General features: G+C 48.9%; 1 protein-coding gene across 3 annotated transcripts; it reads right to left on the bottom strand.

Moving 5' to 3' along the window:
* Nucleotides 1–28,076: 28,076 nt before the first annotated feature.
* Nucleotides 28,077–48,454, bottom strand: MRO (maestro). Of its 3 annotated transcripts, none has more exons than XM_055129029.1 (8): nucleotides 48,260–48,454; nucleotides 44,246–44,375; nucleotides 36,877–36,976; nucleotides 34,432–34,578; nucleotides 33,247–33,429; nucleotides 31,789–31,944; nucleotides 30,154–30,258; nucleotides 28,077–29,800 (listed from the first exon to the last, which is right to left on the bottom strand). In XM_055129029.1, exons 3-8 carry the CDS (start codon nucleotides 36,970–36,972, stop codon nucleotides 29,747–29,749), a joined length of 741 nt encoding a protein of 246 aa, XP_054985004.1. In that variant the 5' UTR covers nucleotides 36,973–36,976; nucleotides 44,246–44,375; nucleotides 48,260–48,454; the 3' UTR covers nucleotides 28,077–29,746. The 3 variants fall into 3 exon arrangements, with proteins under 3 accessions (XP_054985004.1, XP_004616191.2, XP_054985003.1); XM_004616134.2 differs by lacking the exon at nucleotides 48,260–48,454 and having other exon boundaries at nucleotides 28,077–29,511; nucleotides 29,726–29,800; nucleotides 44,246–44,371; XM_055129028.1 differs by lacking the exon at nucleotides 48,260–48,454 and having other exon boundaries at nucleotides 28,077–29,511; nucleotides 44,246–44,371.
* Between the last annotated feature and the right edge of the window lie 22,739 nt (nucleotides 48,455–71,193).

The following is a 71,193-nucleotide window of genomic DNA, read 5'->3' on the forward strand; positions in this document are numbered from 1 at the left end:
ACAGACTCTTATCAGCCCGAGGAACCCCCAGCATGCTGCTCCACTTGTTTTCTTCCATCCGTAGGCCTTCCGGCTGGCTTCCCAAACTGCTCTCCTCAGTCTTCCCGCTTCCCTTGGGAGTAATGCTCTTTGTTGAAGATGCCATGTAAGCCGGAATCCTAAGCCCTCACTTGGCGTGACTTCTCTTAGGCTTTGTGCTTTGTTTCGCATACATGTTTTTGCTCTTGCTAATCGGTCTTTCGGTTAGGGTTCCAGTTGAAAACCTATGCCAGGTAGAGGTGCGGTGTTCACTTCCCGGATACGCCTCTCTCTTCAAAGAAGGATAAGGACCAGGCGTTACTTCCCTGAGGGCTGGCCGGCTCTTTCCTTGGTAAGGAATGGCGTGTCCAGAAACTCTCGCCGCCTCTCTCAGGCCCGGTGTCCTGAGAAGCAGAGGGCCTCGTGAGAGCCAGCACGTTAGGGCACAGCAGCTGTCTCTTCTCTGCCCTGAGAAGCAGAAGCCTTAGCCTCTTTCTCCTCCGTGTGTGCGATCAGGAAACCACTGCGGCCCATTGCCACGTCAGGCTGCCAAAGGCGATGCTTGCGGTGGAGACCACAGGGTCCAAGGTCAGTGTGGCAGCTCCAGGGAAGCTGGGGTGAACCCGACTCAGAGCTCCTTCCTGGGGCTGCCACGGGCTCTCGTCGTCTCAATGTATGACCAACGAACCTTTGCCTGCCTCTTCCTACGGCTTCAGGTTCCTTCTTGTAGACCAGAGGTGGGGCTGGAGCGATAGCACAGCGGGTAGGGCATTCACCGACCCGTGTTCGATTCCTCCGCCCCTCTCAGAGAGCCCGGCAAGCTACCGAGAGTATTGCGCCCACACAGCAGAGCCTGGCAAGCTACCCGTGGCATATTCGATATGCCAAAAACAGTAACAACAAGTCTTATGATGAAAGACGTTATTGGTGCCCACTCGAGCAAATTGATGAGCAAAGGGATGACAGTGACAGTGACAGACCAGAGGTGGGTAGGACTCTCTCTACCAGCTTCTGTACAGGTCCGTCTCCCTCATCTGGAGCTTAACGAAGCCAGGGCTTTAGAAATGGGCCCCTCTTTGCATTTCCTTTTCTAGAGAGAAAGTCTGTTGATTTTAATGTGGAAGGGGTGAAGTCTGCTACGGTTTACAGGACTCAGCTGTACGAAGCAACTGTTACAAAGGTTTAGGGGCTGCAGCCTGGCTATGCAGGCGATTCTGGCCAACCAGCCATACTCCACCCTGCTCTGGCTTCCCTCTCTCCCCACCCCCCCTGCAAGGCAGAGCCAAGCTCGGGCACTCCTGTCCCGAGCCCTTCGACTGAGCACTCTCACTGCTAACACCTCAGGGCGCCCGGTGATGTTTCTCCTTCCCTTTGTCACACCTCTGCGGGAGCCGAGGGCCACAGTCGACGATCCCAGGATCTCCCTGGTGCTGATGCTCTCTCTTTCTCCAGCCTCATTCTCTTATACACAGGCAGCATGACAGAGGGGTTCTCCTGCGCAGGGTTGGGGACCCAGGAACCCACTCTCGCAGGGGCAGGCTGTGCTGGCAGAGGAAAGTCAACTCTGGGCTCCCTTCTTCAGAACACCAGGTCCTCTCCTCTGTCAGAGACGCAGTCCTGACTGGTCAATGGCTGGAATCTACCAAAGTGTGTGGGGGACCGAGGGTAGGTAAGACAGAGAAGGGACCTGTATGGTGATAATAGTTCTTATCACACTGGATAAGAACTGAGTATTAGAAGTAGGTAAAGGCATATACGTGAAAACCTTTCAGTCATCTGTATTGCAAACCACAATGTGTGTATGAGAGAGAGAGAGAGAGAGAGAGAGAGAGAGAGAGAGAGAGAGAGAGAGAGAGAGAGAGAGAGAGGGAGATAGATGCCTGCCGTAGAGGCAGGCTGGTGTGGGGAGAAGTTGGGTGTGGGTGGGAGGGAAACTGGGACATTGGTGCTTCGAAATATACACTGGTGGAGGGATGGTTGTTGGAACACTGTATGACTGAAACCCAGTCATGAACAGCTTTGTAATGGGCAATCTCATGGTGATTCAATAAAAAAAAAATTTTTTAAAGGAAAGAAAAATCAGGCTCAGCCCTACCTGCTGGCAAATCCTGGCCTGTGCCTGAGTGAGATGGTCGCTGAGAGCAGGGTCTGGAAATTGGCTGGGAGAGGGCTGATGAGTGTACAGGTTTACTTGGCAAAAAGGAGCCACGGTGGACAGTGGACACTTGCCAGCAGGAGGTGTTGGGGGTGGAGCAACAGCACAGCAGGGAGGGCATTTGCCTTGCATGCAACTGAGCCAGGTTTGACCCTTGACACCCCAGGTGGTCCCCCAAGCCCATCAGGAGTGACCACTGAGTGCACAGTCAGGTGTGACCCCCAAACAAACAAGCAAAAGAGGTTTTGGGGGCCAGAGCCATAAGTCCCAGACAAGACAGAACACGATTAACGCACCAGCTGTGGGAGGAACACTTGCTCCGGGCCAGAGTGCTCAGCCGGCTTCCTGGGGGCACCCGGGTGCCTTCCAGCTGCTGCTCCTGGGAAACTATTGGCCCCAAATTAGATCAAATGCTGGTGATGGAATTACCAGGAAGTACAAAGAGTATTGGGGGCTCAGGAAGCAGGGAGAGCTGAGGAGAAAGCAGCTGTGGAGGCCAGAAAGACAGAGAGGGTGAGGAGAGGAGCGCTTCCTGTCTGCTGACCCTCTGCGTGGGCACCCCCCCACCCAGACCCCGCACAGGCCAGGCTTGCTGTGGGCTGACCTCCTGCTTCTCCATTCAGCTGATTCCTGACAGCCTGACCTTGGGTGAGTGGCAGGCGCAGGGTCTTCGGCTCCAAACACCAAAGGCAGCGTCCCTGGCCCTAGGGCATTGGGGGGGGGGGCTTTCTCTTCTAGAGACCCCTGGTCCTCTGAGGAGGGACCTGGGGATACTCAACACCCTCCAAATGGTCAGAGTAGTGGGTGCCAGCAGCTCTCCTGCCTGACCAACTCTTTGCACCCCAGTGCTGATGAGTGACCTGAAAAAGGACTAATGCGGATGCTGGGTCTTCAGCAGGCACCGGGGGGTGACGGAAGGGGCCTTCCAGACACTCTAGAGGCCACCTTCCAAGTTGTCCCAGACACCACGGAACAGAGCAAGCCCTGTCCGCTGCATCCCTCGCCCCAGATCCATCACCAAATGGTTCAAAATCCATTTGGTTGTTGAGAAGGTGGGGTTTTAGTCCTGCACCTTTCAAGACTCGGAGGGAAACTGAGATACTGTCAAGACCTTCGGAGAAGGACAGCCTCAGGCTCCCCGGCAGGGCTGAAGAAGTCCCTGCTGCCTTGGCAAGCCAGCCCGCCAGGGTTCTAGACGCTCTGTCTTGCTCTGCCGTGGACTTTGTAAGCAGCATCCAACTTCCCGCATAGAGAGCTTTGCCACAGTCCCCGCATCCTGCTTAGACGCCTGGAGCGGACTCAGTCCCCGTCCATCTCAGGCACTGGGGCTCAGCCTTTCCACCAATTCCCTGGGCGACCCAGAATCCTGCCAGGAAATTGCCTGGGCTTTGCCAAATGGATTTGCCAAAATGAGTGTCTGCTATGTGCAATCGAAGAACCCCACCTGATGCAAGATTTAAGCTGCCAATTAAATGTGTACTTTTTGAAAAACTTCATTTAGGCACCATGGTTTACACAGTGATTCATAATACATTTGTTGTGGGCATTCAATCCCATCACCAGAGTGAACGTTCCGCCACCATTGTCCTCATTTTCCCAACCCCCCCTCAAGCCTGCCCTCTCTGCAGGCACTAAATTTGTTTTATATTGCTTGTAAAAACTAAGCGGCTAATGGAATTGTAAAAAAAAAAAATTACTTCAGAAAAAAATTGTGCAAATATCATTATATCTCACCATGGAGTCCTTGTCTAAGGGTTTGCTAAGATGTCTGCTGCTAGTTGAGCCTTCTGGGTTATTGTTTTTGTTTATGGAGCTTATTTGGCGTCTATATTACTTTCCCATTGAATTTGATGTGCTCCTGCTGTGATGTTGGTGTTGTGGAATCTGGAGGTAATGCTCCAGGAACTCTAGGATCTGTAGAACTGGGCTGATAAATTTAGAGGGTGGAGGCTATGGGGTGTGGGTGTGGCTTCCCGGCTTCCAGAAGTCATAGGGGAGGCCACCTGCCCTCACTCCGAGGAGACCCCAGAGCTCCCAGCCTGAAAACCAGTGCACCTGGAACTTTTTGTTGGTTTGACATCAAGTGGAGTTGGGCCCTTAGCATGACTGTCGGGGCATCAGCAGGGTGGGGATTTGGGTCCCCCCCACTCCCAGGGACACCCCAGAGTTTTCAACTAGAAAACCGGTGAAAAAAGTTTCAGAACACGAGTTTCAGCAGGTCGGCTTGCTTCTCTCCCCAGCCTTGGCTGTGAATCTGTGGAGCAGAGCTGATGGCTGAGTTCACCTGGCAGCAGCTGTGGGATGTGGGTAAATGTGTATTCTGTATTCAGTTAGTTGGCCGGTTCATTGGCTCCGTTGTTTCCTTTGTTCGTTTGCTTTAATTGACCTCATATTGGTTTCCGACACTGTTACAAGTACAGATTCACACCTACTCAGATGCTTACCACTATACTATGCCTGCAACCAGAGAATCAATCTAGATCTAACACATCTGGGGGCCCCCTTTTCCCTTTGAACACCATTCCCTCTCTGCTAACCTCAGCTCTGCCCTCAGAGGGCGAGGGCTTATTTTAGTTTAGTCTGTTTCCTTGCTTTGTTTCTTTAGATTCCACAAATTAGTGAAGTCGTCCAGTATTTGGCCTTCTTCTGATTTGTTTAACACGACCTTCCCTCCAGTTCTAACCAGGAGCTGAGTAGAATTCCTCTGTGTGTGTGTGTGTGTGTGTGTGTGTGTGTGTGTGTGTGTGTGTGTCTGCCACTGGCATATCCTCTTAATTTTATTTTATTTTTTTTGCTTTTTGGGTCACACCCGGCGATGCACAGGGGTCACTCCTGGCTCTGCACTCAGGAATTACCCCTGGCGGTGCTCAGGGGACCATATGGGATGCTGGGAATCGAACCCGGGTTGGCCACGTGCAAGGCAAACAACCTACCCACTGTGCTATCGCTCCAACCCCAGGCACATCCTCTTTATTCATTCATCTGTCACTGGGCACTAAAGTTGCATCTACATATTGGCTATCTTAAGTGGAATGTTCAAGAACATGGGAATATTCTACATAGGATGGAAGGCAATAATACAAAGTGGTTCCCGCTTAAGAGTGGCTTTTGTACTCAGTAGCCACACTGGTATTTGAAGTAAATATTCAAATCATTCAACAGCCTGTTTCCTTAAGGTTTCAAGTTCAAATCATAAATAGCACTCCATTTTGCAAGTTTTCACAGTAATCATTAAGGAGACTTTCATTGAATTAAATTACTCAGTATTTTAACTGTATTGATAAATCTAATATACTCAATTTCCTTTTGAAAGGAATTCAGTTGCCTGGCTAACCAATCTACTTTTCTAAATCCTTATATAATTCCTGAAAATTCAATTTATTAATGTGATAATTGGCTTTTTCTAAACGCTTTGGTGCTGTTTACAGATTAAGATTCTCCTGCACTTTTCATCTTAAAATCCAAGTGAATTATTTAGTGCTCTCTGATAAGCTGGTGTCTCTGTTTGAAGACGTGGCCCTGTCTTACATTCTCTCGGCCTCTCTTCCGCTCCAATCCCTGCCCAAACCAATTCTTCACACATGATGTAGTCAGGAACTCCCGCTGTCTTGCTTCTCCAACCCATGGCAAAGGAGTCCTCAGGAATGACCCATGATCACCATGCACAGACCCCAAACAGTATAAGACTTGATCCCAAGAAAGGGACCCCTGATTTTTTTCTTTACACATCGTAGACAGAAAATTAATTTTTTAAAACTTCTTTTTATTTAGTCAATATGAAATTATACAGTTACTCGTGATTGGGTTTCAGGCATACAGTGTTTCAACATTGATCCACTTTCCCTTCCCAATACCTCCCCATACATTTCCCACCCTGTTTTTACAAGAGGTGGTTTACGCACACACGCGCACACACACACACACACACACACACACACGTTTTGTTTTGTTTTGATTTTATATTTTTATATTTTATTTAATGAATCACCATGAGAACAGTTACAAAGTTTTCAAGTTTAAGTCTCGGTCATACAATGATCACCCATCCCTTCACCAGTGCACATTGTTCACTACCAAGAACCCCAGTATACCCCCAACCTCACCCCTCCCCCTGCCTCTGTGGCAGATGATTTCTACTTTGCACTCTCTATATTTTGACCACATTCAATATTTTGACAAAAGACCCACCATTATTATTTGGATTTTTCCCCCAACAATCAGACCTGCCGAAAAGGCATCATTAGATCATTTGTTTTCCATTGCTGATTATGAAGAGCATACGATATCATGCAGCCACAACAGCGACCACGTGATTTTGGATTTCTGATATTTCAGTAATAAGTCTGGAGCCATTCGTGGGTGGCAACTCGGGGCCTCGTTGGGGTGGGGAGAAGGGCTGGTTCCACCCTCCATCCTGTGAGGCCCCACATGTCTCGTCACCTCAGTCTCATACCTGGCTGTCCAATAGGCTCTGAAAGATGGCAGTCACCATGCCACCAGGGGGCAGGGACGGGGGGAAGGTGGAAGAGACAAACATATTTCCCCACCTGGGGTGGCATGGAGCCGTTTAATGCACAGTCCAGATGCATTTCTGCCAAAAGTTGCTGGGTTCTGAGATTGGTTTGTACGCCTCTACACACATATCTTTTGCAGTACTGTTGCTGACAGGGTTTTAAACACTTTACCACCTTTCATCACCACCTCCTCCTCTGGGCTGAACACTTCCCTCCACTGTAGATATTGCCCCATCGCTGTCCTACCCCCAGCCCCACAAGTGGCATGTTTTCTACTGAATACCAGATCTCATGTTCTTTTTTCCATTGCCTTTGGGTATTCATTATTCCATCACTTGGGCAGACAATTTTTCAGATTTATTTTTTTCCCACTGTATTTGAACATAGTGGTTTACAAAGTTGTTCACGATTTGTTACAGGCATTCAACATTCCAAACCAATCCCAATACCACTGTCACCTTCCTTCCACCATTGTCTCCATTTTCCCAACCACCCGTCAACCCTGCCTCTGTATCAGACCCACAATAATTTATTTTATATTGCTTGTTATCACTAAATGGCTGATGGAATGATCAAAAAATCCTCCAGTAAAAGAAAATTTGTGAACATTTTCTTTTTGTGAGAATTAATGTCACCATGTAGATGTTAAGTCCTTGCCTGAGGGTTTACTAAGCTGTTGTTGCTAGTTAAGGCTTCTGTGGAAATGTTGTTAGTTGAGATTAGTTGGATTCTATATTACAGCACATCCAGTCTGGTGTGCTCCTACTGGGATGTTAGTATTGTAGAGTTTGGAGATGTCACTCCAGAAAATCCAGAACATTTTAATGGGCAGTCTTGCCAGAGACACGGTGGCAGCTATTGGAGTATGACTGAGGCTGCTGAGGCTTTGTTAGAGTGGAATGTGCCCTCCACCCCCAACCCACCCTTAGATCGGCCTGGAGGTGGACTGGGTATTTGAGGAATTTTTTTTGTGGCTAGTTGATCTCTCTTGAGATTTATTTATGAGTCTCTGGAACAGGGCAGCGGTGGTAGGACGTGCTTTGGGCAGATCATTCTTTGGAGCATTCGACAAGGCTCCCCCAATTATATGCCTCATTCTATTAGTTTAGTCTTATTCCCTGAGATTTCATGTTGAAATGAACTCTGTTCCCCAGAGCCCTCATCAGTCTACATTCTAAGAGAAACATAAGCTAAAATAAAGAACAATAAGCGCAAACCATTCCCAGATCTCACATCGTACTCATACCTTGGGTATAATGTGCTTCAGGATCGTTCTTCAAATCAATAGATATTTCAAATCCAAATGATGTAGGGGTCCATAATGTGGTTCTGTAGTAGAGCACTTGCCTTGCAGGCATTGAGCTTTGATTTTAATCTTAGCAGCACTGCAATTTCTTTTTCTTGAGTTGGTTTAGGTTTTTGGCGATACTGCCAGTTCTCAGAGCTCACTCCTGAACCTGTGCTCAGGGATCACTCCTGATGATGAGGTGCTGGGGATCTTATCTACATGGGTTGCATGCAAGGCAAGAACCCTACCTGCCACCTTATTACTTCAGCCCAATAGCACTGCCATTTCTAATCTCCAATGCCACAACCAATTGTACCATTCTCAGCCATCCCTGAATCCAAAACTCTATGCAAGTACCACAACCAAATGTGTTTGACCAATCCAAAAAACAAAAAGGAAAAGAAGGGGGAGGAGGGAATATTTAAAAAAAAAACCACACAAGCTTGATTTGCTAGTATTATCTTGACAATCTCCTAGTTAGAAGATACACAAGGGCAACCCTCACAAAATCTTATTTGAGTCTCTTTTAGCTGGTGTATGTTTAGTGGTGTATATTTAGTGGTGTATGTTTAGAAGCCTTCAGGCTTCTTGGATCTGGATGCCTGCATCCTCTAGCTCTGGGAACTTTTCAGCCGTGATGTTTTTCATTCTTACTACCTCATCAGGCCCTAACAAAATCTCACCAAGTGGGTGGCCCTAAGTGTTGGAATATTTTCTCTCACAGGTGTGAAAACCAGATATCATCAGGGCTGGACTCTCTCTGAGAGTCAGGAGAATCCTTGCCTGTTCCTTGCTTCTGATGCACCAGGCAATCTCTGCACTCTTTGGCCTACAACTGTGTTTGTTGCGTCTCTGCCTCCGTTCTCACCTGACTTTCTCCCAGTGTGTCCTCACATTCCTTTCCCTCTATGTGTGTGTAGCCCTATCCAAATTTCTCCTCATGTTTGACTAAGGCCCACCCTAGTGATCTCATCTTAATTGGGTGAAACCTGCACCAAGACCTTATATCCAAATAAGGTCACATTCGGAGGTTCTAGAGGATGAGACTTCAAGTGAATCTTCTTTAGGAGAATGCTAGTCAATCCATAACACCCCGAAAGTAAACAATTGATTACTGACTTTCCAAGGAAGCTCTGAGAATTCCTTCCAGCTAGCCATTTTGCAAATTGATCCAAGATGCTAGCAGGATAGAAGAAAAGAAACTGTGAGTCTCTAGGAGAAAGAGAAACTTAGTCATCTTTCCTAGTCATCCTACCAATAAAAATGGAAGTCCAGGTCTTCTGAATGGGACTGTGAAGTTGAGATCATACATTGCTAATTCCTTCAGAGTGCTTTGAAAATATGGGAACAAGTTCTATCTGCAAGACCCAGTTAGTTGTTGCTAAAGCAGAATCCTAAATTCTTGATTGTTGATACAGGTGCTCTGAAGAAAAATAAAAGTCCAGAGATGGCCATTAAATTCTAATAAGGTAAAAGGGAAATGTTGCAAATATTTACACACCTGGGAACAAATAACATAAGCTAATTCTATGCACATTCTCTATCTTGTCTTTTGAAATCCTGTTTAAAAAGTACAGGGTTGGCTGCAAGATTGAAAGATTTGTTCAAAAATTCTGAGGATTTTTGACTTGCAGTCTTGAAATTAATCTGTTTGTTTTACATAACTATATTTGAAAGAATGTTTATTGTAGAGGATGGTGTTTGTTGACTTGGAGTTATAAGTTCAATTTCTCAGAGAAAGTTGATTTTTTCCGAACACACTTGGTGACAAATTAATTCACTATGACTCTGCTTGCCTGACTCAAATGAACTCACCCCATATAAAAGGACTGAGCCAGTTCTCTTAATATTTGGAACATAGCTAAAGGGATATTTCTTCTTCCAGTATGCATTTGCTAGTAAAGCAGTTCTAATGGATTAGACTCAACCACGATTTGACAGGGTAATCTTACCAATGAAGTTGCTTGAATTCAGGTTACACATGATCTCATTCATAAGTCTGAGGATTGTGTGTCTAACTCAAAGCCAGGGGGCAGCCACTTAATGGGATTTGACTATTTATGTGAGTTTGTATGAATCCCAAAGCCAGTCACCCTTTTGTGTGCCAGCCATTTTGTTATGTTCTATTTCTATGATCCAGAAATGCATTTGACTCCATCAAAATGGCGTTTGGTTGGGCACTACAGAGCTCTTGGACTTTTTCTAGCTTAATAATCATTCCTCTAAGGTCATAAAAATGACAGGAGAGAGATATTATATAACTATAAAGAAAAAATATCTGATAAGATGGGCACCTTTGGGGGTGCAGAACAATAGTACTGCTGATAAAGCATTTGCCTTGTACAAGGCCAAGCTGGGCTTGAACCCCGGCAACCCACGTGGTTCCCTGATCCCTGAGTGCAGAGCCAGGAGTAAGCCCTGAGCACCGATGGATGCTCACTGCCCCAGTAAAAAAATGGGAACCTCCTTTCATTGTTGTCATAAGACATTTCTGGGTGGTGGGCTGGGGGTGTAAGTGTCAGTACAAGGTCCTGGGTTTCATCCTGGCCCAGGATGGAGCACCTCAAGAACCACCAGGAGTAGCCCTGAGCCCCTGGGTACTGCTAAGATTACCCCCCAAAACCAGAAAATTCCAGGTGAAAAAATGAGTAGCACTGAGAAAATCAATCCTTACAGTGAAAAGTTAAATCCCCTAAGGAAGACCAGTAGATCTTTGCAAGCTCTGCATATCCCAGTGTAAATTACATGAAGAGGAAAGCATATTAAATGATGTCAGAATAAATTATATTAAAACACCAGAGTGCTTTACACTTCTAGAGCGCTTTGAATCTTAGGATTCTCTTTGGTCTAGTCTTTGGGGAATGATGAAGCAAAGAAACTTCACATAAGATTTCGATTGAGCAGTACAAATAAAAGATTGTTCAGTTAGCACAAATTATCTCGACTGCCCCAGTCAGCCTTGTAACCAAATTTCTGCATTGGGACCAGGTTTCCTGAATCTGCTCTTCTAGTCTCAAATAGAAAAATACCTCTTCATTTCTGACATGAATCTAAACTAGTCAAAAGGTCAAGCGGGGAGAAGGTGTACTTCCAAGACACAGAAAAAGCATGTGGCAGGATGGAGGGGCAGGCACTGGGCAGGTGGTCTGTATAGATGGCCAAGCCATCTCTGTAAGCATCTTGAATGCTTCGGAATTTGGCAGCGTCTAAGCAAACAGATAAATACAACAAAAATACAATGAGGTTGGAGGGAGCAGACAGATGCTTTTTTGGAGTGTGTTTGCTCTTCTGGCTCTGTCATTTGGGCGACCTTTCCCATCATGCCTGGAGTCCAAGCCCCTCCCAAGGGCTGTCTGCAGGTAGGGTCTGAATTGGCAGGTCCTTGTTAGCTCCAGGCTTGGGAGTAGAAACCACATTCTTGAGTTTGGCACAAACCCTATCCATTTTGTTGGAACTGAAGGCTCTCAGATTACTTAGGTTTCATCCCTAAACCAAGCAGAGGTCCTCCAGTACTGGCGGGAGTGACCAGACAAAGAAACTATGACCCTGTCCTCCAGGCAGCATTGAAGAGGCCTCTCCGCCATAAAAAGAGTTTTTATCCTTTGTCTGGTTGAGAACCATTAACATGTATTGCTTATGCAAGCTTCAAGTACTTAGACTATCTGTTTCTACTTTAGAAAGAGAAATACGTGCTCAGATGCGTGGATCTCTTTAAAATGGGATAAGCTTTTCAATAAAAGAGAAGATACAATATAAATCATTTGAACCTGCAAGTACTTTAATATTTAGAATCATAAATCCCCCTTGGGAAAAGGAGTTAGAGTATAGAGATTTACAAGCCAGAAAGCCAAAGAACAACTATTTGCTAATCATATTGACAAAGTCTCAAAAATAACCCTCTAAACCCCCAAAACATTTAACTATACTCTGTTCAAATAGTACACAATTTGTGTGTGTGTTTTTTCTTGTTATTCAAAACAAAAAGATAAGAACTTTTGCTAGCAAACAGTTCGTGCCAGATTCATTGTTTACCCATCTGAAGTCAAATCCTAATATTTGGATCAACATTAAGATTTAGATAACTGCGGAGAATTAGAATGTAACTCAGAGTGTCCCCTGAGTCTTAGCGTGTTCTAGTGCTGTATAACAAATGATGCACACTTAGACACTTAATGCATCATCTATTTATTATCTCATCATTCCTATGGGTCAGAAGGCCAAGCAGAGCTAGCTGGGTCCTCCGCTTAGGTTGGCGAGGCTCCCTGTAACCCACATTCTCATCCAGAGGTTTCATAGGCTAATTTTCTAGCCTATTCATGTTATTGGAAGAATCATTTGATTGAACTGTCTGCTGCAGATTTTGGATAATCATTCTCTGGGTGCTACATCTTCCTGACCCCCTTAAAGTTCCTAAAGACCGCCTGCCATTCCTTGCTTCTCCAGAAAGCCCCTTTTCATAAAGCCAACAAGATACTCTGGTGTCTTAGAAGGTAAGTCACATTTTAGGCCTATAACAAAGAGAAAAGGTGAAATCAAAAGACTATGGAACATCAGAAATTAGCAAAAACAGGAGCCAAAAATATGGTGCGGAGGTTAGAGCACATACTTTACATGAAGCTGGCCCCAGTTCAGTTCCCTTCACCACAGGACCCCCTAAAGGCCCCATTTCTAAAGGCCCCAAGCACTGCTCAGATGACTGAGTAACTCTTGGTCCCTCTGGCCCAAGCAACAGTGAACTGATGGTTAAAGATTGGCCAAGAACCCCTGGGAAGTGCTTGTAGGCCCTCAGAGACCAGATCAGAGCACTTAGGGAAAACAGGTTTGGAGCCTAACCATACCACTTTTTGTTTGTTTTGGGATACACCCTGACGCTGCACTCAGAGATCACTCCTGGTGTGCTGGGGCGGGGGGGGGGGGGGGGGGGGAAGGGGTACCATAGAGGATGCCTGGAATTGAACCCTGGTCAGCTGTAAGCAAGGCAAGTGCCCTACCCACTGTACTATCACTCTGGCTTCCAATCATACCAATTTGTACTTTTTTTTGCTTTTTTGGTCACACCTGGTGATGCTCAGAGGTTACTCCTGGCTCTGCACTCAGGAATTACTCCTGGTGATGCTCGAGGGACCATATGGGATGCTGGGAATTGAACCCGGATCCACCAGGTGCAAGGCAAACCCCTACCCGCTGTGCTATCGCTCCTCTAGCTGTGTATTCTTAAACAAGTCACCGAAGTCCCTGACCTCAGTTTACTTATCAAAAAACTGGGTTGATTATAGTCATATATAAATTAAGATGCTCTTAACTGCAGAGAAACAAAGACCAATTAATTGTAATTTTTAAATGAAGTATTTCTTTTTTTTATTTTTATTTTTTTGCTTTTTTTGGGGTGTCATACCCGATGATGCACAGGGGTCACTCCTGGCTCTGCACTCAGGAATTACCCCTGGCGATGCTCAGGGGACCATATGGGATGCTGGGAATAGAACCCGGGTTGGCCACGTGCAAGGGAAATGCCCTACCCGCTGTGCTATTGCTCCAGCCCCAAAGCATTTCTTTTTTTAAAACAAAATAAAATCTAGTCATAATCAATTTGGGGGTTATTTCTTTTAATTTTATAGCATATTCTGAGAGGAATTTTAAAAATTCTTTTAGAGAATAAACTTTAGTGTTCTTTTTTTTGGGGGGGGTCACACCTAGCGTTGCACAGGGGTTACTCCTGGCTCTGCACTCAGGAATTACTCCTGGCGGTGCTCAGGGGACCATATGGGATGCTGGGATTTGAACCCGGGTCGGCCGCGTGCAAGGCAAACACCCTACCCGCTATGCTTTCACTCCAGCCCCCCTAGAGAATAAACTTTAGGAGGTAGAAAGTTCTTCTCTGCCTTAACGCTTCTTCGTTTCAAAGATATAGCATCCCTTGGTATAAATAGCATTCAAACAAAAAGTCATGATGCAGTCCCATGAGCTACGTGCATGCTCTGTACGTAGGAGGCCAGGATTCAAACCCCAGCACCACATGGTCTTTGAGCACTGAGCTGGGTATAGCCCCTGAGCACCTTCAAATATGGCCCCCAAACCAGCAAAAGAAGGCCAAAGGGAAGCACCTTACCAATCAATGCTTTCCTCGCTGTTGGACAGACTTTATCTTAGAGTCCATTTAAGTTTACCGAAGTTCTCTTCTTCGCCAGCTCTCCTGCTTTCCGGTGCATTGTGACGACAGATGACCCCCTACTGGTGAATCATTCTTTGCTGACATCCTGTGATTACTACAGGTGGTTCACTCTTAGCTTTGGGAACCGCTCAGAGCCCCTCTTACCATGCCCTGTGCTCTGTGACTGTGAGAGGCTCCTACCAGCCCCCCATGTTCCATTTCAGGGTGTCCATCGAACAAGGGGCAACAGTGCCGCAATAGTCTGCTAAAAATAAAAGAAGTCACGTACCAAAGACCATTCCTTTATTGTGTGAATCCTTCTCCGTGAGACATGCAGAGCAGGTGAATGGTGAGAGAAGACGAGAGACTGGGGCATGGGGCATGTGAAGGGGACTCCCCGCTGCTCTCTGCATCTGGGGCTGTGTCCAGGGAGCCCACTGAGGCCTAGTGGCTACAGCCACTGTGTTTGCTTGGTCTGGCCGCTGTGAGTGTTCTAAGAGTGACCCGGCTCCACAGGGAAGGTCTGCAGATGACACACAGATTCTCTGCTTGTCTCTGAAAGGGATTGGAGCATCCCCAAATTTGGGTGTCTGAGGGGTCCTACAACCAACACCCCAAAGCAACAAAGGAATGACAGTGTATAGCTTTTTCCTTTGCAGAGGGGAAAAAGTTCTGGAACAAGGTAGAGGAGATGATGACGTGCTATGCGGACGGATGCTAAAGGCTGGGATGGATGCTATGTGAATTTGACAGCCAAAAACGAAACAACAGAGGGAAGGATGCTTGGCAGGAGTCTGGAAATATGAGGGGGAATCAGTCCCTGAGCTGAGAGAAACCACCTGCTGTGATGGGTGAGACCCTCCCCCAGCCTCTCCCCTCCCCTCCCCCACTCCACACCCCCCTGCCCAAGGATGGCAAAGCCCCTTTGGAGCTGAGAATTGCACCAGTGCCTGGGAACTCTCCTAACCAACCCTCTTTGCCCTGGCCTGAAACTTGGACCTGGAGGGGAAAGGCTGGGTATTGTCGCCCTCTTCTGGCCAGCCGGTGGCTTAGGTTTGCTCTCTCTGAGAAAGCAGGGCTGTAGGTAATGGTGTACTTTTTTTTTTTCACCTTTTTTTTTATTCTTTAATTAGTGAATCACCATGAGGGTACGGATACAGATTCACACATTTTAGAACTTGTTTTTCCCTCATACAATGTTCATAAACACATTCCTCCACCAGTGCCCATTCATTCTCCACCACCAATAAACAGAGTATCCCTCCCCCCACCAATCCCATCTCCTCCCCACCCCACCCTGCCCCACTCAACCCTTTTGATCTCTCTCACTCTCCAATTGGGTGTTGTGGTTTGCAATAGGGGTATTGAGTGGCCATTGTGTTCAAGAGATACAGATGGCCAAAAGCCACATGAAAAAGTGCTCTACATCACTAATCATCAGGGAGATGCAGATCCAAACAACCATGAGATACCACCTCACACCACAGAGACTGGCACACATCCAAAAGAACAAAAGCAACAGCTGTTGGAGAGGACGTGGTGATAAAGGGACCCTTCTACACTGCTGGTGGGAATGTCGACTGGTTCAGCCCTTCTGGAAAACAATATGGACTTTTCTCAAAAAATTAGAAGTTGAGCTCCCATTTGGCCCAGCAATACCACTACTGGGAATATACCCCAAAGAAGCGAAAAACGATAGTCGAGATGACATCTGCACTTATATGTTCATCACAGCACTGTTTACAATAGCCAGAATCTGGAAAAAGCCTGAGTGCCCGAGAACAGATGACTGGTTAAAGAAACTCTGGTACATCTATACAATGGAATACTATGCAGCTGTTAGAAAAAATGAAGTCATGAACTTTGCATATAAGTGGATCAACATGGAAAGTATTATGCTAAAGTGAAATGAATCAGAAAGAGAGAGATAAACATAGAAAGATTGCACTCATCTGTGGAATATAAAATAACAGAATAGGAGACTAATATCCAAGAATAGTAGAAATAAGTACCAGTAGGTTGGCTCCATGGCTTGGAAGCTGGTCTCACTTGCTGGGGGGAAAAGGCAGCTCAGATAGAGAAGGGAACACCAAGTAAAATGTGGCTGGAGATCCCGCTCGGGAAGGGAGATGTGTGCTGAAAGTAGACTAGAGACTGAACACAATGGTAGTGGTGTACTTTGATATGCCCCTAACCCACCAGGAGGACGCCCTATCTCACAATCACCAAAGTAAAACTGCAGCAAGCCGCCTTGTTCCACTGCGAGCTTGTCTGGTCAACTCACCAAGAGTGAGGAGATAGACGGGCACTTTCCTACCCTTGGCACATGGGAGGTGCCCAGCGGAGGGCAGCCTTGATTTATCTCTGGGAAATTGCCTCCCCTGCAGGTGGCCTGGCTTGGGAAGACCCTGGCAAGCCCTTTGCCAGAATGCTCCCTGGCCGGGGACACTGGGAACTCAGCCAGCAGCCTGTGCCCAGCCTTGGGGAGTGACAGGCAGAGGGACTGTCCCCACAGGAGCAGGATACAGAAAAGGAAAGACTTTTGCTGTGGGACGGGGGCTGAGGAGAGATTCCTTTTTTTCTCTCTCTAGGGATAATGTCCATTCCTACCCATTCCCACCAGCCCCAGACCGCTGATAACCTGGATTCTAAAATGATCCTATTTAGGGTGACCTTTCTCTGATCATCTCCGTGCCCGGAATGCAGAAGTGGGGACTTCCAGAAGACTGGGGGGAGGCAGGGGTGGGCCTGGACTCCAGCTGGGCTCCTGGGTGTAGCTGAGGGCCTGCAACCAAGGTCCCTAACCTGTTCCTCTGTGACCTCTGTGATTCCAGGGACAGACACTTCAGGGATGCTGAGGAAAGATGAAAGGGCTGGAGAGTGTTACTCAGCTCCCCAAAACCCTCTCCCATACACACCCCCTTCACATGCACACACGTGTGCACACATGTGCACACATGTACACACGTGCATGTGCACACAGACAGATAGACAGACAGACAGACAGACAGACACACACACACACACACACACACACACACACACACCATGCTGGGGCTACTTTGATTCTCATCTCAGTCTCTGCCCCTGGAGGCTGTGGGTAAGCTCTGAAGTTCCATGACTCGGGAAATCTCTTAATCCAGGGAAACTAAAGTGATGGGCCGTTTTCTCTGAAGAAAGGAAAGTGTTAAACTTTGGGAGTGTGAAAAATAGAGATGCAGAATCAGAGTGGGTCCTGTATCTGAAGCCCCGTCGACAATCCCGCCCCTTCCCCAGCCCTTGAGACACTCAGGTTGAGATCAGCAGAACGAGACCCAGAGACCTGTCCAGGCTGATCGCTGCTGGCTCCATCCCACGGCGGCCGGATGGCTGAGCCGGAGACCCGTGAGTGGGGTTTTGGCCTCTTTCTGCTCTGCAGTCTTGGCTCCCGCCAGCAAGGGCACCCTGAGCCAGGCCTGGGCTGCCTGGGAAGAGTTCGCCCTGGTCTTTGCCTTCCTCCCTCCTGTCCTCTTGCTCACCTCAGCTGGGACTCACGCAGCACCCATCCCCTTTGGAGGAAGTGAGCTTTGCAAACGGATGAAATAAGTAAGTATAAATACAAAGCATGGACACATGTGCGTGGACACAGGTGTGTGTTTGTATGTGGACACATGTGTGTGTTTGTGTGTGGACACGTGTGTGTGTGTGTGTGTGTGTGTGTGTGTGTGTGTGTACTTTCTGGGGAAGGGGAATCCTGCTTATGAAATAAACCAGAGCCTCCTTGTCCAGGAGAAACATGTATCGTTTAACATGCCCTAAAAGACTTTAAGAAACAGATTAAAGTTAATCCCAAATTGGCTTTTTATTTGACATAATGTGTCTAACACCGTATGATTTCAAAGAGCAATCAAGGCCAGGGAGAAGACTCAAAGGACTGGAGTGCAAGCTTCGCACCCAGGAGCTCTGGGCTTGATCCCTGGTTCACTTGGTCCCCCAAGCAGTGCTGGGGTGACCCCACTGGTCATTACTGGGGTGACCCACTAGTTGTGGCCTCCAGACCCAAACAAAATTGTAATCATTATGAAACATTCTTTAGAAATTTTACATCCTTCTCTCATATAAGATGTTCAGAATTGTGTGTCTTTACATAGACAGCACATCTTGCCGGCAGATCAGAGCACCCGCTTCTAGAGCATTCCAGAGTCACAGGAGATCGTGACTGCCAGACTAGACAACACCCACCAGAGGCCCAGGAGCCAGTGGAGACATCTGCCCAGGGCAACCCCACTCCCTGCTCTCAGTGGCCTGTCATCCACAGCCTTAGGACTGGAGGAAACAGTTGGATGTTGATTATAGAGAAAAATTATGGATTATGGAGCTGTCGGATGTTGATTCTAGAGAAAAATCACAGACTAAGCCAAGAAGAGTGGGTTCCCACGGGGCTATTACACCTCGTCTGAGCAGGAGTCTCATGCTTGAAGATCTGGGGTCTTGGCTGAAGCTTAGTCACACCCAGACCTGCATTCCCTGGCGAGTGTGCCTTTCAGAAAGAGGATGTGCGTAAGGGTGTCCCAGGTCTTACACAGCCCCTCGCAGGCCCCTACCCCCATCCCTCTGCCCGAGGCTGCCCTGGCTAACCTCCCACCTGCCAGGAGCACAGAGAGAGCTCACCTCTCTCCTGGGGACCAGTCCACAGCCGCTGAAGGAGAATGACCCCGGGGGCCAGGTCCGAGCACATGCAGAGGCAGCACTGCTGGGTAGGCCCCAGGGAGAGATGGGTGGTTCCTAGGCAGCCTTCTTGGTCTCTGAGGGTCCTGGATTTTTTAGAATATAATGCTGGAGTGATAGTACAGTCCGTGGTGAGCTTGTCTTGCTTGCGGCTAACCCAGGTTCAATCCCCAGCATTGTATGTGGTGCTCTGAGCCTGCTGAGAGTGATTCCTGAGCACAAAGCCAGGAGTAACTCCTGGGTATCACCAGGTATGCCTCCCACCCCCAAAAGTAAAATGAATATAATGCTGGATCTGAGATGGAATTTATCCCCGGAGCGGGTGGTGGGGAGAAGGAAGGAAAGAAACCTGGTTAAGTGGAGCTACTCACTGGGTGCTGGACTGGGGTGGGGGGAGCAAGGGTAGTGCAAGAGGCAGCTCACCACAACATCACAGTACACACAAAATTAGTAAGTACACAAAATTCAAACAGCACCACTGAATTTTCTGGCATGCTTTGAAATCCAGGCTCTTTGGTAAAGACGGGATGGTTCTATACACACACACACACACACACACACACACACACACACATACACACACATCCCACAGGGTTTTGGAATCCTGACACTCAACAAAGTGGAAGTGTTGACAGAGTCTATCAGATCTGGTGTGAATTGATAGTCTGGAATCAGAAGGGAAGACACTTGCCGGTTTTGGGTCCCTGTTAACAGGCCTCATGCAGGTCAATAGTTCCAGGAAGGGCGAGCTGTGTGAGGTGTTTACAACCACTCTAGAAAGGGCAGGCTTCGCGAGGTGTTTGGAGTTCTTCAGGCAACCTTCAAACCTGCTGAAACGGGTTTGGGAGCTACCCATAAGAACCAAGCCACAGAACAAGAAAACACAACTGAATAATGAATAAATATTCACAAACAGAGCTCAAGGCAACGGAAAGGGCTGTTTTCAAATAAACAAGATTTCTGGAAGTGGCTGAGTATGGAAATGGGAGCCAGCCACTAAGTGGAAGGCCAGAGATCATTTCCACCACCTCACCCTACACGTCCAGGAGGAAAATCCCAGAGTGGCCAAAGCCTCCCTTATAACCAGACACCTCTGCTGTCGGGCCCCTTCCCTTGTGTGAGAGGCTACATACCACATTAACTATCTATTCACCTGGAAAGCAAAGGGTGGACAGGAAAGAGGAGGAAGGGGTAGCTGGAAAAGAGAAAAGTGGGTTGCTAGATTATCACTTAGTTTTAATGATTGTGTTATGCCCACCCGTGAAAAGAAAAGCTACTAACCATTGCTTGTATTAACTGGGAGGTCACTATTAACTGCTCTTTCATCTAAAGAACATAGAACTTGGGCCGAGAGTGGCTTACAGGGCCTGCCCTGCAAGCATATGGTCTTGAGTTCAAACCCTCCCTCTCCCCCAGTGTCTCACATGCACTGGAGGCGATGCTGGCAGCTCTACTGTTTGATTTTTGGTCGCTCTGTCCCCTGTTATTCCCAGCACCATAAGACATTTCTGTCTATCCTACTACAAAGGAGCACAGCCCTGCAGAATCCCCCAAACTAAATAAGAAGTATGAACACCGTGGCCAGGAAGTGTGACTACTGGCAAGGAGTTGTGTGAGCACTATAGCAACCCCCAGTACACACCACAACCTGATTGTGTGTGGCTTAGCTAAAGAGGGTGACCCCAGTGAACAAGTGTGCAAGCGCTCCTAAAAGGAGAGCCACCCTTGGTGAGCAGCAAAAACTGCTGTATGGCCCCTGCGAGCACCACCTCTGAAACTGCGGGAGCACCACCCCTAGGCACCTGTGCAGCCCCAGTATTTGCAAGACCAACAAGTGAAAGGTAGGAAAAGAAAATTGTAAAAGAAAACAAAACTGGAGGCAAAACACTCCCTTAGGCTCAGCCATCTGCGTGACCAGGTTGTCCCAAGTCACACTAGGGCTCCAGTTATAGAAATCTTTCAAGCACAGTGTGTCAGGTCTGTTTTGTTTGTCTCTGTGGGGCAGTTGGGGCCACAACCCGTGGTGCTCAGGGCTTACTCCTGGTTCTGTGCTCAGGAATCATATATGGTGCCGGAGATTGAAGTTGGGTCAGTCGCATACAAGGTAAGTACCCTCCCCACTGGTCTCTCTCTCTCTCTCTCTCTCTCTCTCTCTCTCTCTCTCTCTCTCTGTGTATGTGTGTGTGGTCAGTCTGAACACCACCACCCCCCTCTCACAGTCTGAAAAAGGTGGCAGGGAGCCTGCAGGAAAGAGTCTCGGATCAGTGCTGAAGAAAGCGGCAGGTTTAGATCTCAAGCTGACTTCATTTATGGACAAAAGAGATTCGAACTGCAAAGTCAGTCATTACTTTTCTTGGGAAAGATAAGAGTAAGGATGTTAATCAACAGTCAGGTCCAGGCAAAAGCCCCGATGTGGTTAGGGCAAAGGTCTTGTAGGAGGAAGCCAGTTTAAATGGGCTGATTCCATTCCCTTCGTGCGAAAGGTCTTTACCCACAGTGTGAAAGAGAAGCACACTTTTATTTTTTTTATTTTTTTAATAAGTTTTATTGGATCACCGTGAGATCCAGTTACAAACTTGCATGATTTCATTTCAGTCATATAATGCTCGAGCACCTGTCCCTCCACCTGTGCACATTTCCCACCACCATTGTTCCCAGTGTCCCTCCTGCTACCCCCACCCCATCCCATCCCACTCTCTGCCTCTGTGGCAGGTACAATCCTTCTTTCTCTCTCTCTAATATTGGGCGTTATGATTTGCAATATAGATACTAAGAAGTCATTGCATTTGGTCCTTGGTCTACTTTCAGCACACATCTCCCATCCCGGGCGATGCCTCCAATCATCATTTACTTAGTGGTTCCTTCTCCATCCCAACTGCCTTTTCTCCCAACATCTGGGGCCGGGAGAAGCACAGTTTTAAATAAGGTAGGTGAACTGACTAAACAAGTAAACTGTGTTTACTACAGGCGGTTTCGGTTTATTCTCTTAAATCAGAAAACCCTGGCTTAGGAAATTGAGCTTACTCTCTAACGTGGTGAAGTGAGCTCACTGAATCAGAGCAAAGCAGCCTCTGCAGGTGTTGATTTGCTTGCCCTTGAGAAAACCTCAGATGTCTTGGTTTACTCTTCTTGGTACTAGAAGCATCTAGTATGCAAAGTCACACCAAGTAGAATGACATCTGAATAAAATGTTCATTTCCCCCCACAGACTCCTATCAGTTGAATTAAATTTGACCCCACGGGGGCCTGAGAGGTGGTACAGTGAGGAAGGCACTTGTCTTGCATGTAGCCAATCTATGCTCAATCCTTGGCACTGCAGGGGGTCCCCTGCACTCAACTAGGAGTGAGCGAGCCAGGAGAAAGCCCTGAGCACTGCTGGGCGTAGTCCAAAAGCAAATTTAAAAAACTCACTCATGTATTTGACCTTAGGATTGAAGCAATACGAAGGAAGAGTACTAGGTTTTCCACAATAAATGAATTTTCTCTTCCCATCACGCTGGAAGTTGGGGTATAACAGAATGGAATACAGGGCCAGAGTACCATGGGTAGAGCACTTGCCTTGTATCAGACAACCCGAGTTCCACCCCTGGTACCAGACAGGGTCTCCTGAGTCCTGCCAGGAGTGATGGTTGAGCTCAGAGTAAAAAGTAAGCCTTAAGCGCCACTGAGTGCAACTTCCAAAAGACAAAATAACAACTGAAAATAAGACTCATTCTTTGGGGTCAGAGGATAGACCCCAAAGCCGGTAAGGTGCTAGCTTTGCACACAGCTGACCCAGGTTCAATCCTGGGTATCCCACGTGGTCCCCCGAGTCCATCTGGAGAAATTTCTGAGCACAGAGTAGGAGTAACCACTGAGCATCAACAGGTGTGGCTCCTCACCGCCCTCCCCACCAACATGTCATAAAATAGGTGTGTGTTAGACGTGAGAACTGACTCTGGTCTTACAGAATAACCAGAGTCTTTGTTGTCAGCCAAAGCATCTTGGGGTAAAATGATGCACTGGGCCAAATTTAACCGTTTCACTAGTTTTAAAAGTTTCTACATATTCACTACTGTCTGCTTTTGTCAAAAGCTGGATTTTACAATGAATATAGAACAAAGCAGATAAAGAGTTTATTACAGTTATTAACCTGCAAGTCAAGGAAACAACACTAGTTCTTCACAGACTAAGGTTTTTATGGGAGAAGTACAGAAGCTGGCTTTCTTTTTTCCCCTTCAGCTGAAAGGTTGCCGGCTGGTTTTCCTCCTTGGCTGGATCAAGGTAGCCAGATTGGGGGAACAGGGAAGTCCAGAGATGGGGCAAGCCGACCGGGCACTGTGGGGACTGGCAGGTGACTTCTGCTGACATCCAAGAGAGCAGCAAGTGCTTATTGGATGTGATTCCTCCTTTAAGTGCACACACTTACCGGCTCCATTTTCTCCACTTGAGAGTGATTCTACACTCTCAAGTGGGAGTTTGAGTTAACATTGTATTTCAGTCCTTCCACTCTTTCTCTTGTATAAATCGGCTCCACTGGTGAGAGACTAGCCCGTAAAGAACTCTTCATCGTGGAGTAATATATTAGAGTTTACACAAACTGTCTCCCCTAATTATCAAGATATTTTGAATAATCAATCCATATCCCTCTGCCCATCTGTCACTCAGGAGCCCTGTCACTGTCACCTGGATGAAGAGTCTGTAGCCTTGAGAGAGTGTGTGACTTGCGGAGTCACAGTCAGGTCTTCTGAGGTCAAATCCTGTCCTTCCAGAATGCAGGAGGCCACATGTGGGGAACAGAGCTGAGCTCCCCATCCGTGACGGCGACCACCCTGGCCACAGTCAAGCTAACCAGTGGAAGGCTTTGAGTTTCCGATCACATTTCTGTTCCGACGGAGGCATGGCGCTCTAGGAGCCGGGCTTCCGAGATGACCCTTGAGCTCTCGGATGCCCATTTCTGCAAAGCGTCCTCTCAAGGGGAGACATTTGGGCCATGAACTGGTTAACATTTTGCAAAGTGCTGCCGGAAATTCATCAGCTTGAAAGGAACATGATTATAGCCGTCACACTCCAAAACAGAAGGTGGGGGTGGTTGTTAATTATTAACAAGAGATCACCCCAAAGATACAACACAGAAGAATTAATGGAGCTGCCAGGACTATTAGGACGAAGGGAGCAGATTTAGGCTGTGGGGGAGCAGGAAAAGGCGCAGCTCTGGCTCTGAGCACTCACAGAGCACCCCACGGAGCCAAGGAGGAAAGAACGACTGGCTGTCCTCACTGGATTATGCTTCTCGGGCTCTTTTTCTCCCATCCCTTCCCTCTGCCATTGTTTCTGCCATGAGCGGACTCACGCACACTTGGTGCTCGTACCCTTGGCCGTGCCACTTGCATGCTTTAGGCTGCGTTGCCCACACAGGGTTGCAGTGCCCTCCCTTGCACCTGGGGACTGTGGGCTGGAGAGCACATGCTTTCTAGTGGCACTTAAAAAATTTTTTTTAGTTATAGTTTAGACAATAGGTTATAATAAGGCTCATGTTTCTGGTACTGATGTAAAAGGTTGCTGCCCATCCCTGTCACCAAAGGAGCCGTGACCCTCCCCCGCATCCCTATGTCCACTCTTGTCTAATATTCACTCCCTCCCCCCATATATATATATATATATATATATATATATATTTGCTTTTTGGGTCATACCCGGCGATGCACAGGGGTTACTCCTGGCTCTTCACTCAGAAATTACTACTGGCAGTGCTCAGGGGACCATATGGGATGCTGGGATTCGAACCCGGGTTGACCAAGTGCAAGGCAAATGCCCTACCCGCTGCGCTATTGCTCCAGCCCCCTATATTTCTTGTTGATGGACAGTTATGGTTTGGGGCATACTGTTACGTCCTTTAGCACCACCCCCGTGCCCAGGACCCTCCATTTACTTCCTGGCTGTGTGGCGACTCGCTGTTTCTGATGAGACGACACAGCGTTACCCCTGGACTCCCGCTCGGGCATCTCGGGCATGTGGAGCAGTGCCAGGAAGCGAACCAGGAACAGCACTTGCAAGGCAGCGGCTGAGCTGCCCCCGCCCTGCTGCCATCCTGACTCTTTCAGCCAGCGGCTCCTGCTTGGCCCAGGGCCCAGCGTCCGTAGCTCCGAAACTCAAGCTTGCGTTCACGGCAGGCAAGACTCAAAGTCTCAGGGGCCTGCGGGGGAGCAAGACGCTGAGTAGGCACTCCTGGGAGAGGATGGAAATGAGTGGAACCTTCTGAAGATGTGGGCAGCTCCAGGAAGGGAGGACCCTGGAGCCAGGAGCACTGGCTGGGGGCCGAGGGTGGAGGGTGGGGGATGGGAGGGAGAAGGAACGTTTCCCAGGTGCTTTCTTAGCGCCTTCTCTGTGCCATGTAGTGAGTGTTTTCTAGCTGAATCTCTGTGATGCAAGAACTCCTTGGGTGCTTAGCTCAGTTCACGGGCGAGCACACTGAGGCTGAGGAAGCCGCGCTGGCTGAGATCGGGTGGAAAGTGTCAGAGCCAGAGTTGCACCACAGGGGAGTCTGATTTCTGGCCCCACCCGCCCATCTGCTTGGCTCTGCCTCTGAAGACGGGTCTCAGATAGTTGGTCTCAGCTGAGGGAGCAGAGGAAGGAGAACCAGAACCAAACGGGGAAAATCATTCCGGGCTGTAGGCATTTAGGACGAGCCACGGGTAGCAGCTTGGTATTTATCATAGAGACGCTCATGCACTGGGCTTGGAAGTTGAGCTCAATGTGATGGATAAAGGGGGCTTCTGCAGAATAAACTGTCTCTCCTCAGTCAATTGGGGTGCGTGGAGCCCCAGACTTTTCTAGGAAGCTCTGACACAGAAATAGGGCAGAAAGAAAATCTTCCTGACTGCAGCTAGACTGATAGACCACAAATAAACCAAGAATCATCGAACAGCCACTTGCTTGGTCGCCAGCCTCTAACATCTGCAGGTTAAAACAGGAAGGTCACAAAAGGACAAAGGTGGGCAGAGACCGGGAGGTGCAGAGAGACCCCAGGGTTTTGGAAGCACAGCATGGGGCAGGTTTATACCCTACAGACGATCCTTTAGAGGAGCACTGTGTGCCTCAGGCTTGCAGAGGCAATGCCTGCTCTTTGCAGGGGAGCACAGGTCTAACCGGCCTTATTTGGACAGGAGCGACTGGCCTCCCACCACAGCTGTGCTTCTCTCTGCGAACGCTGCTCCTCGGGATGCCCCACGTTCCCTCCGTGAGTGCCTTTCCTGACTGCCCTCCCAGCCACACCCCTAGACCCCCACACTGCCTCCTGTGTCCTCTCTTCTCCTTGCTTCCCGCCTTCTAAGAAAGACCCATTTCCTGAGTAACCCCAAATTTCTGCATTGTGGCTGCCCGAGCCCCGAGTCTCGGAGCGTTTGAGCTTCCCTTCTTTCTCGTGTTCACTCGCTTCACCTACAGCTGGTGTCCAGATGAAATTGTCCAGCAAAACCTGACCTTAAGGTTGGCATTTAAAGTAACAGGAGCCAGGGCTGTGGCTGGGCAGCCGAGTACAAGCCTCTTATGTGTGAGGCTCTGGTTTCAATCCCCAACACTGCAAATAAAAATAAATAAGCAATTGGGGGGGCGTGCACAGAGACAGCTCAAAGGACTAGAGCCCATGCTTTGTAGGCCAGAAGCCTGGGGTTGATCCCCCAGAACCAAGACAGAAGTAGCCCCTGAGCATAGCCAGGTATAGCCCCAGAGCCAAAAATAAATGAAAACTTTTTAAAAGGAAGTTATAAAGACTTTATGGGGAAGGAGAAGAAAGTATAAAACAGCATAAAATTAGTCTGTGCATCGATGATAAAAAGAAAAACATTACCGTCATTTGAAAATTGAGCCCCAAAGAGAAAGAGCTCTAGATGACTTCCTTGTTTGTTTTGTTTTGCTTTTTGTTTTTGTACCGCACCTGACAATGCTCAGGGGTTACTCCTGGCTTTGGATTCAGAAATGACTCCTGGTGATGCTCAGGGGACCGTATGGGATGCCGGGAATCAAATCTGGGTCAGCTATAGGCAATACAAGTTCCTTCCCTGCTGTACTATCTCTCTACCCCTCTACTCTTGCCCATGCTACCCCCCCAACACACACACACACACACACACACACACACACACTGGCTTTCTGACATGCTTCTTCCCGTCAGCTTTCATTTACTGAGCACCTACTGAGTTGGGTGGGAGACACAGAGATAGGCTAGAGGATTCCCGCTGCCTTCAGCAGCTTCACTCTAACAGAAAAGGAAGATGTGTGGGCGAAAACAGCTTTCAACTTTCAGGGAAGATCAGATCATGTGACGTGGTCTGAGAGGACTTGAACATTCTAGGAACTCTGAGATATAAGTTCTTCCCTAATTCGGGTGATCAGCCAATTGATCTGGGCCTTGGAGTGGGGGTAAGAGGCACGTGGTGTGTGTGTGTGTGTGTGTGTGTGTGTGTGTGTGTGTGTGTGTGTCTCTACACACGTACACACTGCTTAGAGGGCCTGGGGTAGACAAAGGCAGCTTGATGAGGAGCCTGCGCAAGGCAAGGGGCTAAGAAGTGTTGAGGGAAGAGAGAGGCGCCAACCTTAAGTGGGGCAAAGGAAGTAACAGAAGACGCAGCTGGGAACAAGGGTGTGAGCTCGTGGCCGGGAGTCCGGAATGGCAACCTAGAGCTTGGGTTTCATTCCTTCTGCAATCTGGAGCTCTTTAGCATTCAGCAAATGTGTAATCATCTGTGCAATGCTAGCCCTGTGATGAATGCAGTGCAAGCCTACAAGGAAACCAATCCCGGCCCTTGCTCTCCCTCACCCACGATTCCCTAACAGAATCGCGTGCAGCGTCGTTTAGACTCAAAAAAGCAGAAACAATGCTGGACCAGAGACCCTGAATGGGGCCCGCTGGGGCTCCTTTCTGCTGAGTGACACAGGGCCCAAAACATCAGTGCCTGAGAGCTACCATCACTTGCTGACTCGCTCACCTTCCACAATTTAGGATCAGAGAGAGAGAGAGAGAGAGGGAGGGAGGGAAGGAGGGAAGGAGGGAGGGAGGGAGGGAGAGTCTCTTTTCATGGGCCCAGAGCTGGAGATTCCTTGAATGACCAGGATCTGATTGGAATGGCCAGTGGCTAGTGGGCTCTGTGGTCTGGATTCTCGCTTCCTTGTGCCTTGGGGTTCCGCCAGAGCCCAGAGGTCAGGGGGGAGGGAAGGTCCACACCTCAGGATTGAACAAATAATTAAAACAGCATCAGACAGGTCAGCAAAGGAAAACACTGATTTAATAGCGGAGGGAGATACAATGATTATGCAGGTCTCAAATTCTGCCAAAGAGCGAGAGGGGCTGTAAGTCACTAGTCAAAGGTGCCAAGGAGAGAGGGGGAGAAGTTTTGACAAAGAGGCATGGCCTCGGCTCTGAGGGGAAAGTCAAGATGCTTGGCCCGAGAAGGCACTTTCCCTAGACACACACACTTGGTTGGAAAAGCGGCCGCTGTTGCTCCTGTGGTGTAGAGAAGGGCGAGAGCTCAGGGAATGTCAGGCTCCTCTTCGATCAGAGCATGGGCCCAGGGACTAACGCCATGAAGGAACCAATTCTGAGAATCCCGGGGTGATCCTGCGCGGGCACCTTCGGGTCCTCGCTTGTCCACCGTGGGCAGCTCCGTCTGCTCAGCCTGGTCCTCCTTCCGGAGCGGCAGTCCACCCACTCTCCCCGTCCCCGGAAGCCCAGCTTCTTCCCTGGCAGCTGGCATCCCCCAGAGAGCAAAGGAGGACGCTGCCCTTCCCACAGAGCCTAGAATAGGCCCAGGGGACCTTCTGGCACCGCCCCGTGCTTGAAGCAGGTGACAAAGCCAGCTTGGACTCAAGGGCAGAGAGGAAGGCACCAGGAGATCCATGTCAGGAGACTTGAGTCACTGGGACCAAATGAGTCTGCAGGGGCTCTTCACGTCACTAGCAGCATCTCCCATGCTCAGAATCCAAGCAGGGACAGAGAGCTTCCTAGCAGGTGCCACCCTGGAGCATCCTCCACCCTCCCTCTACCTTTCAGAGAGCTGGCAAGAGGAGGTCACGTCTCAGGCCATCGCAATCATTTGACAGAACTGCACCAGATTCTAAACCCACGGGTCGACCAGCTTCCAGCGGGCTGCTGGTGGGGTGGGGTAGTCAGCTCACCGCCTCCCGCCTGCTCCTGAGTGGGGTCACCCCCCCAGCCTGCAGAGCTCCCGCTCATGCACCCCAGCTTCTAAATAGTTTGACAGAAACCTGGCTCTGGCCTAGCCCTGGGGGCCCCTTCTTCATCTGTCCTGCTGGGACACCTCTCTCTGCCCACCGCCTCTCTGTCCTGGCTCTGTCTCTGGGCTTTTGCTTCTCAGAATGACAGTAAGGTCCCTCTGTAGTGTTTGTGACATACTAGGGTATTCCACAGAAACAGAGACACCGGGAAATGCCGGGATGTGCCTCTGTGGGAAAGCAACTTGTTTCACAAGTGTGAGGCTCTGGGTTCGATCCCAGGCACCTCCCTCCACCGCCCTCTCCCACACACACACATTTTAAAGTGAAATAGGTATTCTTCCAAGCCTCAGTCATTTTTTAAAATTCAAACCAAAAGGTAAAGTGGACAGAACTTAAGCTGAGGGAAGGCGGAGAGCTAAGCCTACATGTGCGTTAGATCAAGGAAGCGTGTCCCTGGCCATCAGATCTGTGTGGGGAGAGAAACGAGACACGTGAGAGGAATTTAGAATTGACTCTACAGGTCATTACACAACCCCACTGGATGGTGTCAGCCCCCCGCTGCACTCCCTTTTCTAGATGCCCCCTCTCCCCCCACACCGAGAAATAAGCAGAAGCATCCACAGTGTTAAAAAGAAAAAAGAGGGGGGAGTACTCGGCCCCTTGCCCCCAGATGTGCTCACTCGGAACCATTCCCACTGTGTTCACAGAATTTTATTGGCATAGAAGAACTGCAGGAGCTCGGGGTGGTAGTGGCTCTGAAAGAAATTAGCAAAGGCACGGGTGAGGGGGGGCTCGCACCGGCCCCTGGACCATGCAGCGGAGGAGACAGATGCAGGTGTCGTCAGAGGCAGACACGCACGCGCTCTAGCAAGCCGGCTCCACAGTGGCGGGGCGCACACACCACAGCTGCCACTGTCAGTGCACTCTGGACAGAGGCCGCCAGTGTCGCCCCTTGTCATGGTCCTTATAAACGCCGCCGTGAGGGCTCAGTTACCATCCAAACAGAATTGGCTGATTATTTTATGGGAGGCAGCTCCCCAGGGTGGCATGGCGGGGGCTGGGGCAGGGGGGAAGCCCTGTGTGTCTCGAGACCTCCTCGCTCACTCACCAGCTGCCTGCTGAGTTTGGGGTTCCTCTGATCATCCTCAGTCTGGAAGCTCTGCTCCTTTTGCTTCAGATACGGGGAACAGGCTCGAAAAGTTGTCTTGCAAGCCTGTGGAACACCACGCTGTCATTAACACCGTGCACACGTACAGGCCTAACAGTATTCTGTTATACTCCTGAGCCAGAATAGCCATCCCGGGGCACGTGGCTAATCCACGCATGGCAGAGCACATGAAAGAAACTTCCAGAAAGCTTGAAAAATGCAGCCAAAGGGTCTAACCCTATGACAGAGGCTGTCTGTCATATCATGGCTTTCTAGTATTCCAGGGTCCGTATTGTACAGATTCCTAAAAGTAATCACCCAAGTGGATGGCGTGAGCCTTGGCTCCCGAAGGTCTTTAAACTCTCACTCAGCCCACGGCAGAGGAGACTGAGGCAGATTGATCCATGTCTGGAGCACACAGTTCTCTAAGGGTGAACTTAAGAAGCGCTCTGGGAAGGCAAGTACCATCTGTGCAGGCCCAGAGGCCACAGCTAGATGGACAGAGTGAGCTCACTCATCTGCGGGAGACACAGGAGGGGGAGTAGCATACACCCAAACGCAGCTAGCCACTGGCCTTCATTTCACAGAAAGTTCACCACAGACAGGGGCCGGCAGGATAGGGGGCCACTGGCTAACGGTGAAGTGTGATGCTGGGATGATTCATTTTCTGCCGTAAGAAAGCCCACCATGCTTTGTAACTTTCCACATGGTGATTCAATAAAAGAATAAATTTTAAAAAATAAATAAAATTTTAAAAAATTTAAAAAAATAAAGAAGTATGATACATAAAAAAAAAGAAAGCCCACCATTAGCAGTGTTGCAAACTCTGGCACCTAAATTCATAGAATAATTCACAGGGAGAAAAAATAACTAAATGGGACTGAGCCAAGATCCCCACTACAGTGCGTGCTGCTCCCTCCACCTACTAGTACTAGTCAGTACTAGTTCTCTGGTACTGACAGGGGCCGAGACTGAGTAGGTGGGACAGGAGCAAAGACTCTCTCGCTGGGTCCCAGGCCGTGGCTCAGTGGGAGAGCATCTGTGTCCCCTGTGGGAGTCTCTGGGTTCATCCCCAGCACCAGGAGAGGATGAAAATATAGAGAGAGAATCTTGTTCAGGGGCTGGAGCAATGATACAGTGTGGAGGGCATTTGCATGGCTTGCAGCCAACCTGGGTTTGATCTCTGGCACCCTGTGATGACAGAACCCAGCTGACCCGGGTTCGATTCCCAGCATCCCATATGGTCCCTCAGCCCACCCGGAGTGATCCCTGAGCTCAGAGCAAAGAGTAAGCCCTAAGCATCACTGCATGTGGCCTTTCCACATCCCAGGCACATCTCACACACACACACAAACATACACACACACAAATGACTTGTTCAGAAAGACAGGTTCCCCCTTGAAGAGTCACCTTTTGGAGTTCACAAACAGATCCCCCTCAAGGAGTTGCCTTTTGGGGTTCACAGACAGACCCCCTTTGGGGAGCCACCTTTTGGGGTTCACACAGAAGCCCTGGGGGGCTTCCACACACACACCAACCCATCTCTGCTCCCTCTTTGGTAGCCCAGAGCGCCCCCTGCATGTGGAGAAGACTCACCTTGGCGACCTGGGGGTTCCGGTCCTGCAGGTGGCTCAGGAGGGAGTCCTGAGTCTGCTTCACCTGGCTGGCGAAGAACTTCTTCCACTTGTGCCCTGCAAATGCGGCGAGTTGCCCAAACAGGACGAACGCGGAGTATCTCAAGCTGTCGTTCTCCTGTGGGTCCCGAGAACAGAAGAGAACACCCAGACACTGCTAAAAGGGCAGCTGCGGCCCAGACCAGCTCTCTCCTGCACGGCAGCATCCAGGGCCATCTGTGAGGCCCTGAGTCCGATCCCCAGTTCCACAGGGTCCCCAGTCCCCCAAAGTCTGATGAGCAACACACTTTTAGGCTAACACCACAGAGACAAGCAATGTCAATGGATCCCCACCCCCACCCCTTGCCTGCCCCTGAGTATTGCTGTATGTGGATCCCACAGGTACTGGGTCAATAGATAGTAGATCAGTTTTCCATGGGTGAGAGGGTGAGGAGAGAAAGAGAGGAAGAGGGGGTGAGAGAAGGTGAGGGAGAGAAAGAGGCAAAGGGGAGGAAAAGGGAGGAAAAAGGAGAGAAGGAGGGAGAGCAAAGGAGAGAAAGAGCAAATCAAGAGAGCAAAGAGGCCACCGTCCAAGAATCCTGTAGCTAATCCTATAGTCAACATAAGCTAACTGGTTAGCCTAGAAGGACGGTATCAGGGAATCTCCCTTTTTGGACTGAGCCGTGTACCAAGCACCCTTTGCTCAGCCTCCCCCGTTGCCTTATTCACTTATTGGCTGCAGAGTCACCTACTCCGTGCCCCTAACCTAGCAACGCAGTCAACCCTTCAGGGCTTTGGTTTCCTCATCCACAGAGGTACAGGACAGGGTTCTCGCGACGATCCCACAGATCCCCACGCCACGTGCCTAACCCTGCCCCTGACCACAGCAAGGCCTTGCTCAAGCCTCTACTGCTATGGTTGCATTTCTCAGAGAGCATCAGCTACACGCTGGTAGCTAACAGGGACAGTGGCTGGGGGTGGTCACAGCACAAGGTGTCTCATGGGCAGGCATCTGCTCCGCTATTACACGGACACTCTTTGAGGTCTGGTGATGGGACCCTATGGTTTTTGTTTTGTTTTGTTTTGCTTTTTGGGTCACACCTGACTATGCACAGGGGTTACTCTTGGATTTGCACTCAGGAATTACTCCTGGTGGTGCCTGAGGGACCATATGGGATGCTGGGAATCGAACCCAGGTCAGCCACGTGCAAGGCAAATGCCCTAACCACTGTGCTATCACTCCAGCCCCGGGACCCTATGCACATCTCACACACACACAAACATACACACACACACATGACTTGACTCCCAACACAGTACTCCTAAAGCTTGTGAAGAAATTATAAATGACCTTGTTCTGTGACCAACACACCCGAGGCTCACTTTTCTGATCCCACGGGGATGCCCATGACCCAGCCCCTCCCCGTGTTGTTTCACTCACATCATCTAACAAAGTCCGGGTCTGCAGAGTGATGTCGACGAAGAAGGAGCCCAGGCCCTTCCCCCGGATCTTGCCCAGGATGACGGTCAGCGTCTTCAGGCTCTCGTAGATGACTTCGAGACTCATGGGGTCATACAGTCCGTGCACCAGCAGGTCCAGAACAACTTTCTTATACTTCCTCACCTGCGGCCCGGGTTTTAAAAGCATTAGGAACACAAAGCTTGTTCTCTATGAGCTGAAAAGCAACTTCACAGCACGTGGTTTGACAGCCCAGGACTCAGGATAAGCTTTGAGGATCTGATAAGCTTCCAAATCTGATCCAACAAGGCTTATTAAAAGACAAATGGTTCCATTAGCCTAATCCGGGAGCCTGAGTCAGTATCAGGAGAGCAGAAAGAGCGATTTGGAACTCAGTTAGCAGGTGGAGGAGGCTGGATAAAGCTCTTCAAGGAGGCTCGTGGACCAGAATGATCGAGAGGTTGGGGCACACAACACAGCATTCGGGGGTGAGATGAAATGGGCACTGCTTGACAGATGTTCAAGGAAGGGGCGGAAGAAGCATCTTTCACTAAACAAACATAAGTGATTAGAAAATAAAATCCACAAGGAAAAGGAAGTCCAGCTGGATGTAACCTGCCTACACCACTATCTCCCAAGGCCGATAATACAAGGTGTAATGCCTGGTGCAACCCCCCCAGAGAGTCTTGGCCTTGTTCAAGACCCTCCCCTGAGCAGGGGAAGAACCAAGGATGCTCCCAGGCTAGAGAATGTACCAAACAGGGATGAGATTCCAACGGTGACTCTACATAATATCATCAGACCAGGTGGTGACATTCCTAGAGTCCTGGAAGAGGTCAGCTGCCGTGTAGTGAGAGGGCAGTGGCTAGGAAGCGAGGGTGGACAGTCAACAGATGGAAGGAACTGGATTCTTCCAGCACCCAAGCTTGGATGAGCACCCAGGCTCTAGAGGGGAGTGCGTGTTGATTGCATCTTCTTCGGACCCTGGCAGAGGACCCGCCCCAGCCACCGCTGGACCCCTGTGCCCCGACAATGACAAGGGAAGCCACGTGTGCTGCCCCAAGCTGCTGTGTCCAGGGAGCTCTGAAACACACCCCTGGCTGAGTCATCCATGAGCTCCCCCCCCCCCCCCAGTCCTGGGAGGCCAGGCACTGCCCTTCTTCCTACCTTGCCGGGGTTCTCAGAGGCCATGGTCCCCAGGCCCTTCATTGCCATGTGACGCTTTTTGGCACTGGGGTCTTGGGCCTTTTCTGCCAAGACGAAAAACACATTCTTCAGAGAGTCCCGCTTCTGGGTCTTGAGTTTCCGAGAGACCTGAACAAGAGTCAGCAATGCATCGGGGTGGAGAATTCACAGTCAACCCCGACCCCTCGCCCCGCCGAAAACCCCTGCACTACTTCTGATCAGTCTTATCCTTTCTTTTTATGCCTAAAGAATCCAATTTTTACAGTGTCTAAATAAAAACACGGAAATTACCACATAAGTAGCGGGGGGAGGAAGGAAGAAAGTGGAAGACTAGAAATGACATAAGAACATTGGTGGAAGAACTGGAGTGATAGCACAGCCTTGCACTCGGCCGACCCGGGTTTGATTCCCAGCATCCCATGTGGTCCCCTGAGCACCGCCAGAGTGGTTCCTGAGTACATGAGCCAGGAGTAATCCCTGTACATCGCCGGGTGTGACCCCCCCAAAAAAGAGCAAAAAACAAAATAATAATAAAATAAAAAATAAAAAGAACAGTGGTGGACGGTCTTGAACATTTTGGTGGTGTTAAAATCATAGTAATCTGGTACAACAACACACACAATTTATCACTAGTGTGACCATGTGACCTAAAATAAAACACAATTTAAAAAGGAGAAAAAATAAGATTTTTTTTTTAAAGAAATGCTTTTGTTTTATATGGGGAAGAGATTGATGGAGGAAGAGGGGAAAGTGAGTAAAGATGAGCAGGACTGGACTGGGGTTGGGCTTGGGGAATTTTAGAGATAAACATTGTAGGACAACTGCACTCGGGGATGGAGGAGAAAGGGGCCTTTCAGAGAGAGCTACGGATATTCACCCCCCTCAGCTCAGGCATGGGATTATTCCTCCCTTTCCTGAGAAGTTTCCTCCACCCCCTTCTTTCTCTAGCACTTCCCCATTGCTCTATTTTCATTTTCCAACTAGCACTGTAGCACTGTCGTCCCATTGTTCATCGATTTGCTCAAGCGGGCACCAGTAACGTCTCCATTGTGAGACTTGTTGTTACTGTTTTTGGCATATCAAATATGACACGGAGAGCTTGCCAGGCTCTTCCGTGCTGGTGAGATACTCTCAATAGCTTGCCAGGCTCTCCGAGAGGGACGGAGGAATCAAACCCGGGTCGGCTACGAGGAAGGCAAACACCCTATCTGCTGTGCTATCGCTCCAGTCCAACTAACGGCCTTAAAGACACATGTATCCAGAATGATCTCTCATGTGTGGGTAAAATGAAACATAGTGAAGGAGTAACAAATGCCCAGAGACAATTGAAGTGAAGAACATGAGAACTGGTCTTAACAGGAAGCTTGTCCCTGGGAAGGTGGGGATCCAAGAGGGAGAGGACAGGAGAGAACACAGCAAGAAAAGTGGAGAGACTGGTCACTCAGGAGGAGGAGGTCGTGCTAGAAGGGGGCGAAGTGTTATGTATGAAAGCCTGTCAGTGAGCACTGTACACCACCGTGTCTAAAATTTATCTTAAAAGTGCCTGTCATAGATGCAGGCTGGTGGGTGAAAGGGAAACTGGGGGTATTGGAGGGTAGTGGACACCGGTGAAGGGATTGGTGTTGGAACATTGTATCCTGAAACGCAGTCATGAATAACTATGCAATTCACAGTCACTGATTTAAAAATAAAAATTACCCTTGCCTCCTTTAATTCCCCACCCCTTTCTCGAACCTTTTGCAATTAGATTGATGTCTCTTACTCACCTCCACAAATCCACTCCACCCCAATATGGCCAATCCAAGGGTCTATCTTAGTATTCATCTTTCTCAGTGCCTCAGCAGCATATGACCCAGAAAGAGCATAGCACAAACACAGGTAACTCAGGGCCCTTGGAAGATGACCCACCTACACCCTGAGAATTCACATTAGGAAGAGAAACTCACAGACAATACAGGTTGGGACCCACTGTGTGTCTGAAATATTGTGATTGAAGAAGAACATTCTGAGTTATAGCAATTCTGAGTTATTGATAACCTCTGTAGGAAGCATTTTCTACACAACCCAAGGCATGGCACTACAGGCCCAAGTCAGGATCCAATGACACAAGACCTAGATAGGAGGCAAGATAAAGCCACCTGCCCATCACCCGTGGTGGCCAGTCCATCCTAAATACCAGGTCTATTCAGAATCCTAGGTCTGCCCCATTATTCTTAGTCATTGTAACTCATTCTATGTTTTTATTAAGTAAGAGCAGGTTCTGTTCTCATGCAAATATCTTTTGCCATCCTATTCATATTTAATATTCTATCCATATTTAAGGAACTTCCATAAATCTCATTTCAGAAGGGAGCAAAAGCAAGACAACTACATGAGCTACATGTGGCCGATGGGAAGGAGTGTCTGTTGGTAAATGTTGTGTCAGACCTTGGAAAAGAAAGACATCACAGACGTCCTTTGCTTCTCGGGCTGGGAGTTGGGGGTGGGAAGAGGATGGTCTGAGATTGTCTGTGCTTGGTCCATGGAGCTGAAAAAATAAAATCATCACATGAGCCACATACATGCTTAGAAGCAACAAACATTGTGTTGAACACACATTATATTTACCAAACATTGTTATAGAAAAGCAGAAGGACTAGGTGTTATAATCTAAAGAAGCAATATCCCCCAGTCCTATCTTCAGGAATATGTCAACTGGAGCCAGAGAGATATTACAGAGGGTGGGGCACTTGACTTGCATGCAGCTGACCCAGGTTTAATCCCCAGTACCACGTATGATCTCTCCAGCACCACCAGTAGTGATCCCTGAGCAGAGTCAGGGGTAATCCTTGAGCACCACCAGGTATGGCCCCAAAACAAGACAGAATGAGCGAAAGAACAAAAGGCCGGGGTATGGTGCCACCAGCAGGTCAACCTGTGCCTGCAGGGCAAGTGCATCAGCAGCCTGATGGTGACTTCAGGCTTCCTGATATCCCAAAATTGATGCCTTGCCTTTGGTCAGACCCCAACAACTTGGGACCAAGTTTACCAAGAAATTAAACGTCCAAAAGTTAGGTTTGTGAAAGCCACGCCCACAAACCACCTCCAGCTCAGCTATTCAAGCTCATTTATGGGTCTTATTTCAGAGACCCATAAATCAATCTTAAAAGAGATCAAAGGCTGCATCAATCTCAGACTCGCACATGACTGAACAGATGGGGGATAAATCAAAGCTGGGAGGGTCATCCTGGAGCCCACCCAAGCAGAACCCCTGGCAGCTGTCTGCTTCCACAATCCAATATCGTCACCATATCCACGACCTGACTCCACGGTCTCAGGACAAAGCTCAGCAAGATATAATCTGCTGAAAATTTAGGTGTGCGGGTTTTATGACTAAAATCTCCAGGCTTTCTCAGTGTTGGGATGGACTAACTCTCCCTAACTTCCCAGTACTCCTGGAAGCACTGGCAGTCACCCTACAAACCAACTCCAGCGCCACCTAGTAAGCTCTACTACCCACCTTGCTTCAGAGACTCATAAATAAATCTCAAAAGAGATCAAAAGCTGCAGTTAATCCCGGACCTGTCCATGGCTGAACAGAGTGGGGTAAATCAGAGGGGGTTGGGTCACATGGTGCCCGTCCAAGCAGAGTCCCCAGCAGTCACTTGCTCCCACAATTCAAATCACCACCACACCCTTGGCCTGACTCCACGTCTCAGGATGGACCTTGCCAAGATAATCTGCTGAAAATTCTAGTTATGTGGGTTTTGTGACTGAAATCTTCAGGCTTTCTCAGGGTCAGGATAGACTACCACCTTATACTTCCAGAAGCCTCAGCAGTCACATCTACACCCCAAATCTGCCACCAAGTTAAAAAGCTACTCCAGTCTTACCATCCTGATAAAAATACTAAATGCCCTGAACAAACACCATGATCTCTTAGTACTTGCATTGCAAACCATAATGCACAAAAGGAAGAGGAGAGAGAGAGTAAGAAGTAAAGTTCCTCCCTTAGAGGGAGGCTGGGGGTGGGGGTGGTGTGTTGGGGGATGGTGAGAGGGAAACGGGACATAGGTGGTGGGAAATGTACACTGGTGGAGGGATGGGTGCTGGATCATTGAATGACTGCAACCTGACCACGAACAGCTCTGTAACTGTGTATCTCATGGATATTCAATTAAAAAAATTATTTTAAAAAGAACAAAAGGAAGGAAGGAAAGATTATTTTGGGTTGATTTTGTAGCATGCTACTCTGTTATATTGGTTAATTATTTATAAAAATTTTGTATTGTGGGGTCTTTTGTTTTGTTTTGTTTTGGGATCACATCTGGTGTGTTCAGGGCTTACTCCAGCAGTGCACTCAGAACATTCCTGAGGAAGTTCGGGAGACCACATGTGGTTCCTGAGTCAGCCATGTGCAAGGCAAGTGCCCTGCCCTGCACTAGCTCTCCAACCCCACATGTGGCACCTTCAGGGTCTGCATTGTATATTACCATGCCATCTTCAAAAAGTGATATTTAACTTCTTCTCCAATTCATCTGCCTTTGCTTTCTTTTTCTGTCCTAATTGCTAGAACCCTTGAACTTTGACTAAAGAACTGAGGGAGGGAGGGGTGGGGAGGGGCGGGATAAAGCCGACTAGATGTGACACAGGTCAGAGGTCTTGGTCCTTTGGTGGTAGCAGAGGTGTAGTGACCTTGTATACACAGATATTAAACTATTGTGATCATGTCACCTCAATCACAATAAAGAATATTTTATTTTTATTTGGTTTGGAGACCACTCTGGATGATGCTGGGGAGCTACTCCAAGCTCAGTGCTCAGGGGGTTTTCCTGGAAGTGCTCCAAGGACTGTGTAGTGCCAGGGATCAAGCCTCTCCCCAGCAGATATTAGTTGATGATTTTTGAGGGGATGGTTTCTGCAATCAACCCAAATTTTATGCATGCAATGTGCTTTGTCTCTGGGCAACATCCCCAGGGAAGGAGTGAGGGAAAGGGGAGGGGAAAGAAGAAGGAAGGGGGAAGAGAAGGGAAGGATGAAGGGAAGGGAAGGGAAGGGAAGGGAAGGGAAGGGAAGGGAAGGGAAGGGAAGGGAAGGGAAGGGAGGGGAGGGGAGGGGAAGGGAAGGGAAGGGAAGGGAAGGGAAGGGAAGGGAAGGGAAGGGAAGGGAAGGGAAGGGAAGGGAAGGGAAGGGAAGGGAAGGGAAGGGAAGGGAAGGGAAGGGAAGGGAAGGGAAGGGAAGGGAAGGGAAGGGAAGGGGGAAGATGGGAAGGAGGGGAGAGATGGGAAGGGGAGGGGAGGGGAGGGGAGGGAAGGGAAGGGGAGAAATGGGAAGGGGAGGGAAGGGGAGGGGAGGGGAGGGGAGGGGAGGGGAGGGGAGGGGAGGGGAGGGGAGGGGAGGCTCCAGATAACTCAAGTGGAACCCCAGTGTGGGTTCAAAGATGACCTATCCTACAGACTTGTTGTGTCATGGTGAATAGAAGAGGTCACCCCCATATGTGTCACTTTGGCATGTGGACTATTTGAGCACAAGGCAGTTAGGGCCTGACAGACTCTGGAAGGCTTTTCTCTACCTCTCCCATAACTGACGAGGGAGCTAAAGGACAGTCCTTTCCAGCCAGCCGCCAGAGTAGTGCAGTGTGATAGATTAGTGGCTCTAAGTCCTATGTCCCATTGTTTCTACATGACAAACATCAGCTTGGGTTCAATCTCCGGCAACACACAATCCTCTGAGCACCATCCACACAGCCCTTGGAGGGCCCCAGGCACCACCAAGGTGGTCCAAGTATCTCTGGCACTACAGGTCCCGAAGACCCCTCAAACTGAACCTCAAATCGACCAGGCCAAGGTCATCATCAGCAGTAGTCCCGGCCTCCTAAGCACTGCTTGGGTGACACCCTGCACCCGCCACTAAAATGCACACGTCTTCCATCCTGTAAATATATTGGCACTTCCCCTTTCCAAAGAATAAAGTAATATGCTCAGATACAGTATTGCAAAGAAATCACGCGTGTCTATTATAAACAGGCAACAGTAGAAGAACTACTTGGCCTATCTGTACATGCTAAAGTATAGAGATTTTAGCATGCACAGATATCCTGTTGCCTGAAAAGTGCAAGGCTTTTGCACACAAACCCGTTGCAGGGAAATCTGTAGGGATCTCTCAGATCCTGCACGCACAGAACAGGGAAGAATACTCCAGAAAGTTTCACACTATTGCCTCTGGGGTAAAAAGCTGAGCCAAGGAGGCAGAAGGAGACTCACTCACTTTATATACATACATATATATATGTATATATATATAATGCTGTATATGTATATATATGCTGTTTGCCTATATTACGCAGTTTGTCCTTTTTACCGCACGCAAATATCATTGACAATATTTATCAGTGCCGTTCAGGGGGCTTCCAAGCAGACCCTCCCTGCAGGAGCAGCTTACCAGGCTTCAGCACACCCCCTGGAACATCTTGTTGAAGAGGCAGATTTTAATCTGGTGGGCCTGAGGCTTCCGCATCAGCCTCACTCGCCCACTCCCGGGGCCACCAAGCTCCTGGGGCAAGGGCCAGGCTAGGAAGGGCTGGGCTGGCTTTGAGGTGGAGCGTGAAAGGAGTCCAAAGGCAGTGGCTAGAAGGCCGTCCCCAACACCCCATGGGGCCTGCAGGAGCTTTAAGGAGCTTATCAGACAGGTTAAAGACCCACAGAATTTGCTGGAATTTGCTGTCCTTAGTACAGAGTCCCTGGTAGTGGTCAGAGTCAAGCAGGGGAGCAGAGATAGGTGAGAACAGGACATAATTGAGGTCAAGTGCCAAGGACTTCCATTGCTAAGGAATTTAGTTTTTACTATATTTTGTAGATAAGAGTGAGACATTGACCTTTTCTTAATTGAGCCACTTACCACACAGTGAGCTACTCAACAACGCGGTGCAGCCACCCACACTGTCGTCACTCTTGGCACACGAAGAAGTGGCTCCCCGTTCTGCCCTCCCCCGGCCCTTGGTAATCATTAATCTCCTAGTTTCTACCATGTCTTCAACTTTGGAAAGTTCTTATATGCCGAGTCATCCACTGCTCTGGACTTCCATGTTTGGCTTCTCTGACCTGGTTTTAGAGATTCATCCACGTTGTAGCAAGTGTATATTAGTGCCCCATCCCTTTGGGCAGGGGGTTGGTAGAATGATGTTCTGTGGTGAGGATAACCACGACTGACTGGCCCATTGACAGACCCCGTAACAGAATTGCTGAGCCCTGTGGTAACACTCTGCAAAGCTTCGGAAACACTGCCTAACTATTCCCCACCATGCTAGACTGTTTTCCATTCTCAGGAGCACTAGGTCAGGGTTCCAGTTTCTCCATATCAGCAGTTGCTATCTTCTGGTATTCTAATATTATTATATCCATTTCCAGTAGATATGAAATCATAGGCTATATATGTCTGATTCCCCAGTGGCTAATAGAATCCTCCTGTGTGCTTATATTGGCGATCTGTCTATCTTCTCTAGAGAAATTTCTACTCCGCTCCTTTGCCCATTTTTAATTGGGTTAATAATCTTTTTGTGTTTTTGTTTGTTTTGGGGGGTGTCAAGAATCCTGGATTCCTCCTAGTGACCCTCAGCTAATTTGGCCTGTGGTTCAATGCCAGGGCCTGAAGCTGTGGTGGTGGTCAGATCGGGTGGTTCCTAGGGTTACCTGGGCCAGCCTCCGAAGATGCACCTGCAAATATTCAGGAGATCGCATGATACCAGGATGGAACTGAGATCAGCCACATGCAAATCATGTGTTTTAACCCTGTATACACTCTCTCTCTCTCTCTCTCTCTCTCTCTCTCTCTCTCTCTCTCTCTCTCTCTCTCTCTCTTTCTCTCGCTCTCTCTTTAGATGATAGAGTTCTTCATATTTTCTGGGTACTAGACAGTATCTGACATATAATGCAGCAATATTTCTTCATCCTGTAGATTGTCTCTTAACCGTCTAGATCACGTCCTTTAATATGAAAGAGGTTTTTTGTTTTTGTTTTTGGTTTTGGTTTTTGGGTCACACCCGGCGATGCACAGGGGTTACTCCTGGCTCTGCACTCAGGAATTACCCCTGGTGGTGCTCAGGGGACCATATGGGATGCTGGGAATCGAACCCGGGTCGGCCGCATGCAAGGCAAACGCCCTACCCGCTGTGCTATTGCTCCAGGCCCTGTTGGTTGGTTTTTATCACATCCAGCAGTGCTAAGGGCTTATTCCTGGCTTCATGCTCGGGTATCACTCCTGGGAGGTCAGAGGGACCCTCTGTGGTGCTGGGGATCGAACCTGGGTCAGCGGCATGAACGGCAAGCACCCTTCCCCTGTACTATATGCAACAATTTTTAGTGCTGACAGTCTCCTCTTTCTTGCTTGCTGCTGCTGCCTGCGCTTCTTCGTATTGTCTAAGAGTCCCTTCGCCAAATCCAAAGTCACAGACCGCCCCCCAAGGGGGCCTCAGCCTCCTCCTAGAGCATCATGAGTCTATCCAGGCAGAGCAAAGTCACACTTGAAGTGTGTTTCCATGGGGGAAGGAACCCTGCCTGCTGCCTGCCTCTTTTTGCTGAGTTTTGTCAGGCGAGATTAGCAGTGCAGCTGAGGGCTCAAGCCCACGGGATAGTTTGCCCAGGAGAGAAGCACGGCTTCTTACGAGCGCAGTTAGAAACCAGGATTTGCGTGACTGGAGCGATAGCACAGCAGGTAGGGCTTTGCCTTGCACTCGGTCGACCCGGGTTCGATTCCCAGCATCCCATATGGTCCCCCAGCACCACCAGGAGTAATTCCTGAGTGCAGAGCCAGGAGTGCAATGCCTGTGCAATGCCGGGTGTCACCCAAAAAAGCGAAACCAGGGATTCGGGAGCAAGCAGGGAGCAGCCACAAGAATCGCCATGGGGTTCACTTGCAGGGCTCCCCTCATCTAGAGAAACCTCCTGCTCACAGGTGCAAAAGTGCAAAGGGTGACGGGCGTTGAATCGCCCGGAGCCTTGTTCTCTGCGTGCCTGGGTTCCTGCTCCCACGGCCCTCTGCCCTGGCTATGTCTCCAGCCCCGCAGCCCTTTGGCTCCGCGCCTCCGGAAGTGGGGCGTGGCCAAGCCTTGTTTGACACATGCAGGCGTGCACACCTCTGGCACCCCTGTATCCCTGCTGAGCACCAGGAGAGTGCCAGGGGCCGAGGAGCAGCAGAATAATCCGTGAGCAGGGACAGTGGTTGTGTCCCCGTGGGGGCCGGGATTGCCAGTGTCGGCACATGTGACTTTACCATCCAAACCACACGAAACTCTGGGAACCCAAGGGATAGGACAGTGGACTGATGCTTGCCTTGCATGTGCCTGGCCTGTGCTCAATCCCTGGCACCCCGTGGGGTCCCAGAGCCCCCCAAGAGTGATCCCTGAGCCCAGGAGTCAGCCTGTATCACAAGCACTGGCTAGTTCGTGGTGGCTGAGGCGGGCTGGGCACTCCCACACTTACACAGCCCCTCACTGTGCGCTGTCCCACGCTGTCAGGTAAGGGCTCACCGTGTAAGTACTTCAGCCCCTCCCCTTCAGTCCCCTCCACCCCGAGACTCTCAGATGGCCCATCTGATCCATCCCACACCACGGATGTGCGGCTAGGGTTAATCCAACATCACTGGTGGTAAGAAACCGTCACCGACCCTGGCCCGCAGCGCCCACCTTAGCTTTACTAAGTGGGTATCTGCACTCCCGTGGCCCTGGTGACACTCCGGAAAGCCCGGGAGGAGCCCAGTGAAGCGAGGTCGGGTGATGCCTTCAGGCTGGGTGATGCCTCTGGAGCGGGCAGCGGTCCCTTACCTGCGGCTGGCCGGGCGGTGGCAGGTGCAAAGTGGGGCTGGTGGGGCGGGTCCTGGCAACTCGCAGGGCTGGGGTCGCTGGCCTGGCCCCCTGGGGGGATGACTCCGCTCGGTGTCGCCAGCCCCTGTTCCTAAGTAGGAAAAGCAGAATGAGTTAGGTGAAGCAGGGCCGGTCCAGGAGCACCAAATGTTGGAAAGTGAGCATCCTCATCTGGGCGTGGGGCGAGGGAAACGCCAAGCTCAGGTAGATTTGGGGTGGGGGGCGGGGCTCGGGAGCACCAAGTCTGTGAGCAAGATCACTAGTGCCCTTCTCCTGCCCCGACTCGGCAGAGATGTTTTCCTCCTCCACTTGCTGGCCTCGATCCCTTTCTCTTCCCCCACCCAGAGCCCCACCCCCACTTTCTTTTTCTCTTTAATTTCTTTTTATTGAATCACCGTGAGATACAGTTATGAGACTTTCATGTTTGAGTTTCAGTCATACAATGATGGAACACCCATCCCTCCACCAGAGCACATTCTCCACCACCAGTGTCCCCAGTATCCCCCCCCACCTCTCCCCCTGCCTCTATGGCAGGCAATTTACCTTCTCTCTCTACTTTTGGGCATTATGTTTTGCAATACAGATACCAAGAAGCCATCATGCTTGGTCCTTTATCTACTCTCAGCACACATCTCCCATCCCGAGTGATCCCTCCAACCATCATTGACTTAGTGCTCCCTTCTTTATTCCAGCTGCCTTCTCCCCCAGCTCACGAGGCAGGTTTCCAACTATGCAGCAATATTCCTGGCCCTTGTGTCTACTGTCTTTGGGGTGTTAGTCTCATGTTATCTTATATTTCACATATGAATACACTTATTGGGTACCTGAGGGATAGGACAGTGGGCAGTGGTTCACTCTGTCCCTCTCTTTCTGACTGTCCCTCTCTTTCTGACTCATTTTACTTAGCATGATACTCTCCATGTCCATTCACTTATAAGCAAATTTCATGACTTCATCTTTCCTAAGAGCTGCACAGTATTCCAATGTGTAGGTGTACCAAAGTTTTTTTAACCAGTTGTCTGTTCTCGGGCACTCAGGTTGTTTCCAGATTCTGGCTATTGTGAACAGTGCTGCAATAAACATACAGGTGCAGATGTCATTTCTATTGTCCTTATTTGCTCCCTCGTCACCCCAATTTCTAATAATAATTTTATTATTATTATTATTATTATTATTATTGGGCTGGAGCTATAGCACAGCGAGTAGGGAGTTTGCCTTGCAAGCGGCTGACCCGGGTTCCATTCCTCCGCCGCTCTCTGAGAGCCCAGCAAGCTACCAGGAGTATCATGCCCGCGCGGCAGAGCCTGGCAAGCTACCCATGGCGTATTCTATATGCCAAAAACAGTAGCAAGTCTCACAATGGCGGCGTTACTGGTGCCCGCTCGAGCAAATCGATGAGCAACGGGATGACAGTTATTATTATTATTATTACTACTACTACTACTACTACAGTTCTGGGCGGCTCAGCGCAGCCGCCTTCCCCGTGCGGCCGCTAGATGGCGGCATCGCTCAGTGGACCGGTGCCCGCCGCAGCTGCGCGCGCTCCCAGGATCCTGCTAGAGCCGCATTCAGTCCGCTGGGACATTCTGTCCCGGGCCAAGCAGCCTCATTGTGACTGATTGGTGCCCTGATAGCGAGCGCTTAACCGTTGGTGCCCCTTCCTGCTCAGCGGACGCCGTAGGTCCTGTAAGGACAGACTGACACTCTCAGCATTGGAGAAGGGTTGCGGGTGGGCCGGGGAGAGAGCAAAGAGAGGCGATGGGTGAGGCACTGCCTGCCCGGGGCCCCGCGGCCAGGCTGGTCCCCTGCACACACAGCACCGCCGGGAGTCCATTCCCGAGCATAGAGCCGGGGGTGAGCCCTGGGCACAGGGAGTATGCAAACCCCTCCCCCCAATAAATATTTTTTTAATAAAATAAAAGATTTATTGGTCAAAATAAGATAGAACCCTGGCTGGAAGCTTGACACAATTGTGAAGGGGCAAAGGCCAGTTAGGATAGAGGTTGGACCAGTATGACAATAATAGTTAGAAACGGTCACTCTGGGGAAGAGCTGAGTGTTGAAAGTAGGCACATATATATGTGTATATATATATATATATGTATATATGCATATATACATATATATATACTGTGGTAATTTTTTTTTGGCTTTTTGGGTCACACCCGGCGATGCACAGGGGTTCCTCCTGGCTCTACTACACTCAGGAATTACTCCTGGCGGTGCTCGGGGGACCATGTGGGATGCTGGGAATTAAACCCGGATCGGCCATGTGCAAGGCAAACGCCCTACCCACTGTACTATCACTCCAGCCCTCATATATATCCTGTGTTACAAACTATAATGCCCAAAATGAAAGGGGAGTGGGGGGGCAGAGAGAAAGAGAGAAAGTATCTGCTATAGAGGCAGGTGGAGGGGGGCGGGATGGAAACTGGGGACATTGGTGGTGGGAGATGTACACTGATAAAGGGACAGGTGATGGGCCATTATATGGCTGAAACCCAATCATGAACAGCATTGTAACTATATATCTCACTGTGATTCAATTTTTAAAAATTTAAAATAAACAGTAACAACAAACAGAAACCTGGTTATAACCAGGTTTAATCATTTGCAGGATTTGGCGCCTTCCATCTCTATTTTCCGCCCCCCCCCCGTTCTTATTTCCTCCTTGGATTTTTCTCTCCACACAGATTAATTCATTGTTTATTGTCTGCCCCTGTCGGGTATTAGGTATCATGGGAAGTATGACCTACAAGGGGAGGGAAAAAAGACACGCTTTTCAAGAGCTAGAACCTCATTGTTAGAGAAGTCGATCATGTAACTGAGTATTTCTATAAGCCAGGTACTGGGCAAACATTCTACAGACTATCTTTGCTGGTGTGTGTGGTGTGCGAGATAAGAACCAGGTCTTGTGCATGCAAGTCATGAACTTCCACCTTGACTATTTGCTTTGAGCCTAACAACATACCGGAGCCCTCCTGTTAGCGTCCCCATCTTAAGGTTGGGGAAACTGAGGGACGGGGATGACTTTGCCAAAGGACATGCCACTCCTTAGTGGCAGAGCTAGAATGTCATTCCAGGCAGGCTCCTATCTGAGCTGAGGCTCTCGGGCGTAGAACTACCCCGTGAGCAAGTTTGGGGCATCCAGTTTAGGAGCATGTGAACCAAGTCAGACCCACGAGCGGAAGGATTAAAACAGAGGTTCCGTTATATGCCTGAACTAACCATGAACAACTTTGTCATCCCCAGTGACTAAATAAAATTGGGGTGTGTGTGGTGGGGGAGGAGGTTCCTGAGAAAAATACCAATGAGGCTAAAACAAAACCCTCCTCTCTTGCCTGGACGGCAAGGACACGGCCGTGACCTCTGGGGCTGCAGTTTCCACCGAGCTGGGAGGAAAGGCTGCACGGCAGAGCACCGCGGCTCTGTGGGAGAGGAAATTGAGAAGTCTTCCTGCAAAGGGAAGGCAATAAATAGCCGAGACCACACAGCAAGGTCAAGCAAAGGCATTTTGGTTTTCTTGCGAGCTTCCGAAAACAAGAGTGGAGATTGGGCATGCTTGAAAGCAATTGCAGCAGTGACCTCAGAGCTGGTGGCACAGGTATTGGAAAGCGGGCTGGACGGGGGGGGGGGGGGCACCGGGGAAGGGATGGGCTCTGGGGCAGAGGAAGAGGGAGACAGTCTCATTGATGGGGTACAGCAACAGGAAGAGGAAAAGGCAGAGCAAGTTCAGTTCTTCCAAAAGAGCCTTAAAGCCAGAGGAAGGGAGGCTGGAGCGATAGCACAGCGGGTAGGGCGTTTGCGGCAACACGGGTTCAATTCCCAGCATCCCATATGGTCCCCGAGCACTGTCAGGAGTAATTCCTGAGTGCAGAGCCAGGAGTAACCCCTGTGCATCACTGGGTGTGACCCAAAAAGCAAAAGCAAAAAAAAAAAAACAGAGGAAAGGGCTGAAATTAAGGTACTACTTGCCTTGGCCCTGGCCCAACTGGTTGGATCCCCCGGCACCGCAGATGGTCCCCCGAGCACCGCCAAGAAGGCTCCTTTGAGCACAGAGCCAGGAGTAAGTCCTGAGCACAGCAGGGTATCCTCCCCAAACCAAGCCAAGGAAGCAGGGAGAGGGTAGGGCGCTCTGCCTGGAATAGGAATGAGACGGGAGGGACAGGGTTTGTTCCAGGTTTGAATCCAGGCCCAGCTCACACAGCACCCCCAGCCCCAGCGCCAGGGGAGGCAGGAGAGGGCGCTGTCAGCCACGGACTCGGGCGTCTCTGCCCAATCCTACGGGGAACGCGCAGCCAAAGAGCAACCCGCGCGCGCGCGCGCGCGCGCGCGCGTGTGGAACAGACTCGGTCACACAGCCACCAGCCCTTTGACTCGACAGCGTTTTAAGGAAATTGTAAATTTCCTTGTCAAAGGAGATTTCCTTAGGGCAAAATGAAAGCGCTGACCAGAATGGAACGTTTGGCTGAAAGCCACAAAGAAAACCATGGACAGCACCAGAATGGGTCCTCAGAGCCTTTGGTGTCTGCCACGGGCCTGGGCACGACAAATGGCCTCAGACCCCAGGCAGAAAACTGGGATGCGTCCAGAGCCTCACATGTTGCCCAAGAGAACTTAGACTTTGCGGGGGTGGCCTTGAGTCTCGGCACAGTTCTGGGAACCGTTTCTTTGATCGTCGGATGCCAATGCACGGATGTACAGATAGCATAATGTTCTTCACATATCACACTTAAATTTGGAGCGGAGTGGGTGGGGTGGGGGGTGTCATACCCAGGGACATGCACTCGGCCCTTTGAGCTACTCCCGCAGTAGCTGCTGAACGGTTTCCTTCTGCTAATACTTCCAATAATACTCCTTCTTGTCCGATGGGCAGGGCAACTGAGGCCCAGCAGAAACCAGGAGGGCGACGATTTCCTCTCGTCTGACTGACACTGCTGCATCCGTCCACGGTTCACTCTCCCTGTCGGCCAAACACAGCCGTGCATCCAAGAGAGTTTCCTCCAGGGTCCGCGTTTTCAGGAGAACGTCCGTATGTGCCTGTGATGATTTCAGCAGGAAACTTCTCCAAATAGGAGAGTTTTAGCGTTTCCTCCCTCTGCAGGCCGCACCAAATCCTCTCCTGATTTTTCACTTCCTGAAAGCAATTTAAGTGGCTGCCCTCTCATCTGTGAGTTGGGAATGCAGACATCCCTTTCACTCATTCATCAGCTGTTTGCTGAGATCTTTTTGTTGGTGTCGTCATTTTCTTGATATTTATTGATTATTAATTAAAAGAAGGAATTGGGGCAGGGGGTTACAAATATACTAAGCCATTTGTATCAAAGTGAGTTTTTTTCCCCAATTCTACTTATTTTCCATTTTATAACCATTATTGTGCTTTTAAAAGACCTAAAACAGTCTTTCTCGAGTATGTCTTAGCAATTTATAAAACATACCACTAGCTCGTTTGAGAAATCTTTCAACCACTTTTTTTTTTTTTTTTTAAGACACACTAGTAACTGGGCTGGAGCGATAGCACAGCAGGTAGGGCGTTTGCCTTGCACGCGGCCAACCCGGGATAGATTCCCAGCATCCCATACGGTCCCTCGAGCACCACCAGGAGTAATTCCTGAGTGCAGAGCCAGGAATAACCCCAGAGCATCGCTGGATGTGACCCAAAAAGAAAAAAAAAAAGGCACACTAACAAAATTCCACAGGCTTGAATTTCATTAAAAAATAAAAAGACTCTATAGTAAATATTTTTCTCACTGAATCTGATTTTTAACTCATTTGTCTGAGATATCATGAGAAGACTTTTACAATTACTACAAACACTGGTGGGGGAATTAGTGTAGAACTTTGCAATTGTAAAAGAAACTATGAGACCGCAATAAAAGAAAGTAGGCGGGGAAAGCAATTATGGACTCACCACACCTTTTGAGATTAATAATCCAGTGGGAAGAATCCTTCCCAGAGCCATGTTCTCAGAACCTCCTTTCTGGGGTCAGAGAGACAGTGCAGGACGTGGCACTGGCCTCGCAAGCAACTGACCCCAGTTTAATCCCCAGCATGGCATAGGAGCCCCTGCAATCTGGCCCCCCAAAGCAAGAGCCCCTTTCTTTCCAACATTTGATCATCTTCCTTCTCTTCCTATATCCTTTCAGTTCTGCTTCCAACTATGTATAGACTTTTCCTATCCTTAAACACTTCAGTCCTGGCTGGAGAGATAGCACAGCAGGTAGGGCATTTGCCTTGCATGCAGCTGACCCCCCGCTCCCGGTTCAATTCCTGGCATCCCTTATAGTCCCTGAGCACCCACAGAAGTAATTCCTGAGTGCAGAGCCAGGTAACCCCTGAACATCACTGGGCATTTCCCCAAAACAAAACCAAACAAAAAAAAAAACACTAAGAAACACTTTACTCTTTAAAAAGTCCTAAGACACGATATGACACTAACCTCTTTTTTTTTTTTTTTTTGCTTTTTGCATCACACCCGGTGATGCACAGGGCTTACTTCTGGCTCGTACACTCAGGAGTTACTCCTAGCAGTGCTCAGGGGACCATGTGGGATGCTGGGAATCGAACCTGGGTCGGTCGCGTGCAAGGCAAACACCCTACCTGCTGAGCGACTGCTCCAGCCCCAACACACTAACCTCATTGCTTGTGTTTTTATCCCCCTTCACACAAATTCACAATTAAGCATGTAAACCACAATCTTGTTTTTCTACATTCCCCAGCTCTGCATTTTAGTGGCAATGTAGTTGCTTTGGAGAACAATTTTTGAAAGCAAATAGTAATAAGTCTCATTAAACACAATCCTAATAAAACACAGAGATAGAATATGCAAAAGAAATGACCTTCGATGAAAAGAGGGGACATCTTCCTTGTGACAAGACAGAGCATGCCACCACCAGGTTATCCCCTCCAGCAGAAGTGCTCGGGGAAGGAGCATGAGCTTCTGAGCCTCAGGACTCGAAGAATTCCACAAAAAAGGAGAAGATCAAGCAAGCACTCACCGGGAGGTCAGGGGTTACTCCTGGCTCAGATCTAGTGTTGCAGAGATAGAGACAGAGGGAGAGAGAGAGAGAGAGAGAGAGAGAGAGAGAGAGAGAGAGAGAGAGAGAGAGAGAGGAGAGAGAGAGAGAGACAGAGACAGAGACAGAGAGAGAGAGACAGAGACAGAGAGAGAGACAGAGACAGAGACAGAGACAGAGAGACAGAGACAGAGAGACAGAGAGAGAAGAGAGAGAGGGAGAGAGAGAGAGAGAGAGGGAGAGAGGGAGAGAGAGAGGGGGGAGAGAGAAAGAGGGAGAGAGAGAGGGAGAGAAAGAGAGAGAGGGAGAGAAAGAGGGAGAGGGAGGAAGAGAGGGAGAGAGAGGGAGAGAGAGGGAGAGAAAGAGGGAGAGAGATAGAGAGGGAGAGGGAGGAAGAGAAAGAGAGAGAGAGAGGGAGAGGGGGGAGAGAGAGATAGAGAGGGAGAGGGAGGAAGAGAGAGAGAGGGAGAGAGAGAGGGAGAGAAAGAGAGAGGGAGAGAAAGAGGGAGAGGGATGAAGAGAGAGAGAGGGAGAGAGAGAGGGAGAGAAAGAGGGAGAGAGAGAGGGAGAGGGGGGAGAGAGAGATAGAGAGGGAGAGGGAGGAAGAGAGAGAGGGAGAGAAAGAGAGAGAGAGAGAGAAAGAGGGAGAGGGGGGAGAGAGAGATAGAGGTATGGGTCTGAGGCCCAGCTAGACAGGCCCCACTGAGCTGGGTCACCTCATGCTTCTCAAATTCTTCCACCAGCCACATGTACCAATGGCAGAGTCCGGACTGTCCCTTGTAACCCCCAGGCTCTCCACCTCCCTCATGACTGCGCCTCTGACTAGCTTTGATGGAAGAGCAATGGTTCTGGTTTCTCCAGTCTCTGAGTTAATCGGGTGCTGCAGAAGGAACCGACGGGCTTCCCTGGCACTGGGCAGCAGGAGCCTCCTGGCTTCCGTCTCCTGATGCCTCTTGGTCCAGGTTCTTCAGTTCTGCCCAGCCCAGACACAGAAAGCTGCTTCCCACTCTGGTCCCGCCGGTGTCAGACCACCCTACCTCCAACTTTCCTGACTTTTCACCAGCCGCTCCTAGTCCAGTCCCAGAATGCACAAAAGAACTCCGAGAGATTCCCTGAGTAGCCGGAGAGGATCCCAGTTTATGTCTGCGACTCCCTTGCTCCAGAAAACCCCACCAGGGCCAGGGAGGTGGCACAAGGACCGAAGCGTCGCCTTGCCTTCAGGAGGCCCAGATTTTATCTCCGGCACTGCACGCTTCCCTAAGCACAGCTGGCATCCCCCCACCCCCCACCACCAACACACACATTAAAAAAAAATAATAGACGCCTCCATAAAATTATGCCAACCAAGAGGTTCACCTCTTTTACGTTCACTTTAGGTCTCAGACCATCCGAAATCTGCATCTCTGAAAAGCCAGCCAGTTCTGGAAGCTGATTGGGGCCCAGGGAGGGGCTAATCTGACCACGGCCCAGGCAACCCCAAACGTCCTAGTAGAAAGGCATGCCATCTGTCCTTACAGGGGTGGGGACACCAGCAGGTGGTGAGACTAGACAGGTCATTTCCACCCTGACGCCCAACAACCCCCCAAAAAAGTGCCAAGTTATTTCTGCACATGCTTTAGAATGTTTGGGTAGGAGCCAGAGTGAAGGTACAGTGCTAGGTGCTTCCCTTGCCAGCAGCCGATCTGAGTTCGATTCCCGGCTTCCCATATGGTCCCCTGAGCACTTCCAGGGGGGGTTCCTGAGTGCAGAACCAGGAGTAACCCCTGAGCATCGCCACTGTGGCCCCAAAAGAGAACAAAAATAAAATGTTTGGTTAATGTGGGCACATCTCGATGAAAAATATTCCTCAGAGGAGGCACAGAACTGCCTGGGCTATAGTCGGATTAGGCCTCCCTGAGCCCCGACTGCTGGCAGGAGACGGAAGGAGCAAGAGTAGATCAATCCTAAACCAGAAGAGGGAGAAAACAAGAAATAGCCCAAAAGAAAGAAAAAGGTATGACCAGGGAAGAAATTGGAAGAAATTCAGCAGGGGCGGGGGGCTTAGGGGGCATAGCTCAAGCTTAAATAGCTTTCACATCTGAGCCGTTAATTACCCCACACCATCCCCAGCGCTCCTATTTCCAAAAGCTAGTCAGAAGCATCTATAAACCCTTTCCAGCCCAACTGGTTACATCTACCGCAAGGAACTGCCTTGAATGCCCCACCTGAGCGAGGGTCTTACCTGAGCTAGGAGATGAGGCGCACAGCCCCGCTGCCTTCTCTGCCAGGGCGCATACTGACGGAGGGCCAACGGAAAGGCCTGGGAACCCCGTGGGCCCTTAAGTAACCACACGCCACCTTCTGTCCTTGAAGATGGAACATAGAACAGATTAGCGGCTTTTTGGGGTTTTTTTCCACTAACAGAAAATACATCATAAGACCTTTGAGGGCTGCGTGTTCCTGGTAATTGCTAGAGATAACAGACAAAGCGATTGCGAGCTGAGAGGATGGGTCCTCTTCTACGTGAGAAAGCTCACATTGGTTTCCTGTTTCTTCAAGGCCTGAGGAGAAAGCTCCAAGCACTAGGTACCTCAGGCTCCAGGAGCCCCATAGAAGTGGCGAAGGCAATTCTGGCTCTGTTTGCAACCTCCCATACACTTTGCATGTTATTTGTCATTTTTCCACTCAACATTTTTGTTTGTTTTATTTGGGTTCGGTTTTAGGGCCACACCTGGTGGTTCTCAGAGCTTTCTCCTGGCTCTGCACTCAGGAATCACTCCTGATGGTGCTCAGGGGACCACATGGGGTGCCAGGAATCGAACCCTGGTCAGCCATGTCATGTCAAGTGCTCTGCCCACTGGACTATCTCTCTGGCCCCTGTTCTCCCAATCTTGAGTGGGTGGAGGGGTAGGAACCAGGTCCAGCCTTCTACCTCTTTGACACGTAGAGAAGCTGAGAGGCAGAGCAGAGAGGAACTTGCCCAAAGTCTCAGCATTTAGGTAACGGGGAAGAGTATCTTTGCACCGGGCTTGCTCTCCTGTGTTTTAAAAAAAAAATCAAGTTTTTATCAGAATGGATAGTTGCAGGTCTTTTTAATTTCTGTTTGTTTTTTTTCTTCTTCTTCTTCTTTTTCTTTTTTTTGCTTTTTGGGTCATACCCAGCAATGCACAGAGGTTACTCCTGGCTCTGCACTCAGGAATCACCCCTGGTGGTGCTCAGGGGACCATATGGGATGCTGGGAATCGAACCGGGGCTGGCCGCGTGCAAGGCAAACGCCCTACCCGCTGTGCTATTGCTCCAGCCCCCAGGTCTTTTTAATTTCTACTCCTTTACTCTTTGAAGCGTGCATACACACACACACACACACACACACACACACACACACACACACACACACACACTCACTCACACACGCACACCTCTAAGAAATATTTTAAGTTGCTGCACACGTTGCCCCAACAGAAGACAGAGAAACTAAGAGTACGGGTGCGTGTGTGTCGGGGCCGGAGGCTGAGCGGCTGTTTGGCTGGAGGTGAGGCTGGAAGGCAGGACCCTTTCTGTCCTCCTGTTCTCTTTGGACCTTGCCTCTGAGACACATTCCTGGCTCGCTCGTCTACGAGACAACAGTGATCTGCAACCTGGCACCCATGCTTCGTTAAGGGCTCCTCTTCCTGCTTGCCCAGAGAATCTGCGTGGCACGGTCCCTTTCACAGCCACCCATCACGTTACAATTCGGGGTCCGTCGGGGTCCCCGTCCTTCCATCATCTGAGCTCTGAGTGGGAGTGGAAGAATTCAAGCTGTGGGGCCTTGGAGTGATAATGCAGCAGGGAGGGCATCTGCCTTGCATGCGGCCAACCCGGGTTCCATTCCAGGCATCCCATATTGATCCTTTGAGCACCGCCAGGAGTGATTCCTGAGTGCTGAGCCAGGAGTAACCCCTGAGCACCTCTGTGTGACCCAAAGACAAAGACAAAGAAACAAAAAGAATGTGAGCTGCTATCTTTCAAGAGAATTTAGCTTTCTCTTGGTGTTAACACTTAGACTCCTGTTGGGATCAAAGTAAAGCTGAATTCACAAAGACAAATATGTCTGCTGAGAATTCCCTCCCCCAAATGAATACTTACATAGGCTCCCTGTACATTATCCCTCCCCCAGCCCCAAGAAAGGAGAAGAAAGAGAAAAAGTCTTCTCTTTGATGGACAGAAAGGATATTTAACATAATTAAGTAACATAGCAACCCCAGATCTGATGGTAGAGTGACGTTTATCTCTTTTAAAAAGGAAAAAAAAAAACCTCCTCGTATTTCTTTTGAAAGATGTAGGCGGAGAGCCCTGATAGACACTTCCAGAACATTCTCCTGCTTTGGAACTTTGCATTTTGAATCAGGCATTTGTTCCCGTGGTGGGAGTATCAGACCTTGGTTTTGGTTACAAGTGTCCCCTTTTGTGTAGAAGTAACACATTCCATTTTCTTTTTTATACACGGCAGGAAATGGAGTTTTGGGGCTAAGCTCTCCGAAGGCCACGTCTTCTCTGGGCCCAGATTTCTCGCCAGCTCTCTTCCAGCCTGCTGAATTTCTGTCTGAATTTCTGGGTTCCTTGTTTGCTTTCCACCTTCACCTTGGTCACCCTGACTCTATCTTTAAACAAATATTTATTCATTTAATAAATACTTTCTGAGGATTTCCTTGGTGCCAGGCGACCGGAACAGCGTTCTGGCTCGCGGACCGGAAGAGACCGATGCAGCTAGAAAGAAACCCATAACGTCGGCCTTGGAGCAGGCACGAGCTGGCAGCCGCGAGCCCTTCTGCCCAGTGTCCACTGTGGTGCTGGTGCTGTACGACCAGGGCCGAGGTACGGCAAGAGAGACTTTGGCTCTGCGCATGTGCAGGCCTCAACGGGCACTTGGGAGAGAGTGTCTCAGCGACTTCTGCGGGGGGAGTAGTAGGAGCCCACACCAGCGTTGCTCGGGGGCGACTCCCGGTTCTGTGCTCAGGAGTGATTCTTGGTGGTGCTCAGGAGCATGTGCGGTGCCAGGAACTGAGCCAGGGCTGACCAGCTCTCAAGGCAAGCGCCTCAGCTCCTTAGCTATTTCCCCAGCCCGGCAAACTTTGACCCCTGAGAATCCCAGCTCCAGCGTGCGTCCTGGCCCTGAATGCGATCGTGTTCCTCGGGCCCACAAAGCAAGACCATTTCAAGTCTTTTTACCTGGGACAAATCAGAGACTGAGAGGGACCTAAATCAGATTACAGAGGCATCAAGTGGCAGAAGCAGGGACTCAACCCAAGACGGAGGCTCCCAGGTTACTGGATGAGGGGACAAAGATGAGGGTTCACCAGAGAAGCAGAATCCCATAGTACACACATGCTCAGTCCCAGCGTTTCACAGTCCGGTTCCTTAAGATCCATGAATTACTGTAAGGAACTGAATGTTGCAATTATGGAAGCTGGCGAACTGTAAAGCAGGTGGGCTGAGCCAGGTGTAGCAAGGATAACGTTCTGGCAGATTTCCTTCCTGCTCAGGGAGGGTCAGGCCAGGCCTTCAACGGCCTGCAGGAGGCCCACCCACCTCAGAGACAGTAATCTGCCTTACTCAAAGTCCACTGCTTTAAAGATTAGACTCATCCTAGAAGCACCTCCATAGAAATATCTAGAATAATGTTAGATAAGGATCTGAGGGGGGCGATGGTCAAGTCTCAGCATTTTCATCACACATACACGTTTGTGGGCAGGACGGGGGTGTTCAAGCTGTGCTCAGGAGACCTGGGGTTCTAACGATGCTTGACCAAGCAGGCTGGCATTTCAGTGCCAGGGCTCAAGGACACAGAGACTACCAGGCTGCTGCTGGCACCCTCCAGGTCTGCTCCTGGCAATGCCCAGGGGGGCACAGGTGGTGCAGCGAATCAAACTGAGGTTGGCCGCGTGCGAGGCAAGTAGCTTAACCTCTGTACTCTCTCTCTCTGGCCCCATTGTGTCTATCTTAGATACACAAAATATATTTTTTAAAGCAATACGCACAATGTATTCTTTATGCAAAAACAATTCTTTGTTGTTTTTGCCTATCAATGTTAGCGCTCCCTCTTCCAACAGATTTTTTTTCTCCTCCCCTCCCTCCACCCTCCCTGCAGAAGCACGCTACCTGACTTCCTGCCTTGCTTCCCACACCTCCTTTTTTTTTTTTTTTTTGCTTTTCGGGTCACACCCAGCGATGCTCAGGGGTTATTCCTGGCTTTGCACTCAGGAATTGCTCCTGGCAGTGCTTGGGGGACCATATGGGATGCCGGGGATCAAACCCAGGTCAGCCGAGTGCAAGGCAAACGCCCTGCCCGCTGTGCTATCGCTCCAGCCCCTCCCACACCTCCTAACACACTACTTTTGGGGTTGTCTTTCAGGAAGACTGAGACTAACGTGAGAGTGTCCTCGCTGCTGTGAGCCCCAAGTCTGGGCCATGCCCGGGCAGCGGAGAGGCCCTTAGTACACTCTGAGTTCTGACTTCACCTTCCTCCTGGCCCAGGCCCGGATCCTAACTAACCCAGCCGCCTGGCTGCCTGGCCCACCCACGTGGCCTCCCTGCCCTTCCGTGGCTCTCCTTCCGCGTCATAGACACACACACTCTCGCCACATCCTCGGACCACACTGCGAAGTTTGCACTTGGGGTCTTTTCTCTTCCCTGGGGCCCTTGCTCCAGTTACTCCCGTTTAACCATTTCTTCCAGGCTTTGCTCGAACCCCACCCTGGAAAGCTCAGATCTAACCATTTGAGCAGTTTCTCCCCACCCCCTTTGCATTCCTAAGATGATCTTTATCCCTGGAGCCCCTGTCCCCAGCCCTGGGTTGTGAGCCTTTAGGAAGCCGGACTGTATTCCGTGTTCCAAACTCTAGCACGGCACCCGGTCAGGTCCTTGGGCGGGGGCTGCTGGAACAAAGCAGCATTGGTACCATTGGTTGCCTAGCAACCAAGATCTGTTTCTCACAGCTCTGCTGGCCGGGAGGTCCAAGAGCAAGGTGCAGGCAGTTGTGGCATCTGCAGGTGATCACCTTCTCCTGTGTCCCTGAGAGGCAGTGAACAAAGAGAGGAAACTGAGTTCTCTCTTTCCTTCTCCACAGGCTCTGGTCCTGTTCCCGAGGGTCCCACCCCATGGCTCAGTCACCCAACAGCCCCACCTCCTAGTGCCGTCATGCGGCACCTGGGCTCCAACCTGTGAATTAGGGAGACACGGGCCATTCCATCCACAGAGCAGATTTTCCACAAATGATTCTTCCATTTGTCTCCATCTTGGCAATTTTCTCTAGAGCATATTTTAGTGCTCTCTTTTATCAACAGAAGCAGACAGAGGTTTGAGACAGTCCCAGCACTCAAGTTTCATCCTCCAGAAGTAAATTGGGACTGGTAATGAGTTAGCTTGCTACAGATATATGGTTTTTCACTTCCAGCAGGTACAATTAAACACAACAACAGCTGAGGAAAGATGTTTTGTTGAGCTTCAATTTCACTTGTGTGGGGGATAAATTGTCTATGATAATAGGCATTGCCTTATTATTCTCTGGAAAAATCTCAGGCAAGGTCCCTACTCAGGGTAACAGCAAGGGTAAATGGCTTAACAAATGTCACAAAGATATCATAGGCTCATGGAGGGCAACAGTAGCAAGAGCCTGTAACTGCTGGTCACGTGGCACAGGATAGAAAGGGATGCAGACCTTGGAAGTAGCATTCTGTTCAGGACTAAAACCATCTCCACAATCTCATTAGTTTACAAAATTGCAATGACTCTCCCTCACACACAACCCCTCACAACAGTCATTTCAGTGCACAGTTAGAAACGTCTTTTTTTAATTATTATTGAATCACAGTGAGCTACCGTTAACGAAACTTCCATGTTTGAGTTTCAGTCATACAATGATCCAACACCCATCCCTCCACCAGTGCATGTTTTCCACCCCCAATGTCCCCACTATCCCTCCCTCCCCCCTCCCCCATGCTGTTCTGTCAGACTCAGAGGCCAGGAACTCTTAGCCTAATGCTGCTAATGGCACTTGCATTATAAAAGACCACAAAAGGAACTGATACACCTTCATTCTCCTGCTAGCACCCTGCCCTGAGCCCTGAGGTATTCTAGCCTCGAATGAATGAATGAATGCTGGCCAAAGTTTGGATTTGCCCAGTCACTGGCGCTAGAGTCTCGCCATTTCTTCTCCTTGCTGTTTTCTCGCGAGGATTTGCTGCCTGAGGTGTTTGTCTTCGTGGTGCGACTCAGCAGTGTGGCTTAGAGGAACAGTGATTTGGCAAAATACTGTAGCTAGTTCAAAATGCTGGAAGGAGACTTTTTATCTTCCCGAGAGATCATACCTCATGGCCCTTTGTGACTCCTGTTCGTTCCTCCCTCTGGGCACTTCCAGGCATCCCTGTCTTCTGCTGAAAGTATCTGGAAACTAAAATCCCTGCCCACGGGCACTAGGTCGGATCCTAGCAGCTTCCCTGACACCCAAAGTAGCCAGGTGTGCGCAAGCCCCACAACTAACGCATGCATCTCTGGCCAACACAATGGCTGACCCCCTGCAGACCCCACACGCAGGGGGTGAAAGCCCCTGTGAGCCCCAGTCAGGGAAACAGAGGGAAGGGGGAGGAGAATAAATAAGTTACAGGCAAGCGACCTGCATCTGTTTGAGTGGGCACCAGTAACGTCTCTCATTGAGAGACTTATTGTTACTGTTTTTGGCATATCCAATACGCACGGGTAGCTTGCCAGGCTCTGTCACGCGGGCTCGATACTCTCGGTAGCTTGCCGGGCTCTCCAGGAGGGGCGGAGGAATCGAACTGGGGTCAGCCTCGTGAAAGGTGAACGCCCTATCGCTGTGCTATCGCTCCAGCCCCGCAAAGATCTAGAAAGAGAATTTACGAAACTGCCAGCGTCACCTTGCTTCAACCTTGAGCCTTTGAGTGCGTGCTTCTCTGCAGTGCTCGCGCTGTATTGGTTCGGAGCAGGGCGAACCGTGCTGAGGCCTGTTTCCCAACACATATTTGGGGGAGGAATGTGTTTTAGATGCACACGGAGACCCAGGCGTTCATTCTCACCTCTGCCTGCCGAGGCGGACAGAGAACCCAGAGGACTTGCCCTGCCCCTGCCCGCGGGGCACCTCACCTTATTCCAGCCCTGCACATTCTGTCTCCTGGCATCCTGCGGGCGTCTCTGTCCCTCCAGAACTGATTCTTTGGTTCAGCCTCCCTGACTGTGCTCATAAGATTGTCACAGTGGCACTGGTTGACAAAGGTCTGATATAAAAGATGGTCCTACAGAGAAGGGACCACGATGACAATGATAGTTGGAAAAGAAATGATCACTCTGGACAAAAACTGAGTGCTGAGAGGATTAGGTATTACTGTATCACTGTATCACTGTCATCCCGTAACGTCTCTATTCCTCCCAGTCCGGAGATTTTAGCAGCCTCTCCTTACTCATCTTTCCCAACGATTGGAGGGTCTTTCAGGGTCAGGGGAATGAGACCTGTAGTTACTGTTTTTGGCATATCGAATATGCCAGGGGTAGCTTGCCAGGATTAGGTAAAGGGATAGAAATGATTACCTTTCAATGCCTGTATTGCAAATCAGAAAGGAACGAGAGAGAGAGAGAGACAGAGACAGAGAAGGGGTGGGGGGAGGGAGACAGAGAGAGAGGGAGAGGGAGAGAGAGAAAGAGAAACAGAGAGACAGAGACACAGACAGAGACAGAGAGGGAAGAGAGGGAGAGGGAGAGAGGGAGAGGAAGAGAGAGAGGGGGAAGCAGACAGACGGACCTGGAGGGGGTGGCAGGAGGGAGACTGGGAACACTGGTGGTGGAAAATGTACACTGTGGAGGAACATCATATGACTGAAACCCAATCAGGTACAACTTTGTAACTGTGTATCTCATGATGATTCAGTTTTGTTTTTTATTTTGCTTTGTTTTTGTTTTGTTTTGTTTTGTTTGTTTTCTTTTGGGGGGTCACACCCAGTGATGCACAGGGGTTACTCCTGGCTTTTGCACTCAGGATTACTCCTGGCAATGCTCAGGCGACCATATGGGATGCTGGAAATCAAACCCGGGTCGGCCACATGCAAGGGAAACCCCCTACCTGCTGTGCTATTGCTCCAGCCCCTAGTTTTGTTTTGTTTTGTTTTAAAAATGGTCCTAAAGAGCGGGCCTCACATTCTGGGGAAAAGGCCGCTCAGATAGAGAAGGGAACACCAAGTAAAATGTGGTTGGAGGCCACGCTGGGGAAGGGTGATGCGTGCTGAATGTAGACTAGAGACTGAACACAATGGCCACTCAACACCCCTATTGCAAACCACAACACCCAGCTGGAGAGAGAGAACAAAAGGGAATACCCTGCCACAGAGGCAGGGTGGGGTGGGGGGAGATGGGATTGGGGGGTGGGAGGGATTCTGGGTTTATTGGTGATGGAGAATGGGCACTGGTGAAGGGATGGGTTCTCGAACATTGTATGAGGGAAACATGAGCACGAAAATGTATAAATCTGTAACTGTACCCTCACGGTGATTCACTAATTAAAAATAATTAATTTTAAAAATAAATAAATAAATAAATAAATAAATAATGGTCCTAAAGAATGATAGCCTGTTTTATTTTTTTCTGGTGTGTGTGTGTGTGTGTGTGTGTGTGGTGTCAGACTGAACTCAGCACTTCACACATGTGAGGCATATTCTGTGCCACTGAACTTCACCCTCAAAGTATTTGACTTTATTGTTCTGCTTGTTTGGGGGCCACACCTGGCAGTGCTCAGGGCTTAATCTGACACTACTCAGTCATCACTTCCTGTGGGCTTGGGAGACTATACAGGGTCCTGGGGATCAGACCTGACTCAGCTATGTGCTAGGCAAGTGCCCTACCCACTGCCCCACCTCTCTGGCCCCTCAGTCTGTGTCAAAGCTCTCCAGTGTTGACCTGAGCCGGTTAGCTCTGTCTCCTCATTTGACATATGCTCAGCTTTATCTAAACAATAAACTTTAAAAAAATAGTTTATTTTTGGGTTTTAGTTGTCAGCGGCTACTCCTGGCTCTGTGCCCAAGGGTCATTCCCGGCTGAGCTGGGAAGCCACATGGTGCTGAGGTCCGACACATGTCAAGCGTGTGTGCTCTGGCCTGTTCTATATCTCGGGACCAAGAGTGACCTTTGAGATGAAATAAAATTGAACTGATTCTCCTCATTTTCAGTTGATGCAAAAAAGAGTTAGTTTGAAAATTGACTTTTATTAATGACAAATAGCAGCAATTAACATCAAGCAAATTTGGTCATCGGAAGTTCCCGTATTTTAAAAGCTCAAATGTCTCTGAACACCTTCTAGTATTTTCGGAATGCCTACCACAAATTAAATAAATAGCTGGTGTGCTAAATAAAACCAAATCGTGTCTATTCAATTATTTGTTTATTTTTGATCTCCCAAGCAATGATCAAGGGTTTGGCGGCTACTGTAGTGATATAGGGCCAATCCCAACGGACACAGAGCTTATGTTCCAGAATACAACAGTGGAGCTGGCGGGGGGGGGGGGGGGGGGAGGGGAGGCCAAGGATATGTCCCCTTATAGTAAGTGGGGGAGGGTTGCAGGGGCCATGTGGTGCTGAGGATTCAACTAGGCATGTACCCCTAAGCCTTGAGCTATCTCCACGACCCCTCAGGTCTATTTATTGATTGATTGATTATTTATTTATTTATTTATTTATTGGTTTTTAGGCCACACCTGGTGATGCTCAGGGCTTACTCTTGGCTCTGTGCTCAGAGATCACTCCTGGTGGATTCAGGGAAATATATGGGGTGCTGGGAGTCAAATCTGGGATGGCCACGTGCAAGACAAATGCCCTATTTGTACTATATAGCTCAGGCTCCTTGTGTCTTGGTGTTTTTTGTTTTGGTTTGGTTTTAATCGGAGAGGTGTCTTGTTATTAAAGCGACACTCACAAATTAATTTGGTGAATTTTTTATTAATTTAATTCAACCACTGTACATATTTCTAAGTAATCTAAATCTATTTCCTTTATATGCTATTTAACATTTTTTCCAATTCCTAACCCTTGAGTTCAGTACAGTGGAATAAAATTTTATTCCTTTTACGGTTTTTATTTATTGGGACATTATTAAAATAAGTATCTAGATAGCAAGTGGCTAGGGCGCTTGCTTTGCACATGGCCCACCTGGATTGCATCCCTGGGGTACCCCCATAAGGTCCCCCAAGCTCCACCAGGAGTATTTCCTGAGCACAGAACCACGAGTAACCCCTGAGTATCACCAGGTATAACCCAAAAACAAAAATTTAAAAATAAAGAAAACAGGGTTTGATTATTTGTGACATTTCTCATAGTTCTGAGACCTGTGATTGATTCAAAATCCAGTCTCTGCACTGCATATATGTCTGCATATATGTCTTCATCTGAGACAACAGCAGCTCAGGAATAGGACCCTCTAGACAGAGGGTAGTGTGGGCTGTGTGAGGCATGAAGCCCTGTCATGAACAGTACTGTAAACCCCAGTGCCTAAAATAAATTTAAGAAATTGTCTTTTGAGGCGGGAGCAATAGCACAGCGGGTAGGGTGTTTGCCTTGCACGCGGCCGACCAGAGTTTGAGTCCCAGCATCCCATATGGTCCCCCGAGCACCTCCAGGAGTAATTCCTGAGTGCAGAGCCAGGAGTAACCCCTGTGCATCACCAGGTATAACCCAAAAACAAAATATTTTTGGGTGTGACCCAAAAATAAAAAGAAAGAAAGAAAGAAAGAAAGAAAGAAAGAAAGAAAGAAAGAAAGAAAGAAAGAAAGAAAGAAAGAAAGAAAGAAAGAAAGAAAGAAAGAAAGAAATGGTCTTTTACACTTTGCCCTCATCTGGATTGCATTCAAATTAGGACTAGATATTTTCAGCAAGTCTACTTCTCTTTTTTGGTAGCCTATTTTTCTTTAGTAACTTGATCTCTATTCATACACTTTCCTTTTTCAAAAAAAATTTATTTTATTGAATCACATTGATATACAGTTACAAGCTTTCATGTTTGAGGTTCAGTCATACAATATTCAAGCACCCAACCCTCCACCAGTGCACATTCCCCACCACCAATCTCCCCAGCATACCCCCCTTTCCCACCCTCCCTCCACCTCCATGGCAGACAATTTCCCACATACTTTCTCTCTACTTTGGGGCATTATATTCAGACATTTTCAACCTACTTGAACCATTATATTTCATCCTTCTACAAACATTTTCAATGCACAACGTACTTTGAGCCTTGTCCTGAGAACATAGAGGTGGGGAAGAAATCACGTTTCTTCTATAAGCTACCAGAGACAGCTTTGCCTATGCATAAGCTGCAGGCAAGAGGGTGCTATAAGTGCTCTGAGAGAGTACATAAGAGGGACGGAGGGAAGCTGGAATAGTCAGTGCTTTCTGGGATAGAGTCAGGAACCAAGGCTGGGCCAGGGAGATGACTCAGAGGCCGGGCACATACTTTGTATGTGGTATCTCCAGGCTAGATCCCCAGCACCTCAGGGTAGCTCATGCTAAGGTGTGGCCCAAATGCAAACAAAATAAAGAAATCCAAAACTCTGAGTCACTATCACACTTTGTGGATTGAAGGTGTGCAGGGTATTTGCTCAAGTTCAGTTTCCCTTAATAATCAACACTTTAATTCAAGATTTGTGGCAGGGGGTGAGGTGCGAGGCACCTTTGTGTTTTCGGTGACAACAGATCCATTCCCTGATGCTTCTCTTGGATAGTTCTGGGGTGGCCCAAAGGAAAAACTTATTTTCCAGTTGTCTTCAGGGTCAACAGAAAATTAATCCCTTTTTAGCCCCTTGGCCACTTGTTGTCATCACCAGCTTCCTCAGCTCTCAACTAAAGAGACATGAACAAGAACAGCAGTAATTTCCTGTACCAACTTGTGCTGTACCAACCAAATGGCAGAGTAGACTCATTCATGGGTCTTGGAATAAATTCACTGATGCTTAATCACAGAAGAAGGAAGGAAGGAGGAGGAGGAGGAGGAGGAGGAGGAGGAGGAGGAGGAGGAGGAGGAGGAGGAGGAGAAGTGAAAGGAGGAGGAGGATGAAGAGAAGGAGGAGGAGGGAAAGGGAACAAAAAATAAAAAAGGGAATGATTTCACCTAATAATTTTTAAGTTAGTGAAAATATTTTTCACAGTTGTGTTTGTGTGTGAACTCGCAACATTAAATGTATTTTTTCTCTTTTGTGTTTGAACCACACAGTTTAGGCCTCATAAAATGTATTTCTAATAGTGCCCCAGCCAGAAAGTTAGGCCACTGGGATTAAACTCTTAGTGTCTTCCCATGAAGGCACTTGGTAGTCATCAAGCAAATATTTGTTGAATTGAACTGATTTTGTATGTGTGTTTGCAGATTTACTCAACAAATACTTGCTAAGACTGTGTAAACAGCACTGACCATTGCAACCCCTCATTTAAACGTCAGAAAGGGCAGGACATCAGCAAGCTCTCAAAACTCACTGGATTCGGTCAATGCTCCTCTTCAGGAGAAATCATTCCACACACCTGCACTGTTTCATAATCCTTTGTCTGCTCTAACACCCTCCAGTTGCACAAAATAGACCCAAAGATATATAAAGAGTGTCAGGTCCTTGTCAGTCCTTTGCTGGGCCGACCCTCCCCGCTCAGGCGCTGACCACTGATCTATACCAGGTCCTCCCTCCCAGCAGATGCTCTGTCCTCCCTCCCAGGAGAGAAGTGAGGCTGTCCGGGTACTGGCTCTCCTGGCTCTTTCTCCGTCCTTTGACTTCTCTTTATCGCATGTGATGCTGGGAATTGGACCTGACTCTGTACCCCTGTACTACCTTCCAGGCCCTTCTTGTCTCTTAATTACTTCTTTACAGAACTTCTCTTCAAATCCAGACACAATCTGGAGCAACAGGGCTAAGCCCTCAGCACGTGAAAATAGCTGGGTGTGGCCCCCAAACTCAAAACTAAATCAAGTGTTGCCAGTGGCTGAGTACTGTGGGGAGCGAGGGAGGTAGACTCGAGCAGAGAGTGCTCCCACTCTTTTTTTTTTCTTTTTGGGTCACACCCAGCGATGCACAGGGGTTCCTCCTGGCTCTGCACTCAGGAATTACCCCTGGCGGTGCTCAGGGGACCATATGGGGTGTTGGGAATTGAACCTGGGTCGGCCGCGTGCAAGGCAAATGCCTTACCCACTGTGCTATTGCTCCAGCCCCTGCTCCCACTCTTTTTTTAATTAATTTATTAATTTATTAATTTATTTATTTTTAATTAGTGAATCACCATGAGGGTACAGTTACAGATTTACTAATTTTTGTGCTCATGTTTCCCTCATACAAAGTTCAAGAACCCATCCCTTCACCAGTGCCCATTCTCCACCACCAGTAAACCCAGCATCCCTCCTACCCTCCCCAATCCCATCTCCCCCCCACCCCACCCTGCCACTGTGTTCTCTCTCTTTTGTTCTCTCTCTCTAATTAGGTGTTGTGGTTTGCAATAAAGGTGTAGAGTGGCCACTGTGTTCAGTCTCTAGTCTACATTCAGCCCGCATCACCCTTCCCCCGCATGGCCTCCGACCGCATACTTGGTGATCCCTTCTCTGAGTTGCCCTCTCCCCAGAATGTGAGGCCAGCCTCCAAGCCATGGAGTCAACCTCCTGGTACTTATTTCTACTATTCTTGAGTGTTAGTTTCCTACTCTGTTATTCTATATTCCACATATGAGCGCAATCTTTCTATGTCTGTCTCTCTCTTTCTGAGTCATTTCACTTAGCATGATACTTTCCATGTTGATCCACCTATATGCAAAGTTCATGACCTCCTTTTTTCTAACAGCTGCATAGTATTCCATTGTACAGATGTACCAAAGTTTCTTCAACTGGTCATCTGTTCTAGGGCACTCTTTGATCCACCTCAGCCACCTGCACTTGGGAAAGTGCCTGACTTGGTTCGGAGTAGTGAAGTCAGCTGTGGCTTCCACAGCGTGGGCACCCACGCCCTGAGGTTGCCATCCAGCTGCACCTAGAGTCCACTTGTTCTGCACAGTGTGGGAATGATTCCTGCCACCTGGTTTCTTGGGAAGCCGTGGGCTCAGGCTGGAGTGAGAAATTGCTCTTTGCAGGAAAGAAAAAGTCAGTCCTGACCTCAGCACAGGCGTTCTGTGTCCGTCACCTTTCCCTCACAGAAAAGAATTTCAGGAGGAGGCAACATAGTGAAGTGAGATACTTTTTATCGAACAAAACTTGCTTAGAAACATGTGCAAGAAGACAAAGGGGTAATGGGTTCAAGAAAGAACACGGGCTTCTCCAGAGAGGAAATAAGGAAACCAAAAAACAAAGAGACAAGCAGGCAAGATATGTGTTCAAGGGAGGACATGGGCTTGAAGCGCAAGGTCCAAATGGCTTTTGGGAGGATCTTTTATACAGTCTTTTCAATTTTTTTTATTTTCTTGGAGTTTTGCATACATAAAAGTTAACTGAGCATTGTCACAGGAAAGCCTTGCCCCGTTGATGGTCTTCTCATAACCTCATCTCTTGCATTATTGGTCTCTTCATAATCTCATACCTTGCAGTATTGGTCTTTTTGTAATTTCATATATTCTTCTGTAGGTTCTCCTTTTCTGAGAGGCCCATCCTTCTCTGGGTAGAGCCCTGGATTTCTGCATCTGGGTAGTGCCTCAATTTCTATTCTCCAAACAGCTCAGGATTCAATCTCTTCTTAAGTTTTATTATTTCCCAAAATCACATTTCCCCCCCTCTCCACCTATCTACCTGAAACACAAATTCAGTTAGATGGGGTGGGTGGAGAGTGATGTGCTTTGGGGAAATAATAAGACTTAAGACTAATTCACTGTCCTTTCACATAGCCTCAAAAGTGTTTCTGTCAGTCCATAAATCCCATGGCTACCATAACTATGATTGTATGAATAGATGGCTGCATCTTGCTCGTCAACCTCCTCCAGCCTTGCATTGCAACATCCTCTTTATGATGCCTCTGTGGTAGGCACAAGTGCTCTGTTCTTGGGCTCTTCTTTCTTTCTTTCTTTCTTTCTTTCTTTCTTTCTTTCTTTCTTTCTTTCTTTCTTTCTTTCTTTCTTTCTTTCTTTCTTTCTTTCTTTCTTTCTTTCTTTCTTTCTTTCTTTCTTTCTTCTTCCTTCCTTCCTTCCTTCCTTCCTTCCTTCCTTCCTTCCTTCCTTTCTTTCTTTCTTTCTTTCTTTCTTTCTTTCTTTCTTTCTTTCTTTCTTTCTTTCTTCTTCCTTCCTTCCTTCCTTCCTTCCTTCCTTCCTTCCTTCCTTCCTTCCTTCCTTCCTTCCTTCCTTCCTTCCTTTCTTTCTTTCTTTCTTTCTTTCTTTCTTTCTTTCTTTCTTTCTCCCATCCTTCCTTCCTTCCCCTACTTTTCTTTCTTCCTCCCTTCCTTCCCAGCTATGCTTCCTCCCTCCCCCAGCTTCCTCCCTTCCCCTACTTTTCTTTCTTCCTCCCTTCCTTCCCAGCTATGCTTCCTCCCTCCCCCAGCTTCCTCCCTTCCCCTACTTTTCTTTCTTCCTCCCTTCCTTCCCAGGGATTATTCCTGGCTCTATGCTTCAGGGACCTTATATGGTGCTGTGGATTGAACCCGGGTCTGCCACATGCAAGGCAAGAACTTGACCTACCTGTACTACCTTTCCAATCCCATTCATTTAGTTATTTGTAAAAGACAATGTGAAATGTGTAGACAAATTTTTTCACTTTTATGTAGATCTTGGACTGAAAAACACACAAGATACATGGAGGGGCCATTTCCTTCCTAAAATCAATCTTTCTAAGATTCTGGTTTCTTTGGATTTCTAGTTACTTTTTATTTACAAAAGGGACTTATCTGACATTTCAAATACCCAACCCATGCATTTCAAGCATTTTCACCGTGAAATTTGAAGGTGCCTACTCAGTATCCAATTCTAATAAATTAAATAGCCGCAGCCCCCCCGCCCCAAAGTTTTTGAAGTGGTGGGATTTCCTCACTCATGAAAGCATTAGAGGAGAGAGAAGTTACTGGAGACGGAGAGCACTGTTCAGAGCTCTGGGTGAGCAGGAGGGGGTGTAGGGAGATGCTGTCACAGTGAAGGCAGGTGTGTTTCGAGTACGCTAATGTCTTTTGTATGGAACTATGTGACTGGAGTCAAAGGCCTCAAAATTAGGAAAAATTTAGTCCCCCTTGTTATTAGTCATCTCTTTGTATCAGAACATTGAAAACACATCAAAGGACTGCAGAAGGATACAGTGAGCCGAGGTAGGTTGGAAGGCTGCCTGTAGCCAATGATCAGTCACATGCCTACCGGCAGGGTAGGCTGAGAGCCACATTGCAGGCCTAGAACCTGCATACTGTCAGGCCCCATACTTCTTGAGTCAAGATGCACCCATTATTATGACAGCCTTGTTCCAATGCAGGAAAGTTCTGTCCTGACAAGCCCATCCACACCCACACTTCTAACTCTTCAGATCCAAGAATAGACCCAGAGAAGTGAACTGCCTTGTTCTAGAAAAAGTCAAGGAGACCACTGAGTACCTGCCTCAAACAAACGCAGAACTTGTCCAGTCCTGAGGCCGACAGCTATTAAATAAGTGGACTGGAGCGATAGCACAGTGAGTAGGGCGTTTGCCTGCACATGGCCCACCCAGGTTCGATTCCTCCGTCCCTCTCGGGGAGACTGGCAAGGTACTGAGAGTATCCCGCCCACACGGCAGAGCCTGGCAAGCTACCCGTGGTGTTTTTGATATGCCAAAAACAGTAGCAATTATGTCTCACAATGGAGTCATTACTGGTGCCCGCTTGAGCCAATTGATGAACACCGGGACAACAGTGCTACAGTGCTATTAAATAATTACAGAGAAGTCACACTTAAGGTGGACCTTTAGATGTGCTCACTAAAACTTAAGTTCTAAAGCACAGATTCATAGCAACAGGAGAAGCGGAAAGTTCTTTGGGACCCCAACAGTTTCTTCCCCCTCGACTTAGGATAAAGGGTTTTTTCCCTACTCCTCTTTTTGACAGATGTCAGCCCCAATTTCTCAATTACTTAAAATTTCAAAATCTGGGGGCCAAGGAGATGACAGCTCATTGAGCTAGAGCACAGGGCTCTGAGTTCAATCCCTAGCACCTCCTCCTCCTCCAAGTTTCACTGGCTTAGTGCCCCTAGTGGTTCCAGCACCTCTGGGCCTGAACACTAAACCGGCAAGCTCAACCAAGCATTGCTGGAACTAGACCTGGATGCCCACGCACTGTTGAGGATTTCTCTACCAAATTTCAAATCCTAGAGACTCTTGACTTACTCTTCTTGACTTCCTTACCTCATCAGACATCGATTTATAGGCCTTTCTTTCCTTTAAAATTCTCACGTGCGGGGCCGGAGCGATAGCACAGTGGGGACGGCGTTTGCCTTGCACGCGGCCAACCCGGGTTCGATCCCCGGCATCCTATATGGTCCCCCAAGCACTGCCAGGAGCAATTCCTGAGTGCAAAGCCAGGAGTAACCCCTGAGCATCACTGGGTGTGACCCAAAAAGCAAAAAAAAAAAAATTCTCACATGCTCCCCTTTTCTGCCCTCAGTCAGGGGAGTCTCTCATCTTCATGAATGATATTGGAAACTCAAACCCTAGGCCACTGGTTTCCAACCACCCATCTGCACACTATTTCTGATCTATGATCTACTGGTCTTTCACAATGGTCAATTCACTGCCAGTTTAAAGGTCAGATCAGTGTTTGGACAGGGACTTGAGCAGAGGCCACTTCTCAGGTGCAAAGAGGGTGAAAACCACTGCTCTCGCTCCTCTCCACCCCAGCTCTTTGGCACACTCTTGCCCAAGATCTTTGAAAGATCCCAGATATTCCACTGGTTGAGTTGTTTTCCTGCCTCAACTCAAACACATAGAATGGCAAT

The sequence above is a fragment of the Sorex araneus genome, chromosome 2 (genome assembly GCF_027595985.1).
Source record: "Sorex araneus isolate mSorAra2 chromosome 2, mSorAra2.pri, whole genome shotgun sequence".
Taxonomy (NCBI): Eukaryota; Metazoa; Chordata; class Mammalia; order Eulipotyphla; family Soricidae; genus Sorex; species Sorex araneus.

Excerpts from the sequence above, each read along its gene's own strand:
- MRO (XM_055129029.1), bottom strand. The coding sequence starts at position 36,972 with ATGGACCAAGCACAGACAATCTCAGACCATCCTCTTCCCACCCCCAAC. Across the intron at positions 33,430-34,431 it reads CCTCTGAGAACCCCGGCAAG|GTGAGGAAGTATAAGAAAGT; the intron begins GTAGGAAGAAGG and ends CCCGGGCCGCAG. Across the intron at positions 29,801-30,153 it reads CCAAACTCAGCAGGCAGCTG|AGCCACTACCACCCCGAGCT; the intron begins GTGAGTGAGCGA and ends AATTTCTTTCAG.